Source organism: Mytilus galloprovincialis, chromosome 7, assembly GCF_965363235.1.
Source record: "Mytilus galloprovincialis chromosome 7, xbMytGall1.hap1.1, whole genome shotgun sequence".
NCBI classification, from domain to species: Eukaryota; Metazoa; Mollusca; class Bivalvia; order Mytilida; family Mytilidae; genus Mytilus; species Mytilus galloprovincialis.
Window position 1 is genome coordinate 61,129,406 of NC_134844.1, and position 72,089 is coordinate 61,201,494.

At 30.5% G+C, this 72,089-nt stretch overlaps 2 long non-coding RNA genes across 5 annotated transcripts; both read left to right on the forward strand.

Moving 5' to 3' along the window:
• The first annotated feature begins 15,128 nt into the window (after nucleotides 1–15,128).
• Nucleotides 15,129–18,115, forward strand: LOC143083414 (uncharacterized). The gene is made up of 3 exons (XR_012980692.1): nucleotides 15,129–15,267; nucleotides 16,894–17,222; nucleotides 17,753–18,115. It is a non-coding gene; the product is annotated as an uncharacterized LOC143083414 (long non-coding RNA).
• Nucleotides 18,116–20,218: 2,103 nt separating this feature from the next.
• Nucleotides 20,219–51,734, forward strand: LOC143083415 (uncharacterized). 4 transcript variants are annotated; one of them, XR_012980694.1, is made up of 5 exons: nucleotides 20,219–20,757; nucleotides 38,256–38,669; nucleotides 40,339–40,641; nucleotides 41,187–41,303; nucleotides 48,617–49,253. It is a non-coding gene; the product is annotated as an uncharacterized LOC143083415 (long non-coding RNA). The 4 variants fall into 4 exon arrangements; XR_012980696.1 differs by lacking the exon at nucleotides 20,219–20,757 and adding an exon at nucleotides 51,148–51,734 and having other exon boundaries at nucleotides 36,720–38,669; nucleotides 48,617–49,024; XR_012980693.1 differs by lacking the exon at nucleotides 20,219–20,757 and having other exon boundaries at nucleotides 36,722–38,669.
• Nucleotides 51,735–72,089: the final 20,355 nt, after the last annotated feature.

The window sequence follows — 72,089 nt, forward strand, 5'->3', positions numbered from 1 at the left end:
GACATTACACGACAAAACATGTGTACTTGTACCCACATAAAATCTTAGAACATAGAAAGAATATATGTAAGGCAACGTTTTATGCTAATAAAGTCAAAGTGGTAAATTGTAAATTTATAACAGCTAATATGGAGACGACATTACAATGCAAAACATGTGTATTTGTACCAACTTAAATCTTTGAATCTTGAAAGAATATTTGTAAGGCAACGTTTTATGCTTATAAAGTCAAAGCGGTAAATTGTAAATTAATAACAGCTAAAATGGCGACGACATTACACTGCAAAACATTTAGTTCAAAAATTGCAAGGTAAAATTGTGTTTTGCCGATGCAGTCCAGAAACTTTAAGAAGATTCGTTTCCCGCTTACCAAGGTAATTCAAGACATTTAAATGAGTCAAGCTTTTTTGGGACTGCATTAGGTCTTCTTCAGTTCAGACATGTAGACAAGTCTGTAATGAACCAGTCCCGTGTACATGTTTAATTGAGAAAAGACATTTGGATAGGGATGCTTCAGACCAGTTGATTAGACGAGGGTGTTCTTGACCAGGCCTACATACAGGTCTGCTTTTGACAGGTTGTCGCATTTTAGACTTTTCTTATCAGACCTGACCATTCATAATATTTTAACAATAATCAATCTATCATATTGTTCTCTTTCCCAATACAAAACAATGCTGTAATCGTTAGCGTTTATAAAGTACACTTTACTATATACTCTTTAAAAAAAACCATCAGACAATTCCGGTTTTCTTTCCATGTTTTTAAATGACGATAGTTATATGTATTTATTTACATTTTATCAATTAAAATTAGACAATTATCATTTTTTATACACTAAATATTTCAACTGGCCAATATTGACAGAATTTTCTATGAAGGTAAAAATCTATCCCAATCACATATTGGATCTCTTTTTGAAAGTGTTAGCGTTGTCTCTGAGATTGCGTTAAATATCCGTAGCATCAATTATAGCCACCACATATCATATGAACAAAATTAATACTGGGCTATATGCTACGAGGCTTAACTAGTAAAAATTGCGTACTCGGCAATGACATATATTATGCCATTTCAAATTGTCTTGATAACATGCTTTTTTCTTACTATCTCGATATACTTAACGGTTTGGCTGACTTAATGTACGTACATTTTTTGTAAATAAAACAGCTGTAATATTGAGCGAAGTAATGGTTTATATCTACTGTGATACTATGTTAATAAATCGTTGATTTGTAATATCAATTTCATTAAACTGATTTGTTTCATGATCATTTGAAATTAATTGAAATGATTCGAGAATAATCACATGCTAGTTATTTTGGAATTTAATCTATATTGTTCACTGTTTCAATGTGCGGTTCTCTTTAAAATTACATTGACCTATGACTGCAAATCATTCAAAAAATGTATAGTCAGGTCATTCATAAGTATGCAATATATCCAAAGAGTGTTTGAATGGTTAGTTTTCATCGATTGAATTACATTGGGTCTTTGACCTGTCCATACATTTTCTTAATACTACTGAAAAGATGTTACTGCATTCTACAAATACATAGGAATGAAAATTATTGAGGGAGAATATTTCTTTTTTGCACGTTACATTATATATTTTTAATTTTCATGCTTTTTATTCAAACACCAATTCCTTTCTTGAGTTTAAAACGAGAAGAATACAAGGTGTGACAAATGTAATTTTTTAACGACCTTGACTGGCTATATAGCCCTTGCTCAGTCGGTCCCTCAATTAACGATGTGTGTTTAATAATCCAAGATAATGCGCTCTATTTCAAATGCATGTCTATAATTCCATGGTTTTAAGTATCTTAAAGTTGTCAATCATATGCCATTGTTGATCATATCTTTCCTTAAATTGCGATATACTATTTTGAAGTTACTTCATATTTTATAGACATAATCAAGGGTTAAGTTTTGATATGTTCCAATTTAACTAATAAGCCTTTATTCTTTTCTATATCAATTATCTCAATCCAAAGAATCAATTTAAGAGTTAAGTATGTAGCCTTGACCTTGTCCATGAAATATTGATGGGTTTCTGGTCCCGATAAAAATGAAAATGTAAACATCAGCAGACTGTAAAATATAATAAAAAAGAACAGTTTTACCTGCTTTTTCATTCTTCACTGCGACTATCCTTGCGCATCATGTATAAGTCATGTTAGACATATGCTAAGTATTAATCATTTCACAATTTATTTTAGAGTAAAAAAAAATCAGTTTGTATCAGTTTGGATTATAAAAAAAAACACGGGTTTACTGAAAAAAGCTTAACCTTTATTAATAAGCAACATAAATATTACTCAAGTATAATTTTCTCCATCAATATCATACTAAAGGTACCGGCATGATATATTATGACATGAATTTGGTAACACAAATTTTAACATAGAAAAACTACAGACATTTATAAATGTAAGCTTTCAATTTTAATGGACGTGTTGAATTGAAAGATTTCAATTGTGTGTTCGCAACGATGGTTAAAGAATTCATCTTTGCTAGCCTCTGAGTCTGCACTCCCGTGTTGATATGAACTTAATTATCATATTTCGGATCATTGGTGCTTTTCAACTTAACTTAAATTTGCCTTTTTTGTGGTTATTTGGGCGTCACTAAATTGTTTTGTGGACTAAACCCAGGCCGTGCGAAAACGAATTTCATATCTAGTCTTTATGTTGAGTTCATTCATAAATAGTTATCAAAGGTGCCAGGATTATAATCTAATACTCCAGACGCGTAAATCATTGACGCATTAGAAAAAATGATCAGCGAAAGGATAGTATAAACATATTTATTGATAGTGGATTGGGAAAAAAGTTTTGAAACTTATATTACTCCATTTCCACTTTGTGGGTGCAACTGCTGCCTTGTAGCGGCATAAGCCTGCTATTTTACGAAATCTACAAGGGTGTCTTTAACGTGCAAGATATATGCTCTCTCATAACACGGGTCAGCCATTTATCATTCCTTTCGACGGACTCTCATCGTTTACTCAAGACCGTACTCGCAAAGGACAAGACCCACAGCAAATCAATTTGCTCGAGTTTAAAGTGCAATACCCGATTCTCATATTGAGAAGCTTAATTTTTCCATAACAATAGAACGAGATAAAACGTTCAGCTTTGTGTTTACAGATTTATCTCCAAGAAATTGAGAATCACCTTAACTTGGTGTTGCTGTTGTATTTTTAATATCTAACTCGAGTTGTGTTAAATAAGTAAAACCATGTGTTCCTACCAGATATTGTTCTGTAGGCTATATGTTATTAGATGACCAAACTGCTAGTCCTAATTGTTACTTTGACAGTACACAGTACGTCGGGACACTGAAATAGGTTAGAAAACAATATGCCGCTTGGTTGCAAATTTTTTCGACTTTTTAAACATTTCTTATAAAAAATCAACGTTCGGAGAGACCGCAATAGAGTGAGCAGGATGGCTCAACATTAAAAGGTAGATATTAAAGGATTATTCAATGTATATTTTGTCCCCTTAATTATTGTGCAATGTCGTCATGTTAAGTTTTATTATGGTTGCTCAATAAACGTTTTACATATGTTAAACGATGTCTTATATCTTATAAGACACAACATAATTTTAACAAATGATTTTGCTTTGTAATTTACAAAACCATCAACATCAGAAAGCTATTCAACTCAGTTTTATTGTAAATTGATGCTAGTGTTGAAAATCAATGAATATACATGAGTGACATGTACATACAGGTGCAGATGGTTCGTTCGAATTATCTTGATTATTCTAAGTATTTGCCGCAAAAATGTAGCTTGAAATCATTTCAAAGACGTTTTTTTTATTATCTTTCCATCTTATGTCTTTTATAACTATTTCAAATGTTTTGCTTGATCTTAATCGAAAATGTATGATATATAAAGAGGAGATAAATGAATTAATACTGCAACTAGCTGTGTTTATTTTCCAAATTTAGTAACATAGCTTTAGTTTGTATAATGTCAATTTCATCATGTAACACTTTCTTCACAATCCGGGGTCTATAAAGGGATGGAAATAAGTTTCACATTTGTGTTACGATTTAAAACGCTATCAATGTAATAATTGCAACTGCAGTATAAACAAATATAAGCCTTAATTTAGGTTAATATCATAAAGATATAATTTGTTTTGTACTCAGCGCAAAACCAGGGAAGGGCTCGGTAGAACCTTGGCCTTCCCCAGTTTCTCAGCCTCATGCACAAAAGTGTATATTGTCCTGACATTGACCTTATATTGTATATGTGGTAGTTATTTTCAAGTGTGGTACACAGGCAAATTTCATTCACATCGATTTCACGTGAATTTAAATTCATGTTAATCTCATGTGAAAATTCACATGAATTTCACCTCAAACTAGCTTATACGTGAAACTCATGTGAAATAAGTGTTTGTGAGTTTCACAAAATCACATAAATTTTGTTCATGTGAAATTCACATGAATTTTTAAAATAGAGCATTTCAAATAGCATTTAAATTTTCAAATTTTATTGAAAGCATAAAAAATATCAATTTTTTTGTTGTCAAAGAGGGACGAAAGATACCAAAGGGACGGTCAAACTCAGAAATCTAAAATAAATTTCACGTGAAATTCATGTGATAAATATCACATCCGATTCATGTGTAACTCAATTCACGTGAAATTCATTTGAAAAATTTCACGTGAGTTTCTTGTATAAGCTCGATTGAGGTGAATCTCACGTGAAATTTTTCATGTAAATTTTATGTGAGATTCATTTGAAATTCATGTGAAATTCATGTGAGCAAATTTTGCCTATGTATGGTGACTTTAGTGTGATAGTTGCATATTATTTTTCTAAAAGATAAATACCACTAATGTGTAGAAAACCAAGTTATTAGTACCAAACATTTTTTATAAAACTTTCGCTGTCCAAACTATACGGATATCCGATTAAAACGTATCAAAGCATTTTATCATGATAGTCACCGACCATTATCAACGAGCGTTCGTTTTATTACCCTTTCAAACCAAACAAATTGACAATAATCAATAACAGGATGTATTTTTCATTGAAGTAGGAAAGTTTACAGCAAGAGATTGGTTAATAAAACATAAGACTCTATAAGTTGAACATTTTTCGCGACCTTTGAAATCTGCGTCAAAGTTCGGAAAGAGAATAAAATAGGAAACAGAATGACTAAACATTACCAACTTTTCTGATTGTTTTGATTGTAGTATGCCGTTCTGGAAATGTATGCTATGCACAGTTAACACTAGGACAGGACAAACACGATTTGTTGTTATTGAAGGCCTTTGAAATGGAGGTAATTGAATTCTGAATTGGTACATGATTAAACACAATAGTTATCACACATTTGTGTGAATAATGACACTTATTGGTATCAACTTGAATTCTGTGAACAATATACAGAAGTGCGATCGAAGACAGCTTTACACAACTTGCTTTTATACATAAAACATGTAAATTATAGAACTACTAGGAAATTTAAGCACAATAATGTTATTTTTTTCTTCTTCCCTTGCTAGGATTCGAAATCGTGCTTTTGGGATCTCGATATCGTTATAAGAACCTGCATTATTCAGGCTAATTTGTCAAATATCAAATAGATGTGTTTGTTCGAATCAAATTAAAAACTACAAACTAAAAAAATACATTCAAAGGAAGTTAACTTTTTTAAAACAAAATGATAGAAAACGTTTCATGTTTGGATGACAAGGTCGGTGACATCATTTTTTTTTTCTTTTCGATAAGGTTAGTTCAAACTTATCTTCTCATACATGTATCTATTTTCAAAATACTTTAACATAGATTTCTTTGATTTCTGCGCACAATAAATATATTTTAAAAGACATCTTGGTTGAAAAATAGCTAGGTGACCAATAGTGTTTACCATATTAAATAAATCAACACTCATTGAAAAGAATAAGACAATTATATCCTCGAAAACACCTTAATTCTGAGGCAAAAAGGAAAGTAGAAGAAAAAATGCAAACAGGTTGTATCTACGGTAAATAAACCAACTCGTATTCAAACGGTTTAAATATATATACTAGTCAACAAAAGAAACGATACACGACTTTGAAATAAAATTCATCAAAAAGTATTAAATATAAAACAAAATAAGATATACTATTTTAAAAAGCTTTCATTTGCAATGTATGCACATGTGATAATGAAAATCAAAACTTGTCGGAAAGTATCTAAATTCCGTGTAAACGAGCATAGGGTGTAAATTAGTTTTGCGGAAAGTTGAATAAAAAATCGACAGATAATTTTCTAAGTACTAAATAAAATTTCAAGTTTGTTTAAAAATATTGAATATGCTAATCAAGTTATGTTTATGTTGTAATTAATGGGTTGAAATATTGTTGTTTTCAAATTTTTGGGAAAAAAGTGTTTTTTGAAATCTCAAAAAATGCAAAAAAATGTTGTTTTATTTTCGTCTCAAATCAATGCTTTAGATATGAAAACAACACACAGTAAATTTGGAACCTTTCGGATTAGTTTTAAGATTTTTACCGCTTTTTGAATATCACTTTACACATACTGTCTATGGTAAATCAGTTGATAATGTATACATTTTAACGATTTCTCGTGGGGCCGAACTTTGCTTAACAAATAAACAAAGAAACTGTATGATTTTTGAAAACAAATTGATGGCAAACATTGTCTTTACTTTTAAATGAGAGGTTGGCATCATTTATTGGAACTTCTGTTTTTAAAATTGTCGTTTTATGAAAATTTTGTAAACAAAAAAAAAATCGCGAAAAAACGTCACGAAAGCAAAAAAAAAAATGTTTTTTTTAAACGGATTTATATTTCCATAATGATTAAGTATTACTACCTTCAATATTGGTCCAATGAACGGAAAACTTTTATCTTTAATTTGAAAAAAAGTCATGTATCGTTTCTATTGTTGACTAGTATACATTCAGATATCAGTTAAAATTGTTTCAAATAAATAAATGAGGAAAAAAATGTCTGACTTATAAACATGTATATTGCATATAAAACTTAAAATTAGTGTGTTCACTTATACATTTTACGGACGTTCAATTATTGACAGCTATTTCTGATCTTTTTAATTATAGTATTTCCGTATATAAGTGCATCTTAAGCACAGATCATACATTGTACCAGAACCAGACACACCAACAGATTTGTGTTCTGTTATTGAAGACCAAGGTGATGAAGGGAATTGAATAATGATAATACACAAGGAATATTACACGTGTGTTTGAATAATTATACATGTTATTATCCACTCAATTGTAATAGCATGATGTTTATCCTCGTCGTTCATGCACACGTATCTTTTTATTAAATGTTAACACATTTTATTCTATAAACCCTGGTGTATAATAACCCAAAGCAGCTCAAGGACGCATGGCAGTACAACATTCCCCCTTGGCCAAAGAGAATATATATATATATATATATATATAGAGAGAGAGAGAGAGAGAGAGAGAGAGAGAGGACTATGTTATTTGTTGATTATTTCAAACAATTTCAAATTATTTAAAATAATTATAATTTTCTTAACACTTTCTTTCTTTTCAATGCGATAAAAAGTTGAAAATATTAAATATGTATAACAATACATTCTTTATGACCAGAAATATATAATATTTTCGTTTTATCCCTGTACCCGCAACAGAAAACAAGATCACAAAACAGGTGACGAGCCACTCTTATACTCTTGTTTCAGCCCAAAATTAAATTATAAAATTAATCTCGTATACCACTGATTATCAATGTATATGAAAACTAAACATGTTAATTCAATGTCTTATATGCATGATTACACGAGAGTTGCACCTTGGATGAAATTACTTCTAGAAACAAATTGACGTTTATCAATTAATAACAGGATGTATTTTGCACTACGTTTTAGAAATGTTAAGTGGAAGTCATAAGTTAATAATACATGCTGATTGATTGACAGTTTGTTTTACCTTTTAAAATCTGCATGTGAATATCAAATATCGAAAAAAGAGCAATTGAGTGAGCAGGATGGATCAACATTACCAGAATATATTTGAAACGATATTTTAAATTTTACATAAAAAAAAAATGGTTGTTTTATTACTTTTTTGTTTTGGAAGTTACTAAGCCATTAACAGTGGAAATCCATTCAACTGAGATTCATTTTAAATATTTGCAAGTGTTAAAATTGATGACTTTCTGTGTTTTACATGTACATGCAGGTTCTTTTGGACCATTTAAGTTATAAATTACATAAACATACTCAGATGCATTCGAATTGACGATATGAATACACGAACCATTTGAAAACGTTTTAAATAAAGATATAAGAATCTTCACTTTGCATATGACGTAAAACAATTGTACTAACTTATTATATATAAATGACTAACGTTTATTTTTTACAACTATTTCTGATAGTTTTGATCATATTTTTCTTTCCACAGTTTATGCTTAACTAAATGCATACAAGAACCAGACACGCCAGACTATATTTTTCGTTATTGAATGCCTTGAAAATAGAGATAATCGATACTGAATTGATACAGCATTACAAAACTCTTGTTGATATTTCTGTGAAACCTTTATTTGCATTTACAAGTATCACTTTTGACCAGACAAACAAATAAAGAATATGCTGGACTACATGGATGTTCCCCCTAAGATGAAATTATTTCTGGAACGACTTGACATTAATTAATCAATAACAGGATGTATTTTTATCTGAGTTGTAGAGAAATAAACAGCAAGTTATTGATTGATTTATAAAACATATGTCACTTGGATTAAAAGTTCATCAATCTTTTAAATACTGCATATGAACATCAAAGTTTGGAAAGAGAGGGGCGAAATTCCTTTAATCATATATATGCTGCCTTTCTACAAGAGGTAGAAATAAATAATGAATAGATACGAAATTCCTTAGCTTCAATTTCCTATCATGAATTCATCGAGAAAGGGTCGATACTTGATTGGAAGCTATTGAACCAAGAGTTTCGACTGGTAAATTTGAAATTATTCATTTGCAAATGTTACGGACGCCTTCACTAGTTGTGTGACCTTTTTACATTGAAAGGTGCATAGATGAAATCAAATTCAGTGTTGCTTTTTTTTCGAGAAGCGCATCATTAAATAATTTAAAAGTATTTGCAGAATAATGAACAATAAGCATTACACTTTAAGAGAAGGTGCTGGTAAAGAGATGAACTCCCCTTGATATTTTGTTCGCATTGTGTTGATTGTATTTAACATATCTATATATGTATTTAATTATTGAAATAAGAGATTCCTTGAATATTGTGAATCTGTTTTATAATTTGACCGATATCTTTTACCTGTTTAAACACATTCATACATTGACAAAATGATTTTCTTGTATTGTTTAAGGTAGATAAACTGTACATTGCCATTTTGAATTCGAAAATTATTAATAGGCATAGTTTTCGCTTGAATAGTACTTAATATTTTTGTTTTAAAAACAAGCAAACATCTGCATTCTGGTAAAGAATAAGAACATTCTATCTACGACAATATATACAAATGATCTATCCTTAAAAAAAAATTTAAATTGCAGAACGATCTATCTTAAGCTGTATCTACGGTTTATCAAGACCAACTTTCCTAATCACACTCAAATACATACGGTTTGAACATATAACTACGCGAACCATTTGAAAACAAAGCAAATAAATAGATCAGAATTTTTTTTTAACACACTTAACTATGCGTATGATTTAAAATGATTATAATTACATGTATATTTTACGTACATTTTAACAACTTGTTCTGATAGTTTTGATTGTAGTATTCCTATCAATGGCTATGATTTGCAAAGATAATAACAGGATAGGACACGCAATTAGATTGTTTTTGTTTTTGTTATTAAAGGCCTTGGAAATAGAGGTATTTGAATGTTTAATTGATACATTAAAGGGTAAAACTGTTTATTGAAATAAACAACAATTACAAATGAGTTACCATGGTTACTGTTTTATTAAGACTAGATATAGGAATATGTGGTATGAGTTCCAATGGGCAACTCTCCGTCCAAATAACAAGTTTGTCAACTATCAAATATTTGTGTTTGTTCGAATCATGTTATCAACTTATTTGTCTAAAGAGGGATAACTCAAAAGCATTTTTTTTATAACAAACTGATAGGTAAAGTTTCAATGTTAATTTGTAGCAAAAAAACAAGGTCAGTGACACCATTTTGTTTTTGTTTAGATTATTCTAAAACCTATTTTCAAAATTGTCTATCATAAATTTCTTTCAAATCACAAATAAACTGTTCTTTCATGAACAATCTATGCTAATTTAGTATTTTTTGGCTTCTTACTTGAAAGATAGCTAGGCGACCATTATAATATTATTTTTCAAATACAAGCAAAAATCTACATTATGGTTAGGATTAAGAAAATTCTACCTGTGAACAGATAAACTAATGATTCATCTGAATTCAAAGCCAAATGTAGAATTTACAGAAAAGTCTACAGTAAATAAAGAAAAAATTACATCAACACATTTATATTTCACCGGTTTAAAGATGAAAATTCACGAACAATTTAAAAGTGGTCTTAATAAATAAATAAGGAAAAATATTACTGATCTATCAACAAGAATATTGCATATGACTTAAAATTATTTTACGGACGTTTATTTTCTTACAGCTATTTCTGAAATTTTTTATAATATATTCCTTCATATAAGTGTGTATAAAGCACAGTTCATATCGGGATCAGAAATGTTTGTTATCGAAGGCCTTGGGAATGGAGGTTAAGGAAAGAATCAATAAATAAGAGGATGCATTTTTCCTTTAGTTGTAGAAAAATTTACAGGAAGTGATTGCTCAATAACGTATATGCTGTTTGGTTGAAGATTCGTTCGACCTTTTTAATACTACACGTGAATATTAATGTTCGGAAAGATAGCAATAGAGTGAGCAGGATGGCTCAACATTACCAAGAAAGATTTTAAAGGACTGTATTAATAAATATTTTTTCAACTTTTTTTCCTTAATCGTTGTGCATGTTGGCCATGTTTTCTTTTTATCATGGTTGCTCAATAAATCGTTAAATATATTCATAACGATATTTTAAATCTTGTAAGACTCAACACAATGTCTAATAATATTTTGTTTTGTAATTAACAAATCCACCAACAACAGTATTTGTCGCCAAAAGGTAACATGAAATTATTTCAAACAAGGATTTGATTATCTTTCCATCTTATGTCTTTTATAACTATTTCAAATGATTTGCTTGATCTTAATCTTAAATGTATGAGATACCAATAGCAGATCAATACATGTGGTATTTGTTTCCAATTGTGGTAAGGTGACGTTAGTATGACAAACACAATTTCTCTTTCTAAAAAATAAATACCACTAATGTGTAGGAAACCCAGTGATTAGTACCAAACATTTTTCATAAAACTTTTGCTGTACAAATTATATGGATATCCGATTTAAACGCATTTCATTATGATAGTCACCGACAATTGTCAACAAGCGTTCATTTTTTTACACATTTCAAACAAACATAATTGTCAAAAAACATAACAAAAAAAGTTTTTTTGTTACAATTTACGTTGCAAATAAATAGAAAAAAAATATAAGTCTGGCTTACATACATTGCATATCATTTAGAATTATTGTATTCACATAATTATATATTTTACGTTCGATTGATTTATAGCTATATATCTGATAGTTTTGATCGTGCTATTCCTATATATAAGTGCATCTAAACCACATATCATAGCGGGACAAGACACAGCAGAATTTTGTTTTCTTATTAAAGGCCTTGGACAAATAGGTTAGTGAATGCATTAATCAATAACAGGTTGTATTTGTCATTGACGTGTGGAAAAGTTAACAGCAAGTGATAAGTTATGGCTTTAAGTTGAACATTTTTCACTACCTTTTAAATTCTGCGTCAAAGTTTGGAAAGAGAGCACTATAGTCAACAGAATGGCTAAACATTACCAACTTTTTCTGATCGCTTTGATTCATCTGGAAGTGTATGCTATGCACAGTACACACTAGGACAGGACAAGCAAGATTTGTTGTTATTGAAAGCCTTTGAAATGAAGGTAATTGAATTATGTATTGGTACATGATTAAACACAATAAATATCACACATTTGTGTGAATAATTGCACTTATTAGTATCAACTTAAATTCTTTGAACAATATGTACGATCGTAGAATGCTTTACACAACTTGCTGTGAGAAATAAAGTAACTTTATTTCATTTTATATATAACACATGTAAAATGTATAACTACTCGAACTTTCAGCACAATTAATATTTGTATTAGTTTTCTTCTTTCCTTGCCGGGATTCGAAATCGTGCTATTGAGATATTGAGACAACTATCCACTAGATAATACATAACGTATCTACAGAAACAAACGAGTAGCATTATGCTTTTAAATACAGTTCTTGTATAGAGATGATCTCCTTTTCTGAGGAGTTTATTTAACATATCTATATACTTATAGATTTTTTGAAATAAGAGATAACTTGAATATTGAGAATCTGCCTAAATACTTGACTGCTATCTTTAACATGTTTAGATACATTCATTAATTGACTAAACAGTTTGATTAACTTACTTCAGGTAGATAAACTATACATCGCCATCTCGGATTGGAAAATATCAGTTCATAATAGGTCTATTTTTCACCTAAATATGCAAATTGACAACAAAAGAGAAGAAATATTTGAAATAAAAAACAATAAAAAATGTAATAAGTAACTGCATTATTCAGGGTGATTTGTCAAATATCAAATAGTTGTGTTTGTTCAAATCAAATAACTTATACATTCAAAGGAAATTAACTCCAAGTACTTTTTTTTATAACAAAATGATATCAAAAGTTTCAATGTTTGGATAACAAGGTCGGTTACACCATTTATTTCTTTTCGTAAAGGTTATTTAAAACCTGTCTTCTCATACATGTATCTATTTTCAAAATCATATATCATAGATGTCTTTGATTTCTGCAAAAAACTAAGTATATTTTAAAAGATATCTTGGTTGAGAAAGAGCTAGGTGACCAATAGTTTTTACCATATTCCAAAATCAACATTCTTAAGAAAATTACATCCGCAAAAGCACCTTATTTATAAGGCAAAAAGAGAAATGGAAGACAAAATGTAAACGAGGCTGTATCTACATTAAATAAAGAACAACTTACATCAACCAACTCATATGCAAACGGTTTAGATATATACATACAGGAATCAGTTAAAATTGTTTCAAATAAATAAACGAAAAAAAAAAGTCTGACTTATAAACATGTATATTGCATGTAAGACTTAAAATTGTTATATTCACTTATAAATTTTGCGGACGTTTAATTAATTACAGCTATTTTTGATCTTTTTCATTATAGTATTTCTTTATATAAGTGCATATAAAGCACAGTTCATACCGGAACCAGACACACCGACAGATTTTTTTTTCTGTTATTGAAGGCCGAGATGAAGGAAGGAATGGAATAATGATAATACACATGGAATATTACACGTGTGTGGGAATAATTACACATGTTGTGATCCACTACATTGTAATAGAATGATGTTTATTCAAGTCGTTCATGTATATTACAGAAGTACGACCAATAAATGCCTTACACAATTTGCTGTGAGAAATTGGGCAACTTCTACGTTTGTGCATAATTTACATACATATCTTTTTTTTAAATGTCAACACATTTCATTTTATAAACCCTTGTGTATAATAACCCGAAGCAGCTCAAGGACGCATGCCAGTACAACAATTCTCCTTGGCCAAGGAAAATATATATATAGAAGACTATGTTATTTTTTTTATTATTTCAAACACTTTCAAATTATTTATAAATAAATGAAGAAAAGAAATGTCTGATTCATAGACATGTATATTGCATATTAGACTTAAAATAATTTTCTTCACACTTTTTTCTCTTCAATGCGATAAAAAGTTAAAATATTAAATACATATAATAATACATTCTTTAAGACTAGACTATTTTTGAGTTATCCCTGTACACACAACAGAAAACAAGAGCCCTACACAGATGACAAGCCGATCTTGTACTCTTGTTTCGGCCCAAAGTTAAACTATAACACCACTTTGGTTTATCACTGATTATCCAATGCATATGAAAACCACTCATGCCAATTCAATTTCTTATTTGCCTTACTACATGAATGTTTCAAATGAAATGAAATAATTTTTTGAAACAAATTGACATTTATCAATCAATAACAGGATGTATTTTGCACTGAGTTGTATAAACATTAACAGGAAGTCATCAGTTAATAAAAATGTTGTTTGATTAAAAATTTGTTTTACCTTTCAAAAACTGTATGTGCATATCGAATTTCAAAAACAGAGCAAAAGTGTGAACAGGATTGATTAACATTACCAGAATATATTTGTAACGATATTCTAAATTTTACATAAAAAAGACGGAACATAATTTCAACAAATGTTTTTTGTTTAATTTTTGTTTTGGAACTAATACTAAACCATCAACAGCAGAAAGCCATTAAACTGATATTCATTTTAAATTTAATATTTGCTAGTGTAAAAAATTGACAACTTTCCGTGTGTTACATGTACATGCAGGTTCTTTTGGACCATTTAAGTTATAACTTACATAAACACACTCATATGCATTTGGTTTGACAATATAAATACACGAACATTCGAAAACGTTTCAAAAAAAGATATAAAAAACTTAACTTTGCATATGACTTAAAACAATTATACTTACTTATAATATCTAAATTGCTAACGTTTATTTTTTACAGCTATTTCTGATAGTTATGATCATAATTTTCATTCCACAGTTTGTGCTTAGCTAAGTGCATACCAGAACCAGGCACGCCAGACTATATCTTTTCGTTATTTAATGCCTTGGAAATAGAGGTAATCGATACTGAATTGATACAGGATTACAAAACTCGTTAATATAGTTGTGAAAACTTTATTTTCATTTACAAGTATCACTTTTAACCAGACAAACAAATAAAGCATTTTGCTAGACTACATGAATGTTGCCCCTAAGATAAAATTATTTTTGGAACGACTTGACGTTTATCAATCAATAATAGGATGTATTTTTCACTGAGTTGTAGAAAAATTTTCAGGAAGTAATTGGTTAATAAAACATATGTCACTTAGTTGAAAAGTTTGTCGACTTTAAAAATGCTGCATATCAACATCAAAGTTTGGAAAGAGAGCAAGAGAGTGAGAAGAATATCTCATCGTTACCAAGTAAAATATGAAAAGATTATTTAATATATATTTTTTATTTTTTCTATTTAATTTTTGTGCATGTCAATTATTTTTTATTTATCACGGTTGCTTAATAAATCGTTAAAATACTACATGTATTTATAACGATATTTTAAATCTTAAACAACTCAAGACAATTTTAACATGTTTTTATTTTTATTTTTTATTTTTATTTACAAATCCATCAAAAGTCAACAACTATTCAACTGAGTTATATTGTACATATATGTTAGGGTTAGAACTTAATGACTTTACATGTGTGACGTGTATATACAGGGGCTGATGGTTTTTAGGGACCATTTACATTATAACATTGATAAGTAATTGTCTCTAAAATTGTAACATGAATTTGATTAAAACTTGTTTCTTTTATAATTTTACGAAATGTTTTGGCTTAATCTTACCTCACTTTAATCCGAATGGAATTAGATATGAATATTAGATAATTGAATGTTGCGCTTGTTTCAATGTTATATGGTTAAGTGCCTTTTGACAGTGATAAACACACATTCTCTTTCTAAAAATAAATACCACTGTTGTGTTGGAAATCCAATTATCATAATAGATAACGACCATTATCGACAAGCGTCTGTTTCCATTTATTTGTTATTCACAATATTTTGACAAACACGTTAGAATTTCGTTTTGTTCCGATCTACGTTAAAAAAATATTTTATTAAGTTGAATAATAATGTTATAAATATCTAGGTGCGAAATTCTTGTAATCATATATATGCTGCCTTCGTACAAGAGCTAGAAAAAATAATGAATAGATACAAAATTCATTAGCTTGAATTTCCTATTAAGAAAGAATCGATACTTGCTTGGTAGCTATTGAACCAAGAGTTCCAACTGATAAATTTGAAATAATTCATTTGCAAAAATGAACGCCTTGGAAATAGAGGTAATTGAATGTTTAATTGATACATTAAAAGGTAAAACTGTTTATTGAAATGAACAACAACTACAAATGAGTTACCATGATTAGAGTTTTATTCGAGCTTATTCGTCAAATATCAAATATTTGTGTTTGTTTAACTGAGACATTTAAAGGGAGATCACTCAATTATTATTTTTTTTTATTTGATAACAAAATGATAGAGAAAGTTTTAATTTTAACTTGTAGCAAGAAAACAAGGTCAGTGACACCATTTTGTTTTTGTTTAGATTCTTCTAAAACCTATCTTCTCATATTTTATTTCAAAATTATATATCATAGATTTCTTTGAAATCACAAAGACCGTGTTCGTTAATGAACAATCTATGCAAAATAAGCCATAGCTAGGCGACCACAATATCTTTTTCAAATACAAGCAAACATCTACATTTTGATTAAGATCAAACAAATTCTACATGTAAACAGAAAAACTAATAATCCACCATAATTCAAAGGCACATAGAGAATTTGCAGAAAAGTCTACTGTGAATAAAGAAAAAATTACATCATCACATTCATATTTTTACGGTTTGAAGATAAAAAAATTCACTAACCATTTAAAAGTGGACTTAAAAAAATATATATATTACTGACCTATTAACATGTATATGGCATATGGCAAATTGTTTTATTTACTTATATATTTTACGAACTTTTATTTTTTACAGCTATTTCTGATAGTTTTGATCATATATGCCTATATATAAGTGCATATACAACACAGATCATACAGGGACAAGAAATGGCAAAAGGTTTTTTTCGTTATTGAAGACCTTTGAAATGGAGGTTAAAAAATGTATCAATCAATAACAGGATGCAACAATAAATAACAGGATTCATTTTTTATTTAGTTTTAAAAACATTACAAGGAAGTGATTGGTTAATAAAACATTTGCCGTTAAGTTGTGAAATTCGTTCGACTTTTTAAATACTACATGTGAATATCAAAATTTGGAAAGAGAGCAACAGAGTTAGCAGGATGGCTAAACATTACCAGGTAAGATTTCAAAGGATTAGTCAACATATTTGTTAGCTTTTTTCTTGATTATTGATGATTTTTGTCGTGTTTTTTTGGGGGGAAAGCTCATTAAATCGTGTAATTTCATATTCAAGAAATGTTGCTCTATAGATGATTTTCTTTTCGAGACAAAAATATATATATATTCCGCTAGGTGGAAAATTCATTCGTTCGACTTTTAATTAATGAGAACATAAAAGTTCGGAACCCAAGCAATATAGATAGAAGGTGAGATTTCCTAAAAAAGATATATGTATACCAATGGTCAACCTTAATTTTGAGACCATAAAAATGAAATTACAGAAAAATTCAGATGAAGATGAAGCTATGTTTTCAGCTACTACATACCAACCTATATAATCACGGTTTAACAGTATAAATACACGAATCAATTGCAAACTTTTCAAATAAATGAAAAAGAAAAATAATGTATTTTACTTAACTATGCGTATGACATTTAAAGGATGTATTTACAAATATATTTATTATGTACGTTTATTTTTTAAAAGCTATTTCTGATTGTTTTGATCATGGTATTCATATCTCGAAGTACATGCTCAGTACAGTGCACAAAGGAACTAGACACACCATCTTTTTTACTGTTATTGAAGGCCTTAAAAATAGAGGTAATTGAAACTGAATTTAAATATGATGATCAACTTTGAGTATTACACATTTGTGTCATAAATAATGAAAAATAAATGAATTTGGTGTATTTACTGTATTGTAATTGGCTTAACGTATTACTTTTATTTTCAATGTTGTCAATTTTTATGGCGACATCCCCACTCTGACGTTGTATATTCATACGCCAACATGTGTGTACGTTGTTATTGTTAATACATGTCTAAATAAAATAATAAGTTCTTCGAGCCTTATTCTTGCTAGAAATTTGTTTATAATTAATGAATGGCAATAAATTATTTTGAATTTAATGAACCATAAAATTGTTTTTGACTCTTCACATTTTTACATAAGCCGCTTCGCGGATTATTCAACGTGAAGAGTCAAAAGTTAATTTAATAGTTCAATAAATTCAAAATAAATAATAGCCATTCATTTAATATTGTTATCCTCCATATTGCAATGCTAGTAGTATAACATGTATAACATGTTGAATGTTTATTTCCGTCATTAAATAAGGTAACAGTCGTACGATTGAAGACAGCTGTACATAATTTACAGTGATAAAAAGAACAACTAATATTTCTTTCTATGCATCAAATATAAATAAATTTCTTTTAAATAATTATAAATATTTACATATTTGTTTCATAATACATTGGCTAGTTTCACTAACTGTTCTAACACCTGTTATAAGATATATCTTAGGACATGACTTATGATCCTTGTATGACTTTTCTATATGATGCATCAGACCTCGCTTCGAAGCTGTCTTAAGATTATATTAACAAAGATATCCTTAACCTGTCGCTATTACTTTTAAATATTAACATCGATTTATGTAAGTGTAGTATGACTTTCCCATAAATTGAATGTATTAACTGTTATAATTAGATAATTAGCAAAATTAGTATAAACGTACGTGTAATTAATATAAAAAATATACTAACAATGCACCACTAAACATTTTGAATACAAAATACAAAATTGAGGGAAAAAACTGATAGCGAGTTTATCAGTATATTGAAATTAAATACTTCAAGTTGATATCAAGTGATATTCCATCATCACTCGTTGAAAAACCTATAACTTCATATACAACTATCCGTTTTTTTCCAGAAAAAAAATTCGAGCATTTTGCCTCACACGAATGTTGACCCTGAGATAAAATTATTTCTAGAAACCCATTGACATTCATCAATCAATATCAGGCTGTATTTTTCACTGAGTTGTAGAAAAAAGTCACAACAAAAGCTTGGTTACTAAACATATGTCAAATGAATAGAGATTTAAAACAAGAAACATTCAATTAAAATGACAGCACTAACGTTTATATAAAGCACTTTTTGAATAAAATGTTTTGTAAAAGAACATAACTTCACTTTTCTCCCTATTCATAAAATATTTCGTGAAATGACAAAATAACGACAACTTAAACAGTTGTGGTTATTTGGTATACTATAGTCAGTGATCTTTGTTCAAAACAACAACCTTCACATGTGTAAAACACTAGGTTCTAATGATACAACAAGGATACACAGACTATAGTTCGATTAATTGGATTCTTTCGCAATGTCAGTGGCAAATGTATAAGACATATTCGGAGCAAAGTTCATATTTTTTAGGAATAGTGAAGAATTTTTAATACATAGATTCTTATGTGAAATTAAAAAAAAAAAAATACGCGTTTTCGACTTTATAACATAACTTGGAAATCTTTTCTATTAGTAAAACACGTATAAGAATAAACCAGAATACTATCAATAATTCTAATACAGATTTTGAATGCATAATGTTTAAACCTACACTGAGAACACCCGAATAAAATCTTTCCCGGTGTTAATATTCTGACCATCTCTTGTGAAGAAGCGGTAAATGTTATGCTTTTTAATTTAGCAGCCACACTCCACTTTAAATTTACAACTTTTCTTTATATAGTTTCCGACCATTGAAAAGCTATTTCTTCTATTTAAGTTAACGTTGAAATATCTCGATTATTCATTCAGAAAAAGATGAAAGTTCTTACTTTATGTATTCCTTTGCGTTGTTTGAGCTCGAACTCCAAGTTTATTCTAGGTCTAATAATACCAAACTTGCAATGTATTAAAAAAATCATTGATTACGTAAAATAATTAGAAAATTTATTCCAAGGTCCAAATGTTCCATTGTTCGAAAGTTCACAAATTGTCACACGGACACGTTATGGTTTAATGGTCTTTCATGTCTTGACAAGTATGGATTATTATGATAAATATATTCCTTCTCCTACTAACAAAGAGAGGAATACATGTCTTCTTTCTATATCTTTCTTACTTCTCTGTTCTTTTTTATCTTCCTGGTGATGATGATGATTGGGTTTTTAGGGTCAGTCTATCCTTTTATATATAGCAGACTATCGTACATAACGGAGCAGAGCTGGACCTGTTAAATTGTCCCTTTTCATTTTGCAGCGATTGTGTTTTTATTGATGGTGCCGGGTGTTTAGCCTTGGTGATAGTTTTGCAGCATCTTAAATCTCTCTCGAATTTGGTTCGAGGTCAACATATGCAGTGGTTTGTTTAGTAGGTCAAAGTCGTCGATGTAAAACCCAAAAAGTCAATCCTAGTAATTAGGCGCTGATATGCCTTTTTGGGATTTTACTAACGGATGAAAATCTCCTTGTCGGTGACAACTTCGACTAGTTCCTGACTGTACCTAGTTGGTGTGAGTTGTGTTCCTGGTTTCTGTATGACTACTATAGTTTACTTTAGCCTTTACTTTTTGTTGTTGGTTGGAAGTTTGTGTCACCTAAAAGATGGTTGCTTGTTTACTTTTGCAGGGACGACTCAGTTCTCCTGGAGGACGTATCCGATTATTTAGCCTTGTTCCTAGTGAGCTGTACTGCAACTGGGTAAGAACTGGCCCAAAAATCCATTTGTGCCCTTTTCCATCACATTTCATGGTAATCAGTAAAGCTTTTTATTCATTTGGTAGATCCATAATGATTGTCCACAAAAATGATCAATTTTCCATCTTCCTTGTCTGTACAAGTTAGTTTATATGCTTCGGGATACATGTTTTAGCGAAACTGTGGTCACATGTGTACTAATGTCAAATATGAGCATATATCAAAAAATAACATTTAATTGACAAGTTAGATTTGCATGTCTGCAAGTAATAATAAAATAATTGTACAAATCCCCATCGTGTTACGTATACATTTTCTTCCTGCCAACTAGTACCTTTTGAAAATGTTAACATCCGGTCAGCGTGCGGGTCTAGTACAATACAGGGTTAATATTCATTAAATATTTACATGTTCTTGTCTTGAATATAAATACAATTTACAGCTTGACGTAGATCAGCAATTTATAACCTTCATTCATTTTATCGTAACTATATGAAGAGTATTTTTTTTTCGTTTTTCTACTTTTTTTTAATACACCTTATTTTACTTCCATCGATCGGATTTTACAAAGGGAAGGGGATATGCATAAATAGCACACAATTTGATTGTGCCTTCACCATGTTCTTGGTTTCTGATATTAAAATAAATGTGCCTGTTGAGATATACTCATTTACAGATTTAACTCTGTGAATCGAGGCATAGTTATCTTGATATATGTAAAACTTTTGTTTGGCTGAAAGGAAGAAATGGCGGAAGTCGGAAGCTGATATTTGAAATTTAAGACGAAATAAAATGTCTTTTCAAGTCTTTTTTTTTCACTGTGTTAATTATTTCAAATCTGTGTTCATTTCTCAGATATGTGACATAATTCATATTTCTACAAATCTAGGTCCTTACTATCATCAAATTTCAGACTTTACACTGACCTATGTGTGGACGTTGCAATTCTCTAAACGTCTTTATTTTTTTAATTTGTTGTCAAATACATCACTAAAACTATACTGTTTCAATTAATTCGACATCAGTTAAGACAATTGATAAGTTAATCTGTATTGAGGTATGAAGGTATAGGGGTTAAACAGGGATCAAGGGTAAGAATTTTGATACCAGTATTATATTTGACTCTCACAAGTATTTAACTACATCGTTCCATAATGAAGCATACGTAAAGCTTTTCTCCGACAAAAATTTTCATCAACATTGTGTAACAGTACCGCTAATATATTATGGTTTATTTATATGATTGTCTGAAATTATTTTTCAGCATTCAATATAAGTATAGCGTATGAATAAAAATGTAGAAGCTAGAAATTATATTTTTTATATAAGGCCTTCCAATACCACCCTATTTGTATTCCTTTTGAAATGATGGAAAATTTGTTGTTGCAGACATCCATATTCAATGCCAGGAATCATTACACATTAAACCATTGCAATTTTATCTTAAATATGTAAATTTTTACAAGGAATGATTTTTAAACAAAGATGAAGGTTGAACATATTTACAAAACGTTGACAATCTAATATCACTAAAACATGATCAAAACATCGTCACAACAGGACAACGATCCTGAGGTTCCTTGAGGTTGATAGCGTCATGTGTTCCGGAAACTTGCACAAAGGGAAACACGCTGTTACAAAACCAAGGAAGTAGTACTAATTGTTAATTCAATAATGGTCCTGGTCTTGCTTATAATAGAATAAAGAATCAGGCTCAATTTAGTATGTGAATAAATCACAATTTATAAAAACGAGTCTGTAACCTAACAGGAATCACAAACTGTAATATACAGTAAATTAATCTGTAAGTAAAAATATATGATAACAAAATTATTCGGGCTATAGAACAATGAGCTGATCTTCATACCTCGGGAAATATATTTTGATCTATTGCATAGTTACATATAACTAACTGTAAACTGTTTAAAGCCACCTGCAGACAAATGAGCACATGTAAGACAGGTTAACAATGCTCTTCAATACTGTACTTGTTTGGCTTTATAAATATTTTGATATGAGACGAAACGCGCGTCTGGCGTACTAAATCATAATCATGGTACCTTTGATAACTAATTAATCACGACTCCTGATTTTATAATTTAAAGGTATGCACACATGTGTACTTATTGGTTTTTGAGGTAAATTCATAATAAAGGAATACAATAAGTTATTTGAATATAGATTTATGATGGGAGTACAAATTACAGATACAAGTAACATTTTTATTTTCTTCTCAGGTTTATTTTAAGAAACCACTCGGACGCGTCATAGTTGATTATCTATAACTATTTGTTGACTTATTAAGCCCGAGTGAACTATTCAAAAGGTAGAAACTGAGCAACCGATGGACATCTGAAATTACCAAAAAGAAATGACATCCGTAAAATATTCTATATGCCTTCGGAATATGCAAATATTAATATTGTAAACAACTACAGGATAGTTATAAACTGTTCTTGTTAATGTAATGTATTGACCTTGATTACAATCTAACAGTTTGTTCGGAAAACGCCTGTTGATCCTTCCTCTTCCTTAATTCAACCACGACATGTCAACAGTATGTATAAGATCACTATTCTTACTTTCTTAAGGGATGTTTAAAGTTCAATCTTCTATGATGAGCCTCCTCATGGGATGTTTGATTATTCGATTACTTTCATTATTTGTATAGTTATTATTTTATTAACAGCCCAAATATTTTATGATTATTTGATAATCTAAGAGTGTATTTTTGACTATTTGATTATCTTGTAAAGAAATGATTAATGATAATGTAATTATATTGGCAAATCATTTGTGATTATGTGACATCCCTATGAGGGACCTCTATAATTGATTAATCAAACATCACGCAATCGTGACAGTGAACATTTACTTCTGGCAGTTTTACAATCTTCTGTCAGACAGAACGCCCGAACGTTATACATCAGCTAACAAGCTAGCTAACCAAGGATTCTACCTTTCTCTACACACTCAATGCAATCAGCTGCAAGTCTAATTTATTCATATCTTGACGTCTGAAATCGTCAATGTAGTCCGACAATGTTAACTTTATTTTGACTTCAACATGTTATGTTAATCAAATGTTTTTCTTATCTTATAGTTATTATTATAAGTCCGTTCCTTTACCATGTTTACTTCAGCACTACTTAATATTTACAAACAAATTGAACATTTTATGGATCACACATTTTAACATATCCATGGGGGTTGATGGTAAGAGTTTTCAAATGGTTGTCAGACTTTCTGAAATGTCCGTGATAATTGTTAAGCATTGGTCTCGTAGTTGATGTACTTACTAGATTAAAAGGAAGTTGAGATGCATGTTATATATGAGTGTTCAGCAACCCCCCCCCCCCCCCCCAAAGCATCTGACTACATGTGTACATTCAATATCTTGCCAAACATAAGTTCATAGATCAAGCAGAAAAAGTTCTATGTCATAATTGTCAAACAATTACATGTAGTCAGAAATTATAAATTAGCTTTAATCAGAAAATACCATTTAAGATACTGGCTTTTTGAACAACATCTTGTTAAAATTATCCGTTTAGTATGAAAAAAAAACGCCGACCAAGACGTAAAGTTGTGTTTTAACCGACGCAGTCCTGAAACTTTGAGAAGATTCGTTGCCCGCTTACCAAGTTAACTTAAGATATTTAAATGAGTCAAGCTTTTTAGGACTGCAGTAGGTCTTCTCCAGTTCAGACATTTGGACATTAGTTATCAAAGGTACCAGGATTATAATTTAGTACGCCAGACACGCTTTTCGTTTACATAAGACTCATCAGTGACGATCATATCAAAATATTTATAAAGCCAAACAAGTACAAAGTTGAAGAGCATTGATGATCCAAAATTCCCAAAAAATTGTGCCAAATACGGCTAAGGTAATCTATGCCTTGGACATGACAAGTCTGTTATGAACCAGTTCAGTGTACATGTCTATTTGAGAAACGACATATGGACAGGGCTGCTCCAGACCGGTTGATTAGACAAGGCCTAAATACAGGTCTGCTTATGACAGGTTGTCGTATTTTAGATTTTTTTTATTAGACCTGACCATTCATAATATTTTTACAATAATCATATTGTTCTCTTTCCCAATACAGAAAAATGCTGTACTCGTTAGCGTTTATAAAGAACACTATACTGTATACTTTAAAAAAAAAAATCAGACAATTCCGGTTTTCTTCCATGTTTTTAAATGATGATGGTTATATGTATTTATTTACATTTTATCAATTAGAATTAGACGATTATCATTTTTCATACACTAAATATTTCAACTGGCCAATATTGACAGAATTTTCTATGAAGGAGAAAATCTAGCAAAATAAAATATTGGATCTCTTTTTGAAAGTGTTAGCTTTGTCGTCTCTGAGATTGCGTAAAATATCCGTAGCTTCATGTATAGCCACCACATACCATATGAACAAAATTAATGCTGGGTTACGAGGCTTAACCGATATAATTGCGTACTCGGCAATGATATATCTGATGCCATTTCAGATTGTCTTGATAACAAGCTTTTTTCTTACTATCTCGATATACTAAACGCTTTGACTGACTTAATGTACGTAAATCTAACAGCTGTAATATTGAGCGTAGCAATGGTTTATATCTACTGTGATACTATGTCGATAACGTTGATTTGTAATATCAATTTCAATAAACTGATTTGTTTCATGATCATTTGAAATTAATTGAAATGATTAGAGAATTATTACTTAAGTTTATGTTGACAAATGTAAGAAATAAGGAAAATGTAGTCTGCATTAAAGATGAGAGCAATTTCATTGATTGACAAACTGTATTGAAGCTCTTCTAAGACAGCGGATCATATATTGCAAGCTTACTATACTATTTATTTGAATAGTTGTATTTATATTGTTTATTGCCTTAATGTGCGGTTCGCTTTAACATTACATTGATCTATGACTGCAAATCATTCAAAAAATGTATAGTTAGGTCATTCATAAGTATGCAATATATCCAAAGGGTGTTTGAACGATTAGTTTGCATCGATTGAATTATATTGGGTCTTTGACCTGTCCATACATTTTCTTAATACAACTGAAAAGTTATTACTACATTCTAAAAATGCATATGAATAAAAGACATTGAGGAAGAACATTTTGTTTGGAACATAACATTATATATTTTTTAATTTTCATGCTTTTTATTCAAACACGAATTCCTTTCTTGAGCTTAAAAGGAGAACAATGCAAGGTTTGACAAATGGAAGTTTTTAACGCCCTTTAATGGCTATACAGCCCTTGCACAGTCGGTCGCTCAATAAACAAGGTGTGTTTGATAATCCACGATATGTCGCTTTATTTCAAATGCATGTCTATAATTACATGGTTTTAGGTATCCTAAAGTTGTCAATCATATGCCATTGATGATCAAATCTTTCCTTAAATTGCGATAAAATATTCATATTTTATATACCTAATCAAGGGTTAAGTTTTGATATGTTCCAATTTAACAAATAAGCCTTTATTCTTTTCTATATCAATTTACTCAATCCATAGAATCAATTTAAGAGTTAAGTATGTAGCCTTGGACTTGTCCATGAAATGCTGATGGGTTTATGGTCCCGATGAAAATGAAAATATAGACATCAACAGACTGTAAAATATAACAAAAAATCATGCGTATCATGTATAAGTCATGTTAGGCATTTGCTACGTACTACTCATTGCGCAATTTATTTTAGAGTAAAAATAAAACAAATCAGTTGGTTTTATTTATGGATTATAAAAAACACGGGTTTACTGAAAAAAAAACTCAACCTTGATTTATAATTATAAGTAACATTAATGTTACGCAAGTATAATTTTGTCCATCTATATCATACTAAAGGTACCGGCATGAGATGTTATGACATGAATTTGGTAACACAAATTTTAACATAAAAAAGACTACAGACATTTATAAGTGTAAGCTTTCAATTTTAATGTACGTTTTTATTTGAAAGATTTCAATTGTCTGTTTGCAACGATGGTCAAAGAATTCATATATTACTAGCCTCTAAGTCTGCACTCCTGTGTTGATATGAACCTAATTATTATTTTTTCGGATTAACGGTGCTCTTCAACTTCACTTTAATTTGCATATTTAGTATTGATTTGGGCGTCACTCATTTTTTTTTGTCGACAAAATACGGGCCTTGCGAAAACAAATGGCATATCTAGTTTTTATGTTGAGTTGATTCATAAACAGTTATCAAAGGTGCCAGGATTATAATCTAATACGCCAGACGCGTAAATCATGGACGCATTTGAAAAATAAGATCAGTGACAAGAGCCACAGCAAATCAATTTGAAATGCAATACCTGATTCTAATATTGAGAAACTTAATATTTCCATAACAATAGAACGAGATAAAAGTTCAGTTGTTTTTATAGAGTTGTCTCCCAGAAATGGTATGAATAACCTTAACTCGGTGTTGCTGCTGTATTTTTGACAAAAATGTTTGATATCTAACCACTACAAACCATTAAAGTCTGAAATGGCCTATATCTGTACTCGACTGTTCTGATTTTTACTCGACTGAATCGTACTTGACCCTTATCTTTGCCGTTGAAAATAGTCTGAACTATTACTATTACTCGACCAGTCTGAAACAGTCTTAACCCATTCTCGACATGAACTCGATCTATTTTTCCAGTCTAAACCATACTTAACCAATGGTCTGAACAATACTCGACCAGTCTGAACCATACTAGACCAAAAAACCTCTACTTTTTTAACTGTTAAAATACATTTCTTTTTAACTGACATATATAACAACAGCCAACAAAATCAAAGAAATATATCTCTGATTATATTAAGGATAAAAACAATATATTATATAATAACTTATATCAAAAAGGGATAAAATAAAATAAATAAATAAAAATGTTTTTCTGATAAGTGGTGAAACATAAAGTATAACATCTGCTTGGGGGCAAACTCATAAATAAGATCACACCTGGTCAGAGGTATTAAATTCTAAATAACATTGATTCAAAATTGCAACATCTTTTTTAAATCAAATAGCAAGGCCTTTCGAAGATACATGTATGTACTAGATAAGTAATACACGAATTTAAGAAAATGGAGCTTTCTTTTTACCTGTAAAACACACATGTACTGAGGTAATTAGAACATATTAAAGTGCTTTATGTATGCCATGTTAATTTGACAAAAAAATACTTAAATTAATTGAAACATTTTTTACTGTTACTTTGGAATACATTTCCTTGATTAAAAAGGTTATCAAGGATTGCTATGGAAATTCTATTATCATGATTATATTATATTCTTGGTTTAATAAAACAAAACAATTAAGCTCTCATTTTTTTTAAATTTATCAAGTTGTTTTATATACTATTTTATATATATCTTAATAAAAAAAAAAAAACATTCACTGCATTATTACCTGAACTCAACTGACACCATAAATCTATACTAGGCTTAATTTAATTGTGAAAATAGTCCAATTACCATAAAAATACTTCCGAAATATTCATAACATTTTGAATAATATTGAAAATATTAGTCACGATTCATTTTTTTTAGATTATTTGATAAGCTTGTTTTATTTGTATTTTAAAAATTTATATATATTATTATGTAAGTGTTGATTATTGATTATTGTGAAATTTTAATTTCAAAATTGTATTGAATACATTTTTATTTTCTAGTTGTTGTTCAAATTTCATTTTTATTAAAAAAAATTCCTAAATTGATAAAATTCAGTTGATAGATACAAAAAATAGGTCTAGGTTGGTTAAGACTTGGTCGAGTATGGTTCAGACTAGGTCGAGTATGGTTCAGACTAGGTCGAGTACGGTTCAGACTAGGTCGAGTATGGTTCAGACTCGTATAAAATGGTTAAGTACTGGTCAAGTACACATTCAGACTGTTAAGTATGGTTCAGACTACAGTCGAGTATTATCAAGTAAATCTCAGACGAATTCAGACTGGTCGAGTAAAAATCAGTACAGTCAAGTACAGATATATTGTTCTGTAGAATATATGTCATTGGATGACTAAACTGCTAGTTCTTATTGTTACTTTGACAGTAAATAGTACGTCGGAACACTGAAAGTGATAGGCTAGAAAATCATATGCCGCTTGGTTGAAAATTTGTTCGACCTTTTAAACATTTCTTGTAAAAATCAACGTTCGGAGAGACCGCAATAAAAATGAGCAGGATGGCTCAACATTACAAGGTAGGTATTAAAGGATTATTCAATATATATTTTTCAACTTTTCCCCTTATTATTGTGCAATGTCGTCATGTTAAGTTTTATTATGGTTGTTCAATAAAAGTTTAACATATGTTTAACGATATCTTATATCTTATAAGACACAACACAATTTTAACAAATGATTTTGCTTTGTAATTTACAAAACCATCAACACCCGAAAGCCATTCAATTCAGTTTCATTTTAAACTTTTGCTAGTGTTGAAAATCAATGAATTTACATGAGTACATGTACATACAGGTGCAGATGGTCCGCTCGAATCATCTTGATTATCGAACTGATAAATTTTTGTCGCAAAAATGTAGCTTGAAATCATTTCAAATATGTTTTCTATTATCTTTCCATCTTATGTCTTTTAGGACTATTTAAAATGTTTTGCTTGATCTTAATCTTAAATGTATGAGATATCGATAGCAGATCAAAGAATGTGGTAGTTGTTAACAGGTGTGGTAAGGTGACGTTAGTATGACAAACACATTTTCTCTTTCTAAAAAAATAAATATTACTAATGTGTAGGAAACCCAGTTATTAGTACCAAACATTTTTGTCGAGCCTTCGACTTTAGTCGAAAAAGCGAGATTAAGCGATCCTACATTCCGTCGTCGTCGGCGGCGGCGTCCACAAATATTCATTCTGTGGTTAAAGTTTTTGAAATTTTAATAACTTTCTTAAACTATACTGAATTTCTACCAAACTTGGACAGAAGCTTGTTTATGATCATAAGAAAGTATCCAGAAGTAAATTATGCAAAAATAAAATTCCATTTTTTCCGTATTTTACTTATAAATGGACTTAGTTTTTCTGCGAGGAAACATTACATTCACTCTGTGGTTAAAGTTTTTTAAAATTTTAATAACTTTCATAAACTATCCTTGATTTGTACCAAACTTGGACAAAAGCTTGTTTATGATCATAAGATAGTATCAAGAAGAAAATTTGGTAAAAATAAATTTCCACTTTTCCGTATTTTACTTATAAATGGACTTTTTTGCCAGAAACAAAACATTCACTCTGTGGTTTAAATTTTTAAAATTTTTATAATGTTTTTAAACTATCCTGGATTTCTACCAAACTTAGACAAAAGCTTGTTTCTGATCATAAGATATTATTCAGAAGTAAATTTTGTGAAAAAAATTTACTTTTTCCGTATTTTACTTATAAAAGGACTTAGTTTTTCTTCAAGTTGACATTACATACAGTCTGCAGTTAAAGTTTATAAAACATTTATTAGATTCATAAACTATCCTGGATTTGTTTACCAAACTTGGAAGCTTCTTTCAATCAAAAGACAGTATCGAGAGGGAAATTTTTATTGATGTTTTTCCTCATTTTTGTTGAGTCTGCAATTAACAGCAAAAGTAGGCGAGACACTGGGTTCCGTGGAACCCTTACGAATTTTTTCATAAAACTTTCGCTGTCCAAACTATATGGATATTCGTTTTAAACGTATCAAAAGCATTTCATTAAGGCAGTCACCGACCATTGTCAAAAAACGTTTGTTTTATTACACTTTTTAATTGAAACACTTTGTTAAAAAACAGAACAAAAACATTTTTCTTAAGTTACAATTTATGTTCTAAATAAATGAATAAGAAAAACATATGTCTGACTTGTATACATTGCATATCATTTGAAATTATTATATTCACACATATATTTAACGTACGTTTATTTTTTCATAGTTATATCTGATAGTTTTGATCGTGCTATGCTATTACTAAGTGCATCTAAAGCACATATCAAATGGGGACAAGACACACCAGAATTTTGTTTTTTTTTATTGAAGGCCTTGGAAATAGAAGTTATTGAATGCATCAATCAATAACAGGATGTATTTGTCATTGAAGTGTTGAAAATCTAACAGCAAGTGATTGGTTAATAAAACATATGGCTCTTGATTGAATATTTTTCACGACCTTTTAAATTCTGCGTCAAAGTTTGGAAAGAAGCAATCCAGTCAACAGAATGGCTAAACATTACCAACTTTTTCTGATCGCTTTGATTCATCTGGAAGTGTATGCTTTGCACAGTTCACACTAGGACAGGATAAACACGATTTGTTGTTATTAAAGGCCCTTGAAATAGAGGTAATCGAATTATGTATTAGATAGAATACAAAGGTAACAAAGAAACAGGCCGGTAACAACCGTTGCCGGATAGATTTTATGCACGAGTAGTCAGGTCAAGGTCCGAGGCGATAGCCGAGTACCTTGACCTGACTACAAGTGCAGAAAAACTATTCGGCTGGTTGTATCCGGCCTGTTTCTTTTGTTTCTTTTGTTTTTTATCTGACTTGTACGACGTTTCAAGTAATAATACTTTAAGCAAGACTAAACATTTGAGAAACTTGGATAGCCATAAAGTAGAAAAAAAATCAGGAATCTAATAATTTGATAAAAAAAAAGAACCATTTCAAGTAAAAGATAAATGTTGTACACATTTAAGACTTTTTAAAATGCAACTTCGTAAAAAAGTAATATATTTAGGAATATTTTAGTTGTAAGATACCGTTTAATTTTTATGAACAAAACGAGAAGCGGGGAGGAGGAGGGGCTAATTCATTTTAAAATACACAGGCTGTGATCTTTATTTTTGATGAAAAAATGCAGGATGAGCCATTCAATCCTCCCATTCCCCCTTAAAAAAAAATCGAAAAAATCGCGCGTTTGTTGCCAAATACATGAATTTAATATGCAGTGGTGGGGGTCCCGGGGGTTGAAACAACCCTTCTTTGAAGATCAATGCATTTAAATGGGGACATAAAGTTTACCCCCCCCCCCCTCCTGTTTTGTTCTGGATTTAGACATGGATCCGCCACTGATATAAATTGATAACAATTTAAAGTTATCAAAAGAATGAATAACCTACTTCATTAGGGAATGAAATATTTATGAAAAAAATGGATTTTGTCTTAATATTATATATATTCAGGAATATACTTTGATTTTTTTTAAAATTCATGCTCGTCTCTAGATCTGCAAGTGTTGATCGGGATTAAACACGTGTTACTATGTGATCCAATCGTAGCTTACCGCCCAAAATTGAATCAATGTAAGAGTTAAGTATGTAGCCTTGGACTTGTTCGAGAAATGCTGATGGCTTTATGGTCCCGATGAAAATAAAATTATCAACATCAACACACTGTAAAATTTAATTTAAAAAAAACAGTTTTGCCTGCTTTTTCATTCTTCACTGTGTTGATCCTTGCGCATCATGTAAAAGTCATGTTAGACATATGCTGTGTACTACTTATTACGCACTTCATTTTAGAGTAAAAAAGCAAGTCAGTTGGTTTGATTTATAGATTATAAAAACACGGTTTTACTGAAAAAAGCTTAACCTTAATATAAATGTTACCCAAGTACCCAAGTACGCAAGTATAATTTTGTCCATCTATATCATACTAAAGGTACCGGCATGAGATATTATGACATGGATTTGGTAACACAAATTTTAACATAGAAAAATTACGGACATTTATAAGTGTAAGCTTTAGATTTTAATGTACGTTTTGATTTGAAAGATTTCAATCGTCTTTTCGCAACGATGGTTAAATAATTCTTATTTGCTGGCCTCTGAGTCTGCACTCCGGTGTTCATATGAACTTAATTATTATATTTCGAATCACTGATGCTCTTCAACTTAACTTTAATTTGCCTTTTTTGTGTTGATTTGGGAGTCACTAATTTGTTTTGTGGACAAATCACAGACGCGTAAATCATTGACGCATTAGAAAAATTAGATTAGCGACAGGAGCCACAGCAAATCAATTTGTTCGAATTTGATGTGCAATACCTGATTATCAGATTGAGAAGCTCAATATTTCCATAATACTAGAACGAGATAAAACGTTCAGCTTTGTTTTAACAGAGTTATTTCCAAGAAGTGGTATGAATCACCTTAACTCGGTGGTGCTGTTGTATTTTTAATATCTAACACTAATTGTGTTAAAAAAATAACACCATGTGTTCACACCAGATATTGTTCTGCAGAATATATGTCATTGGATGACCAAACAGCTAGTCTTAATTGTTACCTTGCTAGTACACAGTACGTCGGAACACTGAAAGTGATAGGATAGAAAACAATATGCTGCCTGGATGAAAATTCGTTCGACCTTTTAAACATGTCTTGTAAAAATTAACGTTCAGAGAGACCGCAACAGAGAGAGCAGGATGGCTCAACATTACAAGGTGGATATTAAAGGATTATTCAATATATATTTTCAACTTTTTTCCTTATTATTCTACAATGTCGTCATGTTAAAATTAATTATGGTTGCTCGATACATATGTTTAACGATATCTTATATCTTATAAGACACAACACAATTTTAACAAATGATTTTGCTTTGTAATTTACAAAACCATCAACACCCGAAAGCCATTCAACTCAGTTTCATAGTAAATTTATGCTAGTGTTGAAAATCAATGAATTAACATGAGTGACATGTACATGCAGATGGTTCGTTCGAATCATCTTGATTATCGAACTTCTAAGTATTTGCCGTAAAAATGTAGCTTGAAATCATTTCAAACATGTTTTTTATTATCTTTCCATTTTATGTCTTTTTTTAACTATTTCAAATGTTTTGCTTGATCTTAATCGAAAATGTATGATATATCAAGAGGAGATAAATTAATTAATACTGCAACTAGCTGTGTTTATTTCCCAAATATAGTAACATAGCTTTAGTTTGTATTATGCCAATTTCATCATGTAACACTTTCTTCAAAATCAGGTGTCTATTAAGGAGGTAGACCTAGGTTAAGGGAAATAACTCTGAAAATCATCAGTACGTTTGTGTCACCCATTTTCATAAATATGTTCTAAGCTTCTTGGATACATAGCTTATTTCCAATCTGTTTCAGGTAAATGCTTAAAATTCATTGACGAAACTTGACTTTTACAAACGCATAACTGATTTAAAGAGTCATCTCCCTGAACCAAGGTCTACCCCCTTAAGGGATGAAAATAAGTTTCACATTTGTGTTACGAGTTAAAACGCTATCAATGTATTAATTTTAACTGCAATATAAACAAATATTAGCCTTAATTTAGGTTAGATATAATTTGTTTTGTACTCGGCGAAAAACTGGGGAAGGGCTCGGTAGAACCTTGGCCTTCCCCAGTTTCTCAGCCTCGTGCAAAAAAGTGTATACTTTCCTGACATTGACCTTATATTGTATATGTGGTAGTTATTTTCCAGTGTGGTACACAGGCAAATTTCATTCACATCAATTTCATATGAATTTAAATTCATGTGAATCTCATGTGAAATTCACATGAATTTCACCTCAAACGAGCTTATACGTGGAAACTCACGTGCAATAAGTGTTTGTGAGTTTCATGTGAATCTCATGTGAAACTCATGTGAATTTCACATGAAAATCACGTACATTTTGTTCATGTGAAATTCACATGAATTTTTTTTAATAGAGCATTTCAAATAACATTTAAATGTTCAAATTTAATTAAAATCATGAAAAATATCAAATTTTTTTGTTGTAAATTTCACGTGAGTTTCATGTATAAGCTCGATTGAGGTGAATCTCACCTGAAATTTTTCATTTGAATTTCATGTGAAATTCATGTGTAATTCATGTGAGCAAATTTTTCCTGTGTATGGTGACTTTAGTTTGACAATTACATATTATTTTTCTAAAAAATAAATATCACTAATGTGTAGAAAACGAAGTTATTAGTACCAAACATTTTTCATAAAACTTTCGCTGTCCAAACTATACGGATATCTGATTAAAACGTATCAAAGCATTTTATCATGATAGTCATCGACCATTGTCAACAAACGTTCGTTTTATTACACTTTTCAAACAAAAACCATTATCAAAAAAACATAACAAAAAAGTTTCTCTTAGTTATAATTTAAGTTTCAAATAAATAGATACAAAAGAATATGTCTGACTTATATATATTGCATATCATTTAAAATTATAATATTCACATACATATTTTACGTACGTTTATTTTTTTTTATAGTTATATCTGATAGTTTTGATCGTGCAATGCCAATATATAAGTGAATCTAAAGCACATATCAAATGAAGACAAGACACACCAGAATTTCGTTTTGTTATTGAAGGCCTTGGACATAGAGGTTAGTGAATACAATAATCAATAACGGGATGTATTTTTCATTGAAGTAGGAAAATATACAGCAAGAGATTGGTTATTAAAACATAAAGCTCTATAAGTTGATCATTTTTTGCGACCTTTTAAGGAGGTAGACCTAGGTTAAGGGAAATAACTCTTAAAATCATCAGTACGTTTGTGTCAGCCATTTTCATAAATATGTTCTAAGCTTCTTGGATACATAGATTATTTTCAATCTGTTTCAGGTAAATGCTTAAAATTCATTGAGGAAACTTGACTTTTACAAACACATAACTGATTTAAAGTGTTATCTCCCTGTACCAAGGTCTACCCCCTTAAATCTGCGTCAAAGTTCGGAAAGAGAGTAACACAGTCAACAGAATGACTAAACATTACCAACTTTTTCTGATAGTTTTGATTGTAGTATGCCGTTCTGGAAATGTATGCTATGCACAGTTCACACTAAGACAGGACAAACAAGATTTGTTGTTATTGAAGGCCTGTGAAATGGAGGTAATTGAATTCTGAATTGGTACATGATTAAACACAATAAATATCGCACATTTGTGTGAATAATGACACTTATTGGTATCAACTTGAATTCTTTGAACAATATTACAGAAGTACGATCGCAGACAGCTTTACACAACTTGCTGTTAGAAATAAAGCAACTTTATTTCCTTTTATACATAAAACATATAAATTATAGAACAATTCGAAATTTCAGCACAATAATGTTAATTTTTTTTTCTTCTTGCCAGGATTCGAAATCGTGCTTTTGGGATATCGAGACAACTATCCACAAGATAATAGATAAAGTATCTACAGAAAAAAAGAACGAGTAGCATTATACTTTTACAGTTCTTGTATAGAGATGATCTCCCTTAATGAGGATTTTATTCAATATATCTATATACTAGTAGAATTTTTGAAATAAGAGATAACTTGAATATTGTGAATCTGCATAATAACTTGACTGTTATCTTTTACATGTTTAGACATATTCATAAATTGACTAAACGGTTTGGTTGACTTACTTGAGGTAGATAAACTGTACGTCGTTATCTTTGATTGGAAACTATCAGTTTATACATGTTATAATAGATCTAGTTTTCGCTTAAATTGGCAAATTGCAATAAGAGAGTAGAACTATTTAAATAAAAAACAATTACAAAATTAATGTGATAAGAACCTGCATTATTTAGGCTAAATTGTCAAATATCAAATAGATGCGTTTGTTCGAATCAAATTATCAACTTATACATTCAAAGGAAGTTAACTTTTTTTTTTTTTATAACAAAATGATAGAAAACGTTTCAATGTTTGGATACCAAGGTCGGTGACATATTTTTTTTCTTTTGGATAAGGTTATTTAAAACCTATCCTCTCATACATGTATCTATTTTCAAAATACTTTAACATAGATTTCTTTGATTTCTGCGCACACTTAGTATATTTTAAAAGACATCTTGGTTGAAAAATAGCTAGATGACCAATAGTTTATACCATATTAAAAAAATCAACACTCATTGAAAAGAATAAGAAAATTAGATCCTCGAAAACACCTTAACTCTCAGGCAAAAAGGAAAATAAAAGAAAAAATACAAACGAGGTTGTATCTACGGTAAATAAACCAACTCGTATGCAAACGGTTTAAATATATACATTCAGGAATCAGTTAAAATTGTTTCAAATAAATAAACGAAGAAACAAATGTCTGACTTATAAACATGTATATTGCATATAAGACTTAAAATTATTGTGTTCAATTATAAACTTTACGGACGTTTAATTATTGACAACTATTTCTGATCTTTTTAATTATAGTATTTCCGTAACTATATAAGTGCATCTTAAGCAGATTATACATTGTACCGGAACCAGACACACCAACAGATTTGTGTTCTGTTATTGAAGACCGAGGTGATGGAGGGAATTGAATAATGATAACACACAAGGAATATTACACGTGTGTTGGAATAATTATACGTGTTATTATCCACTACATTGTAATAGCATGATGTTTATCCTCGTCGTTCATGCATACGTATCGTTTTTTAAATGTTAACACATTTTATTATATAAACCCTGGTGTATAATAACCCGAAGCAGCTCAAGGACGCATGCCAGTACAACATTTCCCCTATAGGCCAAAGAATATATATACATAGAGGACAATGTTATTTGTTGATTATTTCAAACACTCTCAAATTATTTAAAATAATTATAATTTTCTTAACACTTTCTTTCTCTTCAATGCGATAAAAGTTGAAAATATTAAATATGTATAACAATACATTCTTTATGACCAGAAATATATAATATTTTCGTTTTATCCCTGTACCCGCAACAGAAAAGAAGACCACAAAACAGGTGACGAGCCACTCTTATACTCTTGTTTCGGCCCCAAATTAAATTATAAAATTAATCTGGCATACCACTGATTATCAATGTATATGGAAACTAAACATGTTAATTCAATGTCTTATATGCATGACTACACGAGTGTTGCATCTGGATGAAATTACATCTAGAAACAAATTGACATTTATCAATCAATAACAGGATGTATTTTGCAGTACGTTTTAGAAATATTAACAGGAAGTCATAAGTTAATAAAACATGCTGATTGATTGACAGTTTGTTTTACCTTTTAAAATCTGCATGTGAATATCGAATATCGAAAAAGGAGCAATTGAGTGAGCAGGATGGATCAACATTACCAGAATATATTTGAAACGATATTTTAAATTTTACATAAAAAAAATGGTTGTTTTATTACTTTTTAGTTTTGGAACTTAATAAGCCATTAACAGTGGAAATCCATTAAACTGAGATTCATTTTAAATATTTGCAAGTGTTAAAATTGATGACTTTCCGTGTTTTACATGTACATGCAGGTTCTTTTGGACCATTTAAGTTATAACTTACATAAACATACTCAGATGCATTCGAATTGACGATATGAATACACGAACCATTTGAAACCGTTTCAAAAAAAGATATAAGAATCTTCACTGTGCATATGACGTAAAACAATTGTACTAACTTATTATGTATAAATGACTAGCGTTTATTTTTTACAACTATTTCTGATAGTTTTGATCATATTTTTCTTTCCACAGTTTATGCTTAACTAAATGCATACCAGAACCAGACACGCCAGACTATATTTTTCGTTATTGAATGCCTTGGAAATAGAGATAATCGATACTGAATTGATACAAAACTTTAGGTGATATTTCTGTGAAACCTTTATTTTCATTTACAAGTATCATTTTTGACTGGACGAATAAATAAAGCATTATGCTGGACTACATGCATGTTGCCCTAAGATAAATTATTTCTGGAACAATTTGATGATCAATCAATTAAAAACAGGATGTAATTTTCACTGAGTTGTAGAAAAATTATGAGGAAGTGATTGGTTAATAAAACATATGTCACTTAAAAGTTTGTCGACCTTTTAAATACTGCATATCAACATCAAAGTTTGGAAAGAGAGCAATAGAGTGAGAAGAATATATCAACATTACCAAGTAAGATATGAAAAGATTATTTAATATATATTTATTATTTTTTTCTTTAATTTTTGTGCATGTCTATCATATTATTTGTTTATAACGCTTACTCAATAAATTGTGAAAGTATCACATATATTTATAACGATATTTTAAATCTTATAAGATCCAAGACAATTTTAACATTTTTTTTTGTAGTTACTAAAACCATCAACAGCCAACAACCATTCAACTGAGTTACATTGTAAATATATGTTAGGGTTAAACATTAAGGATTTTATATGTGTGACATGTACATATAGGTGCTGATGGTTCTTCGGGATCATCTAGATTATAACCTTTATAAGTAATTGTCTCTAAAATTGTAACATGCGTTTGATTAAAACTCGGTTTTCGTTATATTTCCATCTTTTTTTTCTCAGAACTATATATTACATACGATTTTTTGGCTTGATCTTATTTAACTTTAATCCGAATGCAATGAGATATAAATATTAGATGAATGAATGCTGTGCTTGTTTCAATGTTGTACGGTTAAGTGCCTTTGGACAGTGATAAACACAAATTCTCTTTCTAAAAATAAATACCACTGTTGTGTTGGAAATCCAATTATCATAATAGTTAACGACCATTATCGATAAGCGTCTGTTTCCATTCATTTGTTATTCACAGCATTTTGACAAACACGTTACAATTTCATTTTTTTTTGTTCCGATCTACGTTAAAAAAAAAACAATATTTTATTATGTTGAATAATAATGTTATAAATATCTAGGTGCGAAATTCTTTTAATCATATATATGCTGCATTCGTACAAGAGCTAGAAATAAATAATGAATAGATACAAAATTCATTAGCTTGAATTTCCTATTAAGAAAAGGTCGATACTTGCTTGAAAGCTATTGAACCAAGAGTTCCAATTGATAAATTAAAAATAATATATTTGCAAATGTTATGAACGCCTTGGAAATAGAGGTAATTAAATGCTTAATTGATACATTAAAGGGTAAAACTTTTTATTGAAATAAACAACAATTACAAATGAGTTACCATGGTTACGGTTTCATTCAGGCTTATTCGTCAAATATCAAACATTTGTGTTTGTTCAACTGAGACATTTAAAGGGAGATCACTCAATTTTTTTTATTAATTGATAACAAAATGATAGAGAAAGTTTCAATTTTAACTTGTAGCAAGAAAACAAGGTCAGTGACACCATTTTGTTTTACGTTTAGATTCTTCTTAAACCTATCTTCTCATATTTCATTTCAAAATTATATATCATAGATTTTTTTGAAATCACAAAGATCGTGTTCTTTAATGAACAATCTATGCAAAATAAGCCATTTTTCACTTCTTTCTAGCTTGGCGACCACAATATATTTTTCAAATACAAGTAAACATCTACATTCTGATTAAGATTAGGCAAATTCTACATGTAAACAGAAAAACTAATAATCCACCAAAATTCAAAGGCAAATAGAGAATTTTCAGAAAAGTCAACGGTGAATAAAGAAAAATTTACATCATCACACTCATATGTTTACGGTTTGAAGATAAAAATTTACGAACCATTTAAAAGTGGTCTTAATAAAAAAAAAATATTACTGACCTATTCACATGTATATAGCATATGACGTAAAATTGTTTTATTTACATATATATTTTACAGACTTTTTTTTTACAGCTATATCTGATAGTTTTGATTATATATTCCTATATATAAGTGCATATAAAGCACAGATCATACAGAGACAAGAAATGGCAGAAGCTTTTTTTGTTATTGAAGGCCTTTGAAATAGAGAATAAAAAAATGTATCAACCAATAACAGGATGCATCAATCAATAACAGGATTCATTTTTCATGTATTTAAAAAAAAAATACAAGGAAGTGATTGGTTAATAAATTATTTGCCGCTAAATATTACATGTGAATATCAAAATTTGGAAAGAGAGCAACAGAGTAAGAAGGATGGCTAAACATTACCAGGTAAGATTTTAAAGGATTAGTCAACATGTTTGGTAGCTTTTTTCTTGATTATTAATGATTTTTGTCGTGTATTTTTTTTTTTGGGGGGGGGGGGGTATGCTCAATAAATCGTGTAATTTCATATTCAAGTATCCAGGAAATGTTGCTCCATAGATGATTTTTTTCGAGACAAATATATATATATATATATATCCCACTAGGTGGAAAGTTTATCGTTCGACTTTTAATTATTGAGAACATGAAAGTTCGGAACGAGAGCAATATAGTTAGAAGTAGAGATTTCCAAAAAAAGATACATGTATACCAATGGTCCACCTTAATTCTGAGACCAAATAAATGAAATTACAGAAAAAATCAGATGAAGATGAAGCTCTGTTTTCGGCTACTACATACCAACCTTTATAATCTCGGTTTAAGAGTATAAATACACGAATCAATTGCAAACTTTTCAAATAAATGAAAAAGAAAAATAATGTATCTTACTTAACTATGCGTATGACATTTAAAGTTTTTATTTACAAATATGTACGTTTATTTTTTTAAAGCTATTTCTGATTGCTTTGATCATGGTATTCATGTCTCGAAGTACATGCTCAGTACAGTGCACAAAGGAACTAGACACTCCAGATTTTTTGCTGTTATTGAAGGCCTTATAAATAGAGGTAATTCAAGCTGAATTTAAATATGATGATCAACTTTGAGTTCTACACATTTGTATCATAAATAATGATAAATAAATGAATTTGGTGTATTTACTGTCTTCTGATTGGTTAAAAGTATTACTTTTATTTTCAATGTTGTCAATTTTTATGGCGACATGCCCACTCTGACGTTGTATATTCATACGCCAACATGTGTGTACGTTGTTATTGTTAATACATGTATAAATAAAATAATAAGTTCTTTGAGCCTTAGTTTTGCTAGACATTTGTTTATAATGAATGGCAATAATTTATTTTGAATTTAATGAACCATAAAATTATTTTTTGACTCTTCACATTTTTATATAAGCCGCTTCGCGGATTATTCAACGTGAAGAGTCAAAAGTTAATTTAATAGTTCAATAAATTCAAAATAAATAATAGCCATTCATTTAATATTGTTATCCTTCATATAGCAATGCTAGTAGTATAACATGTATACCATGTTGAATGTTTATCTCCGTCATTAAATAAGGTTACAGTCGTACGATCGAAGACAGCTGTACATAATTTACTGTGATAAAAAAAAAACTAATATTTCTTGTAATGCATAAAATATAAATAAATTTCTTTTAAATAATTATAAATATTTACATATTTGTTTCATAATACATTGGCTAGTTTCACTTAGCTGTCCTAACACCTAGCCTGTTATATCTTAGGACATGACTTATGATCCTTGTATGACTTTTTTATATGATGCATCAGACCTCGCTTCGAAGCTGTCTTTAGATTATATTAACAAAGATATACTTAACCTGTCTCAAGTTCTTCAAACTTTTAAATATTAACATCGATTTATGTAAGTGTAGTATGTCTTTCCCATAAATTGAATGTATTAACTGTTATAATTAGATAATTAGCAAAATTAGTATAATCACTCGTTAAAAAAGCTACAACTTTATATTCAACTATCCCTTTTTTTCCAAAAAAAAATCACGCATTTTGCCTCACATGAATGTTGCCCCTGAGATAAAAATATTTCTAGAAACCCATTGACATTCATCAATAAATATCAGGCTGTATTTTTCACTGAGTTGTAGAAAAAATTCACAACAAAATCTTGATTACTTAACATATGTCAAATGAATAGAGATTTAAAACAAGAAACCTTCAATTAAAATGACAGCATTAAAAGTTTATATAACATGTATAAAGCACTTTTTGAATAAAATGTTTTGTAAAAGATCATAACTTCACTTTTCTCCCTATTCATAAAATATTTCGTGAAATGACAAAAAAAACGACAACTTAAACAGTTGTGGTTATTTGGTATACTATAGTCAGTGATCTTTGTTCAAAACAACAACCTTCACATGTGTAAAACACTAGGTTCTAATGATACAACAAGGATACACAGACTTTAGTTCGATTAATTGGATTCTTCCGCAATATCAGTGGCAAATGTAAAAGACATATTCGGAGCAAAGTTCATATTTTTTAGGAATAGTGAGGAATTTTTAATACATAGATTCTTATGTGAATTAAAAAAAAAAAAGAAAATACGCGTTTCCCGGTGTTAATATTCTGACCATCTCTTGTGAAGAAGCGGTAAATGTTATGCTTTTTAATTTAACAGCCACACTCCCCTTTATATTTACAACTGTTCTTAAAATAGTTTCCGAAAAGCTATTTCTTTTATTTAAGTTAACGTTAAAATATCTCGATTATTCATTCAGAAAAAGATGAAAGTTCTTACGTTATGTATTCCTTTGCGTTGTTTGAGCCCGAACTCCAAGTTTATTCTAGGTCTAATAAGTACCAAACTTGCAATGCATTAAAAAAATCATTGATAACGTAAAATAATTTGAAAAATGATTCCAAGGTCCAAATGTTCCATTGTTCGAAAGTTCACAAATTTTTACACGGACACGGTATGGTATGATGGTCTTTCCGGTCTTGAAAAGTATGGATTATTGTGATCAATGTATTCCTTTTCCTACTAACAAAGAGAGGAAGACATGTCTTCTTTCTATATCTTTCTTACTTCTCACGTTCTTTTTCATCTTCCTGGTGATGATGATGATTGGGTTTTTAGGGTCAATCTATCCTTTTATATATAGCTGACTATCGTACATATCGGAGCAGAGCTGGACCTGCCTAAATTGTTCCTTTTCATTTTGCACCGATTGTGTTTTTATTGCTGGTACGGAGTGGTTAGCCTTGGTGATAGTTTTGCAGCATCTTAAGTCTCTCTCTTTCGAATTTGGTTTGAGGTCAACATATGCGGTGGTTTGTTTAGTAGGTCAAAGTCGTCGATGTAAAACCCAAAAGTCAATCCTAGTAATTGAGGGCTGATATGCCTTTTTTGAATTTTACTAACGGATGAAAATCTCCTTGTCGTTGACAATTTCGACTGGTTCCTGACTGTACCTAGTTGGTGTGAGTTGTGTTCCTGGTTTCTGACTGACTACTATAGTTTACTCTAGCCTTTAATTTGTGTTTTTGGGTGGAAGTTTGTGTCACCTGGAAGATGGTTGCTTGTTTTCTTTTGCTGGGACGACTCAGGTATCATGGAGGACGTATCAGATTATTTAGCCTTGTTCCCAGTGAGCTGTACTGCAATTGTGTAAGAACTTGCCCAAATGTCCATTTGTGCTCTTTTCCATCACATTTCATGGTAACAAGTAAAGCTTTTTATTCATTTGGTAGATCCATAATGAGTGTCCACAAAATTGATCGATTCAAGATAAAATCACGAATTTTCCATCTTCCTTGTCTGTACAAGATAGTTTATATGCTTCGGGATACATGTTTTAGCGAAACTGTGGTCATAGGTGTACTAATGTCAAATATGATTTTATATCAAAATATAACATTTAATTGACAAGTTAGATTTGCATGTCTACAAGTAATAATAAAATAATCGTATAAATCGCATGTTACGTATACATTTTCTTCCTGCCAACTAGTACCTTGTGAAAATGTTAACATCCAGTCAGCGTGCGGGTCTAGTGCAATACAGGGTTAATATTCATTAAATATTTACATGTTCTCGTCTTAAATATAAATATAATTCACAGCTTGACGTAGATCAGCACTCCATAACCTTCATTTACTTTATCGTAACTATAAGAATAGTATTTTTCTTCGTTTTTCTACTATTTTTTAATACACCTTATTTGACTTCCATCGATCGGATTTTACAAAGGGAAGATAATATGTATAAATAGCACAAAATGTGCTTTTGTCTTCACCATGTTCTTGGTATCTGATATTAAAATAAATGTGCCTGTTGAAATGTACTCATTTACAGATTTAACTTTGTGAATCGAGGCATTGTTATCTTGATATATTGAAAACTATTGATTGGCTGAAAGTAAAAACGTCAAAAGTCGAAAGCTGATATTTGAAATTTAAGACAAAATAAAATGTCTTTTCAAGTCTTGTTTTACAGTGTTAACTATTTAAAATCTGTGTTCATTTCTTAGATATGTGACATAATTCATATTTCTGCAAATCTAGGTCCTTACTATCATCAAATTTCAGACTTTACACTGACCTATGTGTGGACGTTGTAATTCTCTAAAGGTTTTTATTTTGAAATACATCACTAAAAATATACTGTTTCAATTAATTCGACATCAGTTAAGACAACTGATAAGTTAATCTGTATTGAGCTATGAAGGTATAGGGGTTAAACAGGGATCAAGGGTAAGAATTTGAGACCAGTATTATATTTGACTCTTACAAGTATTTAACTACATCGTTCCATAATGAAGCATGCGCAAAGCTTTTCTCCGACAAAAAAATTCATCAACATTGTGTTACAGTACCGCTAATATATGATGGTTTATTTATATAATTATCTGATATTATTTTTCAGCATTCTGTATAAGTATAGCGTATGAATAAAAATGTAGAAGCTAGAAATTATATTTTTAATATAAGGCCTTCCAATACCACCCTATTTGTATTCCTTTCGAAATGATGGAAAATGTGTTGTTGCAGACAACCATATTCAATGCCAGGCAGCATTACACATTAAACCATTGCAATTTTATCTCAAATATGTAAATTTTTACAAGGGATGATTTTTAAACAAAGATGAAGGTTGAGCATATATACATATTTTTTTTTTAATATCTTCAAAACGTTGACAAACATATATCACTAAAACATGATCAAAACATTGTCACATCAAGACAACGATACTGAGGTTCCTTGAGGTTAATAGCGTCATGTGTTCCGGAAACTTGCACAAAGGGATACATGCTATTACAAAACCAAGCAAGTAGTACTAATTGTTAATTCGATAATGGTCATGGTCTTGCTTATAATAGAATAAAGAATCAGGCTCAATTTAGTATGTGAATAGATCACAATTTATAAGAACGAGTCTGTAACCTAACAGGAATAACAAACTGTAATATGCAGTAAATTAATATGTAAGCAAAATGTAAGATTACATAAATACATGTCTGTTTATCGAGTGACCTAAAAATACTTACTATCATCAAATTTCAGACTTTACACTGACCTATGTGTGGACGTTGTAATTCTCTAAATGTCTTTATTTTGAAATACATCACTAAAACTATACTGTTTCAATTAATTCGACATCATTTAAGAAAATTGATAAGTTAATCTGTATTGAGCTATGAAGGTATAGGGGTTAAACAGGGATCAAGGGTAAGGATTTAAGACCAGTATTATATTTGACTCTTACAAGTATTTAACTACATCGTTCCGTAATGAAGCATGCGCAAAGCTTTTCTCCGACAAAATAAATCATCAACATTGTGTTACAGTACCGCTAATATATGATGGTTTATTTATATAATTATCTGATATTATTTTTCAGCATTCTATATAAGTATATCGTATGAATAAAAATGTAGAAGCTAGAAATTATATTTTTAATATAAGGCCTTCCAATACCACCCGGTTTGTATTCCTTTTGAAATGATGGAAAATTTGTTGTTGCAGACAACCATATTCAATGCCAGGACGCATTACACATTAAACCATTGCAATTTTATCTTAAATATGTAATTTTTTACAAGGAATGATTTTCAAACAAAGATGAAGGTTGAACATATATATAAAACGTTGACAATCTAATATCACTAAAACATGATCAAAACATTGTCACAACAGGATAACGATCCTGAGGTTTCTTGAGGTTGACAGCGTCATGTGTTCAGGAAACTTGCACAACGGGATACACGCTATTACAAAACCAATCAAGTAGTACTGATTGTTAATTCGATAATGGTCCTGGTCTTGCTTATAATAGAATAAAGAATCAGGCTCAATTAAGTATGTGAATAAATCACAATTTAAAAGAACGCGTCTGTAACCTAACAGGAATCACAAACTGTAATATACAGTAAATTAATCTGTAAGCAAAATATATGATAACAAAAATATATGTTTGTTTATCGAGTGACATTACATGATTCTTAATCTTTGATTAAAGTAACGTTATACATTAAATTTACATTTGAAGTATTAATAAAGTATGATTTCATCCTATTGTGTATACTGTATACACAATAGGATGAAATCATACTTCATTATACTTCAAATGTATGATTGTATGTGCTAAATCCTATCTTATTTCACTGTGTATGTGCAGTGTTTATGATAATATTGCTGGAGTTAATTAAAAAATAATTTATGGAAGCCATATATTTGTTGAAAATTTACGCATGGAGTGGGCAATAATATTCGAATTTTATCCTGAGAGTAAGGTAATTGGTAGTAGTAGGCATGTTTTGTTATGAAAAGCATTACTAGAAATATTAAACAAATCTAAATTATATGCAACTTCTGATCTTCCTAGCAACTTAAAAGGAACAACTATTTATTGTAAATGGGTTAAGCCTCTGGATTGTTCAACGGACAATGCATTTTTTGGAATTGAATGTAATTTGTGTTGGTGAAGCTCGACACACTTGGCGTAAAAAGGTGAATCAACACAGGTCGTTAGTCATGTGCCCACAACGGAAAAAAAGCACAAGACAGGTAAAGAGTCCATCTTGACCTCTTGTTTCGGCCTAAAAATTAGATTATAAAATTATTTTGTTTATATCACTGAATATTGATGCATATCATATGATAACATCTTCTTACATGTAAAGAATGTTGCGTGAAATGATAAAATAACGACAACTAAAACAATTGTGGTTGTTTGGTATACTATTGTCAGTGATATTTGTTCAGGGTTACAACCTTCACTTATGTAAAACACTACGTTCTATAACAGAACAAAGATACACAGACTATAGTTCTATTTTTTTTTTTCTTAATGTATCGAGAAATAAATTGTTCATCTAAGGATTTTTGAAAATAGAGGTATAAGTTACTTTTGTAGTTTTAAAAACAAGATTTTTTCTCTTTAATACCGCTTTACCTCGGAATGTTGTTGTATGGTGTTACATTACACCTTAATTTCCATGTAGTTAAAATGTTATATCATTATATATTTGACTTTTAACAATATGTACTCTTAATCAAAACACTAGCGTATTTAAACTATTAACTATTAATGTTATTTCTAAAATATAAGAATTAATCTATAATTATAGTCATATTTTGTATGCTTAACTCTTAAACTGATACTGTTAAAATCCCAGTTTAAATATGTCTAACTGTTATTGTTCAAACCATTCCTTGTGAACAGACGGCAGATATCAAACATTTTAATTCAGCTGACACATTTTCTTTAAAATTTACATTTTTCTTAAATAAGTGCCATCTCTTCAAAAGGTTTTTTTTTACTTTGACGTGGAAATATCTTGATTGTTCATTTAGAAAAGAATAAAAGTTCTTACGTTTTATATTCCTTTACGTTGTTTAGCTTCCAAGTTTATCCTAGGTCTAACATACACCAAACTTGCAACATATAACGACGTCGATTTTGGAATTAAATCATTAATTACGTTAAATTATTATAAGAATGTTTCAAAGGTTTAAATGTTCCATTGATCAGAAGTTCACTTATTGTCAAACGGAAACGTTATCTGGTGTTGATTGTATTCCTTAGCCTAGCCACGGGAGAAGAAGGTCTGACGGTATTTCTTCTTCCTATTCTTTTCATATTTCTTATATACTGTTCCATCTTATATTTTCCTGATGATGATAATGATGATAATGTTGAATGGGATTCTAGGATCCTTAAAGATAGTGTGGACTATCGTACTTATTGGAACAGAGCTGAATCTCCTTGTATTTTCGCTATTTTTTGTTCCAACTGCGGGGTTAGTGCTGGTACGGTTGTTAAGTAGTTATGATAGTTTTGCAGCTACTAAAGACTCTTTCTTTTTTAGGTTCAAGGGCGACGTATGCAGTGTGATAAGTAGATCAGAGTCGTCATCAAGGTCAATCCTACTAATCTTGCAACGTCATTTTTTCGAAGTCTAGTAAATGAGGCGATGTAAAGGGTTAGACGGACGGGTGTCAATGTTGATGACAATTTCGACTTGTTTACCTCTGTACTTAGTTGGTGTAGTTTATTTACAAACAATTGTGTCCCTGGATTCCGTCTGATTGTTGTAGTCTATGCTGGCCTTTGTGGTTTGCTGTTTGGAGCATTTGGAATCACAATTGTTTGTGTATCTATCCAGTCACCGAAACGCTGAGCGTTGCGTTACCATGAAGAAGGCTGCTTGTTTACCTTATGCAGGCCCGGCTTAGGTTTCCTGGCGGACGCGGCGGATTCTTTAGACTTGACTCAAGTAAGCTGTAATAAAACTTGGTCAGAATTGGTATGAATTTGTATTCTGGCTCTTGTCCGTCCAATTTTATAGTTACAAGTAAGGCTTTTAATGCATTAGGTAGATCCAAAAGTTTGTTTACGGATCGATTCAAGGTTTAAATCACGAAGTCTTCATCTTCCTCGTTTGTACATGTTAGTTTATATGCTTCAGGATACATGTTTCAGCGAAAACTGTGGTTAAGTGTACTGGTGTCAAATATGATTATATGAACACGAAAACATCCGGTAAGCGTGTGGGTATAGTTCAAGACAGGGTTAATAATTAGTATATTTACATGGTCTTGTCCTGTTTTTACATTTATTTTGCCGCTTGATGTTGAACAGCATTATATTATCATCATGTATATGACCGAAACTATTTAATAGTACATTTTCTATTTTTGACTGTTTTATTTTACATCTTTCTTATTTTCCATGGATGGGATTTTACAAAGTTAAGGGCATGTGTAAAAATCTCACAAAATGCTATTGTGACTTCTTCACGTTCTGGTATATATTTGATTCCATATGATATTAAAGTTAATGTGCCTGTTGAGATATACTCATTTACAAATTTAGCTCTCTGAACCGAGGCGTGTCATCTTGGTATATGTCAAAGCTGGAAGTTGATAAGTGAAATTTAAGAAACATGTAAAGTCTTTTCTTGTATTTTTTAATTTTACTGGACAGGTCTTAACATGATTTGTCCAACGTCAAAGTTGTGTACTTTCTCAAATCTGATCCTATTTTCTTCGTAGATGGTCTAGATATTTATCAAAATTTGCAAATGTTGAGAGTAGGAGGTAAATCATGTGTAAGAATTTTCATTTCAAAATAGAAAGTGACATGTTTTATTATATTTATATTTGACAAAAAGAGAATACTTTTGTTTAAATCATTTTTTTTTCAACTTTGCCACATAAGGAGAGGCAACTCAAACGTCAGGGAAGATAATGCAATAAAATGTGTTAGGAATTTACCTTTTTTTTATGTAGCAAGAAAGCGAGTCCCGTGACTCCATTTCTTTTTTTCTTATCTGAAAGCACAACTTTAGAGCTATCTTCACATATTTTACCTCAAAATTATATGCAGTAGTTTTGGGTTAATGGCAAGAAATTGTGGTTTCCATGAATACTAAATACAAAATCTGTCAATTTTGCACATTCTGTAGCGTGAAAATAAGCACCGTGACCCATCATTTTAATTAATATTTTGTTCAAAGACATGCTATGAACTACATTTTGACAAAATATTAAAACATTCTATGGATTTTAGTTTAAACAATGTATAATCCACCTTTCTTTTTTTTTCTTTCTGTTTTTTCTTTTTCTTTTTACAGTAAAGTTTCTTATGTTTTTTGTGTTTTTCTTTTCATTTACATTTAATATGATACAAGTACTGTTAAGTTAGATGGAAATATTAATGCCTTAAACGAACATCAATTTGGTAGTAGGTCCGAGACCACAATTGTCGTCCCTTGATTTTCGTTGTCCACGAATATAGTCCCTAGTGTTGATACTGATTTACTTGCCAATATTTTTTATACTCCCTTTCAAATTTATTTGTTCATGATTTATGCCTCAAATTTCAAGTACATGTAAGGGAGTGAAATTACACTGTAAAAAAATTTGGGTCCAGAATTTCAAAGGAAAGTAGTGATTTGGTCCAGCTGAAAAATGTTACAAATAAGCACTTCGGAAGCTGTCAAAAGATTTCAAGACGCCCTGAACATACAGTTGTCCATATATTGAGTTAGAGTCAATGAAGGTTTCTATAATTTTGATATAATTTGTCCCAAAAGTAGTACAACACACTGTTAAAATTTCATTGAGAAAGCGCAAGTGGGTTTTTTTTAATTTTCATGTATGTTCTAAAAGAAATGTACTACGAAATAATTGTGGTCTCGGACCTCTGATGGAGAGTCGACTCATTATATTGACAATCATGCCACATTTTTTTTTTATTACCTATACCTTTGGTGCGTCCAAAACAAAGCATGTATCTTATGTATTTCTAATATAAATTTGCTTTTAATTCGGATACATCTGTTATTTTATAATGACGTCTTGCAACATTTGAACACAATCATTCTTTTTTTTTCAGAAACTAAAACCAAGGCATATGTTTTGTTTCTTTAAATAAATAGCGTCATGTATTCTGCAAACTTGCTCAACGAGGTATATGCAATGTTACCAGACCAAGCAAGGAGTATTAATTGTTATTACGACAGTTGTTCAGGTCTTGTTAACAATATGTTGTGCAATCAGGTTGAGTTAAGTATGTATATTGATCACATTTTGCCAGAACGAGTCTATAACTTTGAAAACTAACTGGAAACACAAGCTGTGTAAACTACAGTAAATCTGTCAGCAGAATATATATATACACTGTAAAACTACAGATATGTCTGATGTATTTATTAAGTGGCATTACAGACTTCTTATTCTTTGATTGAGGTAAAGTTTTACCTTTACTTACATTTGAAGCGTCCTAAAAGACAGTATTACCCAATTATGTATACACAAAGAGCGACAACTTTAAAATTCTATTGAACAAATCGTATCATAATTTACTATGTATTTGCATTGCATATTTATCATAAAAGTGTTGAAGTTCTTTTAATATATAAATAATAGTGTATTAACTTGACATTTCAACGATGTAAGGATGGGGCTTAGAAAAAAGAGACATGCGAGGGTTTTCCCCGTGTAGGGCCAAATCCTTATGTCATTGATTGATCAACATGATCAAGTCAATACACTATTATTGCAATTTAGAAAAAAAATTGTATTTGTTGTTTATTCTGTTATTGATATATTTTTATTTATTTATTTGAAAAACACCTTTTAAAGGCATCAATACAGGCTAGGCATACACGTCATATAGTATTTTCATTTACGGGTAACTGTTTTTAGAATAACAAATACATCTTAACATTGGTCAATATGTTATCTTTTGCAGCTTTTGAATGTGCCTTTTGATTATTGACTGTCCGTTTTGAATATTCCTATGAGTTATTTTTCTATGAAATTACTACAACTAATTCGATGTCAAGTTTCTTCCGAGAAGAAACTGTACTGCTGGTGTTTTATTCTCTAATACATTGTTTAATTGATAGCATAATGTATGATGAATACAAATAATACAAAGAACAAACTCTCTACCATGTATCACGGAGTTACCAAAGTCCTCTTTTGCCTCACGAAACACTGTAGCATTTAATTTTATGTGATGCACGAATTACTTTCGGGATACGTGGGAGCTACATATGTTTAGCCAGAAGGTAATTACTACTTTGTACATTCAGATGCCATTTTTTTATTCCATGGTCTATTGCACTGTAAGTTATCGTTCTATTGCACCTGTGAGCAGTTTTTTTCACTGACCTGTAATGACCTCTTATTCTGAAATCTGATTATTTGAACGGTATTCATTGTCCTAATCAAATTAGGTCTTTTAAACGTTATTGGTATAGCCGTTAAATATTTTGAAGAATATTTAAAATGTTGACTTTAATGATTTCTTGTCATTTAAATTACTCTGAGTTCATGTCCGTTTTATTGAAAAATATTGGTTGTACATGTTTGCACCTTACACATTATAATTTTTACAGTTGTTACTTTCATGTGTTTTATTTCTAAGAATTTGTTAGAACTGACTCAGTATGTATTAGGTAATCGGCTTCGGGCAATAGAACAATGAGCCGATCTTCATACCTCGGAAAATATATTTTGATCTATTGCATAGTTACATATAAATAACTGTAAACTGATTAAAGACACCTGCAGACAAATGAGCACATGTAAGACAGGTTAACAATGCTCTTCAACACTGTACTTGTTTGGCTTTATAAATATTTTGATATGAGCGTCAATGATGAGTCTTATGTAGACGAAACGCGCGTCTGGCGTACTAAATTATAATCCTGGTACCGATGATTATATTACGTGGGTTTGAGATTGTTACATGAGTTTCTGCGGATCTTCATTATTTTTTTCTGCGGTATATGAGAAGATACAAAATATTTATAACAGTGAAAGTTCATTGTTTTATTATGCACAGAATGCGTGACCCGTATTTGGAGATTTCCCAAACCAGGTTATTTCTAGAAATGTAAACAAGTTACATAGTTGTAGTATGAAGCAGTGTTTTAGTCTGTCGTATACCCACTGAAAATATGAAGTGGATATGGAGTAAATGTACATGAGACAATATTAATATCAATACATGGTAAAACCCAAATATGGAACGTTTTTATTGTTGTCCTGCATCTTCAAGTCACCATGCGGCATTCAACAACGATAAATATTTCTCATAACTGATAGTATGTTTAAGTTTACCAATTGCGTTGGTTTGAGCAGAATTCGTTGTTAAATATCATTCAAGCTAACTTCATATTTTTCTGACTGTTTGTTAATACTTTTAAATTTCACCAAACGTGAATAGAAATGAAAACATTATGTCTAAGATTGCTCAACCTTTACTTCGAGGAATAATTTGATATTTGTTTGCTGTATTTTTCTATATCTTTTGTCAAACGAAGTTGGGGATGCACTTACCACTACACCATGACTCCTCATCTATCTGTGTTAACGTTATACTTCATGAGATTTTGGTCATTGATGAGTTCTGAATAACCAATGGGTCCTGATAATAAGGTTATCTTGACCTATATTTCACATGTGAGTGACTAATAAAAGTTTGCGTTAGAGTCCTTATGTGAGATACAACTCGTGATGAAATTATATTTTGTCAGTAGATGCGGCTGTAATAGTCAGAATTGGGGGTCCTACAAAATATGTCATCTTGACATAAAATTCATTGATGAGAAAATGAGATGAAAGGCTTCGTTTAAGTCTGTATCTGAGATAAGGAATACAAATTATTTGTCAGTAGATGCAACTTTGATAGTCACGAGTTCCAACCTCAAGTCTTGATAATGAATTAGATGATATTCCATTTCATCAACTTCATAATTAAGTTATATCTTATAGCATTATCATAACTCAATATAAACATTAATGATATAATATTTTGCATTTTTTACTCCAAAAACTTCCATATTTCCGGCCCAAAAATGTAGTGCGTCCATCAATTAATTCTCTTGTTCTAAATGTTTTGAGACTCACGACTGTTCCAAGGACAATGTAGTTACAGAATTGAATATAATTTGTGTGGATTATTTTAGGTTGATGAGGAGGAATCAACACAAGCCCGAAAATAAATTTCACGGTTCTTAATAATGCATTTTAATAATAGTTTTCAAAGGTACCAAGATTATACTTTTTTTACGCTAGACGCGGTTTCCTCTATATAAGACTCATCAGTGACGCTCAGAGTAAAAGAGTTATACAGCCGAATAGGTATAAAGTTGAAGAGCTTTGAGGACCCCAACATTCCGAAAAGTTCTTCGAATAAGACAAAGGTAATATCATGTGCCTGAGGTTAGAAAATCCTTTGTTTTTCGAAAAATGTAATGTTTTGTAAACAATAAATTTATAAAAATTACCATATAATTGATATTCATGTCAACATCGAGGTGCTGACTATTAGGTTTTTGAAACCCTCTGGGACGAAACGTCCACCAGCAACGGCATCGATCCAGAGGTGTTAAAGGTTCCAGGATTATAATTTTATAATTAAACGGACCATGATCCTTCTTTATATATGAAAGTACGCATCATCATGACAAATTATCAACACCAATGACCCTATATCAAGTATTCCTTTCCGAAAAGATAAAAAAAAACTTCTGGATAAGGGTTCTAGGTACAAAAATGTCAAACGGGTGCATTGAAATATCAGAGGAGTAGGCAGTCATGTTAATGTAATGCACGTAATAATTACTACTTTAAGACACTAACGTAATATTTGGTAGACACCTTACTATCGGCCTGATATAGACCGCCCTCTGGGAACTTTTTTTACTTTCTTTCACTTTTTTAGCATCTGAAAGATTTACATAATATTATAACTATTCTTTTTTTACTTGATAGTAATTTTCAAGAACTTTGGAGATATTATGAACTAGACAAAGGATGCGTAAATACATTATTTCTAATATTCAGACTATCGGTCGAAAGTTAAGCACCACCTGTGTTTTTGCATCCAATTTCTTTTTTCATTTATAATAATCAGTTATTCCACGAAAGAGACAAAACATTCATGTAGCAATTTTTCTATCATATTCAATAAACTAACCATACACTTAGGTATGGTCACTTATGCATGTTCTACGCATTTTAATCTTGTGTTCACAGAAATAGTTCAAATTACACAAATCAGAAATGGAAATTTTGTTTCACTGTGATTTTATTTGTTTACAACAATCAATAACCCAATATCATTATTATTCTCTACACATATTCTTTGGTTTATAGAATACATGTTTTCAATTCGCAATGTGACAATGTTTATTCAATGGCATACATTGTACACATTACAGGTATTCTAAAGACACGTGTTGATGAAAACAAACACAAGTGTTTTACCAAAACAAATACATGTGCTTCCGTACTTATATCAAATATATTGGTTGTCAATATAGTCAGATGACTCTCCACCAGAGACCAAATTGATGTACATTTAAGCCATGGATATTTTCATCTTACATAACTGTACTAGTATCTTATTGTATGTAAAAACAGAAAAAAAAAACACAGAAAAAACTGTACATTAAAAAGTAACAGAAACAAATGAAAAAATAAACCGAAAACAGAAAGAAAAGAAAGAAGAAGGATGAATTGTACACTGTTTAAATTAGAATCTATAGAATTTAAAAAAAAAATGTCAAAATATTGTTCATATCATGCTTTTTGAAATAATAAAAAGGACGGGTCACGGGGCTTATTTTTTACGATATAGGTTGTGCAAAATTGACAGATAATATATAAATTATGCATTGTAAACCTAATTTTCTGCCATCAAATAAAAACTACACTATAGGTTGCACTTTGTAAATACAACTGTTTCTCAAACCACGCCTCTTTTGGAGAGATCTTGAATATGCATAGAAAATTAATTTTGTTTACATACAGGTTCCCAGTTGTGCTCTCTGTGTTCCATCTCATAGAGACATAATTTGAGAATGTTACCAGTAAATACACATGTGCATGTTGTTTACATTGAAATCTGTGCTAACCCTTCATTCGAGGTAGGGGTAGTTAAGAAAATTAGTGTTAGTTTAAACTCTGAAAGTTCAGGTCATATAAACATTGAAAATATGCCGCACAGCCCTATATTTTGACCTTTGAAAACAATTGTAGTGCATATGAACTTTCAATTCTAGGATAAGATTTTTTTTCAAAACTTCATAGTAAAAGTGGTACAGTTTTAGCCGTAAAAGGAGTTCGTATGGGAAATTGCATTGTCAATATTTACAGAAATGCAACCTATAGAATTATGAGAAAAAATATGAGAAGATAGCTGTAAAATTATGCGTTTATATAAGAAAAATAAGAAATGGGGTCACGGGACTCGTTTTGTCCTTCGAACAAAAGTTAAATCGGGCTTAACAAATCAAAGGAATAAATTCGAGAAAAAAAATATATGTTTAGGTTATCTATAAACAGACTTTGGCAGAAACTAGGTCTATACCTAGGTTTACACTTTAGACTTACGATTTCAGTTGACAAAAACAAGGAGTCGTCTCAAAATACAAAAACAAACCAACAATGCAGATAATAAATAGCAAATGGTGTCTTCTACAATAAAAGATGTAAACAACACGTTAAAATTTCTGAATTTACCATCAGGACCACACAAAGCCGAATATTTGAAGACAAGGATTTATAAGGATCGAAGGGTGTAGATAGATGTATAATAGATATTATCAGCAGGTGCAATAGACTGTCCCCGCAAACAGGATCGCAATTAATGGTTAGTATACGAAAACCAGCAAAAATATGGTTCAGAGGATACTCTATAGCTACACACTGTTTAATTTTAAATAGTAATGTTGGTGTCGTTTTTGTTATGCACGATTACATCTTTGTATCCGCAACTGTTGCCTTGCCTTTTTACACAGATTGTGATTTTTTTCACAATTTCTTCTCGCCTTCTACACTTTTGCATTTTTCATTCCTAACAATTATTTGTGTATTAACTTTGTGTTGAAATAAAAAAAAAACGTGTCAGTGAGAGATCACGGGCTGTTCCGGGGGTTGAAACACCCGTTTTCTTGCCAATCAATGCTTTTAAATGGGGACATATGGTCGGACTCCCCCTTTTTTTATTTTGGGTCGGAATCCGCCTTTGAAAATGGCTGAATCGACCCCTGCGTCGTCAGTGCACTCTGTATTAAAATTCCATGAAAATAGGACCAGTCTCGGAACAGGGGTTAAAGCTCATGTTTTGAGCATACCAGTCATGTTCATGGGGGATTATTATCGACACCGCGAAAAAAAAGTACATTCCCATATATACTATTTGTATAAAAGAAAAACAACTTGGAAGTCGTTTGTCTTTTTTTGTTTGTTGTTGTTGAAAACATAGATAGCTTTAAACTATATAAGTACAGCTATTCTTACATTTAAACTGAGTCCGGCGAAAGGTCTAAAATATATTTCCGACATAGAGAAATTCGTTGATAAATGAAACCAAAAACGTAAACAAAGTGTACTATTCAGGAAAAATAAAAGATTTCAAAATTATTCCGAACGGCAAGTGAAATTTCATGAAGATTGAATAGCTCAAAAACACCCGTCCGCTATATCTTCTGATTCTCTTTTAAAACAAAATAAAAGAGAGAAAATATGTTTTAGCATTTAGTAATTTTGTTGATGCATGTATAGAAGGGTTTGTGTTTTCTAGATTTGCTTAATTATCGGGCGTCTCACTGTCTATATCATTCTGCTCATATTTTAATAACTTCGTATATCAAATGCGTTGATTTGGCCTTAATACCTTTGACCAGGACATATCAGTGACGTCATATTGTTTGAACCGACGTTGATAAGTTTGACCCAACGTTATCAAGTCATCTTCCGGTTGCTGGTGAAACTATGACAACACTTCCAAAAGACGCAAATAAAGCCCAATAAATCGATTAACAGGTTATCTGCATATTGATATGGTAAAATATCAGCCGCTCGACACAGTATGAAGTATTTTTTTTATCTCGTTCGCTGCGCTCAATCGACAAAAAGCTTTACATTGTGACTCGTAGTTGATTTTTACAATAGAAACATGCAGACAACCTGATAATCGGTACCTTTAAAGACATAGTAACTTCCGTTATGCATGCATCACTAGAAATAATAGCAAACATTGTCTACCTCTTAGTCAAAATCATATTTTATTTCGAGCGTCTTCTGTAGACAAACGTAAAATTGACGTACATAAGTATAAGCCTTTTAATTTTTGTTTCATCTTGAACGTGAAATTCATAAAACACATAGGTTTAAGTAAAACTATTGTTGTACTCTCTTTTTAGTGTAATTTAATAGTGATAGATTTAATAAATTATAATAGATGATGCATATTTTAAGGTTTTTCTAGTCGTAAAGCACACTGAGGGGTGTCAGGATTGATCAAACGAAAGACTGACCGTAGGGAGATTGAACTTTAAGAAGTAAATACAAAAATAAAAACAAAAAACAAAAAACTATCAGACGAATTTAATTTTGTTTTTTTCAAAGTTAATAATAGTTTGCATTTTTATCAAGACTAATTAGGACCTCACACAGGTCATTATTTTATGCCATGGAGCATATCTCATTGAAAAATGGTATCGTCCGGGTTGATTCTTCGAATGAATGACATAGCGTTCTGAAAGAAATAACTCCTTATAGGTATATTATGTGTGACATTTAAATAATGGAATACTACTACTGCCTTTATCTATTTGTCCATATTACAGGTGATGACGGATATATTTTAATCGTCATTCCCATAATTCTGTCCTCCGTTTCCAATATTGTGATCTACCGAATTATCTTATTTTTATGAGCCACACGACGTGTGCTACATGTGGAACATCATTTGATTATCTTTCCGTAGTTGGGGTTTTGTTTCAATCTACCAACCGAATTAGACTATTTACCGGATTTGTTATATCATAAGCAACACGACGGTTGCCACATGGGGAGCAGGATCTGCCTACCCTTCCGGCGCACCTGAGATCAACCCTAGTTTTGGTAGGGTTGATGTTGCTTATTCTCTAGTTTTCTATGTTGTATCATGTGTTCTAATGTTCGTCTGTTTCATTTTTAGCCAGGCGTTGTCAGTTTATTTTCCATTGATGAGTTTGACTGACCCTTTGGTATCTTTCGTCCCTTTTTGATTTGAATTTTCTCAAGACGAAGATTTGACATACTAGGAATCAATTTGGATAGCTTATGAAAGATAATTATCCCAAAGCTTGACATATACCTTTCTTTTCAAGATATACATATTTTGTTTCAAAAACATTGTACATATAGACAAAAACAGGATGCAATCCTTACTTATCAAGCGTTATAAAGTGTTGACATTGGAACACACAGGCATTGATTTTTATATGGCACCAACAACTAACCAGTAAGTATATTTACTCAAAGATTATGTTTGTAATTTACATTTACTATATTGTAGCTTCGCACATAACTACATTGTATTTAGGAGATATGTTAAAATGTGGATTCATTATTATTCGCGGTTTTCTTTGGTACAGGTGAACCATGAATTCAAATATTCAACTAATCACAGATTTTCTATTTGATTGTAGACAGACTAAACCACGAAATCTAATATCCACCATAAAGGCAAGATTTCTTCAATCCACAAAAATTATTACCCAAGAAAATAAAGGAATGCACAGAATGATATCAACAAAATTAGCTGTACGTGTATATGGTAGATGGTAGCTGTTCAAATTTGTAATATGAATTTTAATAACTATTATTCAATGGTTTCAACAGATAATGTTTACTGTTACATATCTTGTTATATCTTTTTATTAATATAACATGATCAGTGTTATGTATAATTAACTGTAAATATCGAACGATTATTTTTAAGGTTCTAATATGTCTTTCTTTGTCTGTTTACTCTCCGGCATCTATAAAAGAAATTAAACAATTTGGAACAATTTCCCTTTATTTCCTTTAGAAATTTCAATGATATTTGACGTACATTATATAGATATATAAGAATATGTAGTATGAGATCCAATGAAACAACTCTCCATTCAAGTCACAATTTGTAAAAGTAAACCATTATAGATCAAAGAAATGCCTTCAACGCGGAGACTTGGCACACACAGAACAGCAAGCTATAACGTATGCATACATGAGATGTCTTATTTTCCACAGTGTTTATCTAGTATGAGAAACAGGAAAATGTATGATGTTAAGGATGTTTGCTACTGTGTTTCAATCAAAACAGGTTTTCAAAAGACTGTTTATAAATTGGCCGTTTCAGAATTTAAAGCATCATGAGTAATTTAATTGTTCGTACCCCAAAATGAAAATTATGTCAAGCATTGGTTAAAATTCCATTGTTTATGACATTTTCAACCAATCACGACGTTTTGGTGTAAACTTTTAAAAATATTGCGAATTGACAATTTTATAGATAAAGTAACCAAAAAGGCAGAAGAAAGTGAAGGATCCGTGTGCTGTTCGAGAAATAAGCCATACATAAGCCATTGACATATTGGTGTGAAATTAGTCTCTCTAGATTTTTCATACATTTAACACTTGGCAGTTTTGTTCTTTTTGAAAATGCCTGTACCAAGTCAGGAATATGACAGTTCTTGTCCATTCGTTTTTGATGCGTTTTGTTATTTGATTTTGCCATGTGATTATGTACTTTCCGAATTGATTTTCCTCTGAGTTCAGTATTTTTGTGATTTTACTTTTTAAATAGAAAAAAATAACAATGATTTTCAAACTATATGTAGTAGAATTGGGAAAAGAAAAGTAAGGATTAGCGGGTATTTTTTTTAATGAAACTACATGAATAAAAACAGAGGTTTCCGAATTTCTGAAAGAAATTAAATGCAAAAGCTGCAAGCAGCAAGCATCATTATATTAAGATATGCTTCATGACGGTCGTAGATATTTTTATTTTATAATCGCGGTTTTCAATTTTTATATGAAAGCGAGAGGTAAAATTTAAATATATACGTCTATTTTATGGTTACATCATAAACAAACCGACAACCACCAGGCATTAATAACTCCAATTTGACAGGCCAGCGAAGTCTTTATTTGCTTACATACGTCTACACATATTGATATTGTGAACAAACACGTCTTGTCTAGGTATCAATTTCTTTCTTTAATGACACTTCCGAATAATCGGATAATTTGATTGATTAATGTTTGCTAAATGTCGAAACACTTTCAAACTTGTGAACAATGAATGTTATAAAGAATAAGTCATCGATCAAATTGAAATGATAAATCTGGAATATAAAAAAAATCCCACCCAACATCTTATCTTCATATATTTGTACAAAAAAAAACCTCGTAACTTATAAACTCATAATTGAATTGTGGTCGCTTTTCTACATTAAATAGTAAAGATATAATTGCTTGCATGTTGTAAGCGTAATAATCATTTGGGAATATCTTGTACATATTCATTATGACGGCAATAATAAAGTAACACTTACTACATGCACCAGCCTTTAGTAAAATATCATCAATGGCGATATCACCAAAAGTAGAACCATCTATGGTCCCTACTATGTCGACCTGAAAAAGAAAACATTTTGTTTTTAATAGTATTGCTATGCAAAGACCTGACCTCATTTGTTGTCATCTTTTTTTTAAAATTATATCATTTATACTTGAAAGTGTTGTGCATGCTGTATTTTCAAGTGTAATTTAGTATGCTTCTCTATTAAGTTGTAAACCTTAACGCAATTAAAGATACAATGTAAATTGATATGTATATAACAAACTGGAACGCCTGTGCTTCTTTGTACACTGTTTTAGAACCATACAAATGAAATACAAAGGGTTTCTAGACTAAAAAAAATTAGTACAAGTTGCTTTTAAATACACAAAGAAGGTATATGAAGATGTGGTATGAGAATCAATGAGGAAACTCTCCTCCAAAGTCACAATTTTGAACAAAGTAACCCAGAGTAGGTCAAATTATGGCCTTCAATATAGAGGAACACCGAACAGCACGCTTAAAAGGGCCAAAAAAATGACTAGACAACTTTAAACATTAAAGCTAGTGTGATAAACCTGCAAGCACACAATGTTGAATCAAAGTTGAATCTATGTTGATTTTATGTTATACATTGATCGACAAATATTCAACATTGATTCAACATTCACAGTGCAACGATGAAATTAGTACATTGTTTTAAGGTTGAAGTAACATTGTGTTGAAATACCAACACTGAATCAACGTTGGCTAAACAATATGTAAAACCCAGTAGTTATGGATATTATAATTGTCATAAAAAGTATTGGCCACATCACAATTCTTTTTAAATTGACAATGATATTCAAATACAAAAGAATATTTAGTAGATTTATCACTAATTGTCGTGGTGATTATAGAATAAATATATACATAAAACAATCGCAGTGTATATAAGCATTAAAAAATCATGAACTTTGTACCCCAATTAATAGAAATTTCAAAATTTCACCCAAACCCAAAACATAATAATAGAACCAGCTTGTAAACAGGATATTATACACTAAATATAAATGTTTGTAAATAACCCCTTTCCCTTAAAATATGCCCCCCCCCCCCCCATTTTCCGTGACTGATTATGTCAAATATCATGTTGTCATTCCTTTTTTGCGAAGTCAATCTTGAGATTTAAAATTATGTGTTCCCAGGATATTAATTGCGATCAATTTATGAATATTTGTTCCCCCAAATCGGATGCAACTAGCAGACTCAAAAAGGTGACGATAGGGTCTTCGTGTCCATTATCATGAATGTGTAATCTCAAAGAACGACTGATTGTACTTTTTTCCTCTTTTTAGAAGAAAGAAGTTGAAGTTTTCACTACACATGAATACATCATTTTTTTGATTTTATCGTATTGAATATTTCTCTATAATCAGTGGTAAGACATTAGAATACAAGGGGTAGAAACATCAAACGTGGTTTTGTATTTTGATAACTTAGACATATTAAAAAGACATTTGGCAGAACAAATGTGTTTCAAAGATTTTGTGCTTTGGAAAATTAGGATAGTTCAATATTGGAAATATTTGTTTTGCTTATTTTTTCAATATTTCTCTTGGATGATAATTTGTTTTGTTATACACCATGTTATATGCATATCGTTGAATGTTAAACAAAATCTTGGTGGTCAGATTAAATTATGGTTCGTAGGAAAGTTCAGTTGATTGGTTGTTGACTTCATCATGGTCACTCAGTTTTCTTGTTGAAAATAGACATCTTTTACGAGTAATTGACAGTCAGTAACATATATTCAAAGTTTTGTGCACCCAACCACTTTTAATTGTTCTCCCTATTGTTAGCAAGACAATCATTAACCAAAGACCATTATTTATATATCTTTGGGTCACCATACAGTCGTCAACATTGAGCAAAAGCCTACACTATTTCAAATATTACCAGACAATGACTTTATTTAAAGTTGAACATTTTATTTTAGGTTATTTCTTTTACTTGGGTTTGATGGAGCAGTTATTGGATCATGTTTCCTGAGGAAGAATGTTGCTATGGCATTTATCATGATGAGTGCCCTGAGAAGACACCAGCTTTAATATTGCTACAATATAAAACTATGGACTGCAAGACACAGAAAATACAGCATGAACGAAACTTGAGTTGTAAGTTGAAACACAGTTGAACACAACCACTAACCAATTATAATTCCGGGTTGAACAATGTATTCAATATGAATTCAAATTAACTATTGGTTGAAACAATGTTGAAGCAACCATCATTCTATCTTGATTCAAAGTTGAACATCAACGTTACATTGATTCAACATAGACCTTCAACGTTGATACAAAGTTGCTTAATCTAATAATAATTCAACATTGATTCAATGTTAAATCAATGTAAAGTGCCTGCTGGGAAGCTTTATTAGAAAAACGAGAAACTAGAAATCGTATGAACAACATCAATAAACGACAACCACTGACCAATAGGTTATAGGCTTCATAATTTGGGAAATCTAGAGAGTAATACTTTTCAATTATTTCTATAAAAGTCCAATCTATAATACAAGTGTTCACAAATAAGTGGATTGTCCCTAACCTAATCAATCTTTAATTACTTACTGTATCATGTACTGTACTTTCAAAGGACAATCAGTAAAGTCGCCAAAAGAAGCTTAAGGTCACCGCTATTAAATAGTTATAAAGCGATTAAACTAAATCAAATCTGGGTAACAAACAAAACTGAGGGAAATACATCAACTATAAGAGGAAACAAAACGGAACAACATAATCATTGAAATGCTACAAAAAATTGACATCAACACCTGTCCAATGCAAGACTTGGTACAAGACAAATGTGTGTGCATTTTAATTCACATAATCTTTATAAAAGGTCGTCAATTCGGTATCCTAATTGTACATACTTGGACAGCATGCTAATAGGAGTATTTTTGTTTGTTGCATTGGGTGATTGTATACTATTGTTTTGCCATAACGCATTATTCGTTCTGAATAAGAAGCATGATTTAGCCAGTGAGAGAATGTTCTCTTTTTTTCTGAAAAAAAACCCACCATGTTTACCTAAATGAAAAATAAATGTGTTAAACTGTTTCACAGATTTTGATCTGCAACAAAAACATTCAACTTGGATTATATATTGTTTTCGGTCTATCTCAAGGTATAAATTGACACACCGAACATGGTGTACATTGATACTTCAAAATTTAAGGATTAAGAAAATCATCAGAACAAATTATCAATGAAACTACAGGGACTTCCTTAACAAGATGCCTCACGCCAACTTAAAATTTGAATCGTAAGTGTATACTGATTTTTTTTTTTCACTTTCAATATCTTTTTTTACTTACAAAAAATGACTAAGATGTGGTATAACCATAGTAACAGTTGCAGCTTAAATTGGAGATAAGATTTATATACTTAAGATATTTAATCATTCGTTGTTTACGAATTTTCGTGGATTTCGTGGGTCACGGGAACTATAAATTTAAACGTAAATTTATTTACAACTTCTAAATGGGTAGTATTCAGACTTAAAGTAAACTATAAATTAAAATATCCACGAAAGTCGGCTCGAAAGAAAAAAAAATGAATCCATAGTAATACTTACAGCAAGATTGCTATATTGTGGTATGTCTATAAGTCCAGTGTCCCATTTAGCTTTATCTGTGCGCGAGATTTGTGGTCCTATTTTTTTTTATTGTAAAAGAAGATGTTTTGTACCCAGCAAATACTTCTAATGATCCTATGTGATCCCCCAACATGTGGTACTTGAAGGACAGACAATAAGGACATGCTGCAATAATAAAGCTTATGATCAAAATACTTTAAAGAGATCTAATCGAATAAATATGGAGAAGCCTGCTGTCAAGAATGCAAGAACAGTTTGGTTTTTTTATTTGTATCTATCTTTTCCCCGAAAAAGAGGCCATTTGTTAATGAATGATACCGCAAAAGCAATGATATATTCTAGTTTAGTATTTGTAATTCCGATTTTAAATTTCTTCCAAATAGTATATGTAATATTAACTTTTGTATATACTAATATTGATATTATTTTCAAATTTATTCATATAATTTTTGATACATAAATGACAAAGCATCTTTAGATTTAAACTGGTTCTAACCATTAAACCATTTGTCTTAACAGCATATTTATGATTGAGTATCCATTATTACATGGCATTTTATATATTGGCTCTTTTATCAGACTATAGTCCTATATTGAAGTTACTGCTAGAAACTAAATCTATACCAAGAGATTTGTTTTATTTATTATACCAAAGATTTTAGTCAAGAAATGTTTAATTCTGACGAGCATGACGAGGGAGAATTTAACAGCCTATACTCTCATATCAAGCCAGAGGGCTGATATTAGGGACAATATGGCAATTAACATGTAGTAATATCACATTTTTTCAATCTGGAGAAAAAAAGAAATACAATTGAGAATGAAAAGGGAAATATATCAAAATGACAACAACCCAACCAAAGAAAGAATGTATTAAGTATGTTCTAACAAAAAATCAAAAGTATTTCAAGAAGAAAAAAATGTATAAATATATAAAAGACTGAAGCACATTTTCCAAAATTATAACCATGATAACAGTTTACTGACCTGAAATAGATATTTACAAATTATGTTCATGTTACCTGGCTTAAAAACAATGTCTCGAAATGCACAAGGCACATGTATAGAGTAAGTTCAATTTTAAATAATTCAAAATGTGTTAATAGTTAATTTACAAATCTAGATCCTCTGGAACCAACTATTTTTTAGAAATCACGAAAGTTGAAAGTTGACAGCTACAAAATATATAACTTCCACTAGAGCCGACATTGAAAATCATGAGCTTAATTTTCATATTGTCTCAGTTACGTGTATGACATTGCTAATGACATGTATGTACCTTTCAGCCTGATAATAATCTTCCCCCAGTAAGTCCTTTGTTCTGTAAATATAAATTGAAAATGAACGACATTACTAGAGAGTTGTGAGTACAGCTTTAGCTCCAAATTCCTTGGAACTTGACTCTGTGTATATGTAATAGTTCCCCTCCGCCGCTGATGGGGGTCCAGTTCTCTCAGTACGTGTCCTTCCCTTAAACATTAGAAAAGGGTAATCTTAGCAACCCAGTTACACAACAAATGAATGAACATCTGAACGGCACCATATAGTCAGTTTAGGGAGCAAACAATCAACTTCAAAAGGGGGAAGGGTATGGCTTTTTTATCAATCAAAATTTGTTTTCAAAATGTAACACTATACCATGCATAAGGTATGGGAAAATGATGCATTCATAATAATTTGTTTTGTCATCATAACAGAAAACTTGTTGTCATTAAATTAGGGATCAGAATTTGTGTTCAGGTAAAAACGTAACCTCACCCCCTGTGAAGTTAAATGATCGTTCTCTTATAATCTTTATATGTCATTGTCTTTTTTTGAAACATGTAGATAAAATACAGTTTGTTCTTTTAAAATATTGCCCTTTTGATTAAAAATATATCTCACAACATCCTTTTCATATTGACAATAAGCAGTTTTGATTTCGTGGTTTCAAACTGTTCGTCGCCTATATGTCATACTTACAACTGCATATGTAAATGCAGACGAAATTTTGTTGGTCCAATTTTTGAAGATATGAATAACTTGATGAAAAAAAAACATTACAAAAATACCTTACTCGGAAGAAAATTCAAAACGCAACGTCTGTAATAAAATGGCAAAATCAAAAGCTCAAACTCATCAAACAAATAAATAACAACTGTCATATTCCCGACTTGGAACAGGCATTTTCTGATGTTGAAAACGGTGGATAAAACCTAGTTTTATTACTTGCGAAACCTCTCCTGTATGACAGTCGCATAAAATTCCATTATATTGACCACGATGTATGAACAAACCAAACAGACACAATAAATAAAAATGGCAAAAAAACAGGGGTACAGCAGTCTTAATCACTATAAAAACAAACAATATGTAACCAAAAAAAAAATAACTAAAAAAAGGCATATAGATAAAGTACAAAAGCAAAAATGAAAGACAAGAATACAATAATTGCCTTGCACAAAACACAATAACAGAATGTAAAAATACATATCAATGTTATATGTAACAAAAATAATGTTTACAATAGAACAATACCATAATGAAGGGGTGGTTAAGTACAGCGCTAGGTAATTCTATGTATTCATAAAAAATATAAAAGAATAATATAACACTTTTTTAAGATAACATACAACTTCAATACGCCTGTGTAAACCGATTCTGACCCAGGACTATTTCACTAGAATTTAAAGTCATAAGAAACCTCAAATAAAAAAAAATAATGCATATGTTTTTTTATAACTCAATGGATAGTTTTTATTATAAAACTTATGTACATATACTTTTTTCTGATCACAATACGCATGGATGTCCTTGAAATAAACTATTATCTGAATTTACATGTTAAATGCGTGCTCAATTTCCATGCTTTTTTGTTGATTTTTTGTCGATTGTTGACAAACAGGTGACAATCGGTAAACTTCGGCTTCAAAACACGAACTTTAATTACCTGCCATATTTTTACAACAACACTGACCGATTGAAAAAAAATTGACGATTATACAAAATTTACACGAAAAAAATGATAAATTCGTGCACAGAAGACTAAGTTTATGATGTTTGTATGCATTGGTTCAAGAATTAGAAGAATATTATTTTTCACCGGTCACTCGTTTCTTATTACTTTAACCATTTATCTGTCAATATTTTTTTTCATAGAATATGTTATACACATTTGCTTTATGTCTATGTTTTACAGTATTAAGGGAAACAAAAAAAATGTTGACATAGACAAATGTCTCTAAATGTAGTTTTGAAAATAAAATGCAACTACTGGAATTCAAATGGTGCACAATGAAAATAAAATATATGAAGAAACAAGATATTAAAGTATAAGACAATTTGATTACCAAATATCATTGACTTATAAGTGATTTGTCCTTAAACACACCTTATCGCAGATGTAGACATGAATACGCACTGTGTGGGCGGGGAAATTTGAATGCATTTTTTGTTCGACGAATGAGTTTAAATATCCATTTTGATACCGTCCGCCTCTCTTAACAAACTATACGTAGTATGCATCATTGATCGTAGATCAAACGGATTTTGTTTGCGAATTTCAGACCTAGTATATACAAAACTTACAGAATTTCGTGACCATTCAAAATCAACAAGGGATGAATCATTAAAAACACATGATACAACAGTCTCAAATCCACAGCTGTAGCTTGTAAAATCTGTGAAAAGAAAGTTTTTTTTTTATTATGAATTAAAATACACAAATTTTATTAACTTTAAAACTTAATCGTGTTAGTCTTCTTGGTTATGTTACCTTTTCTCTTCACTGTTATCTTATTGTGTTTTTTTTTTTTAATTTATAAATTGGAAACTTAAATAATTCATTAATAGAAAACAAATGATATGAGGTACCAGTCTAAGACACAAATGCACAGCAACACCAAAAAACACACAAAAAGCAAAGAAACAGCGCTTTTAGTTCTGTTATTTATCTCAAAATCAAAGCGAGGCCTAAACACGGAGCTAAAATAAATTCGTACCTCACTGCAAGTTTAAGAGTTCTTTGAAAAATTAATTTAAAAAAAAACATATTTTTTCAAAGTGTAATTTCATTGATTGATTGATTGATTAATATTTTGATTGATTGTTGTCTGTTTTATGCCACTCTCGGCACTATTGTGGTTTTTTTTTTCTTGGCGGTCAATTTTGATTGCTAGAAAAAGCCTCTGGGATTCTAATTCTATTGGATAACTATCAAATGAAATATAAAAAAATATGGCATCATATGCACGTGCACGTGTCTGTTTAAAACATGTATGTTCTGCTTTGAAACTAAATTCAAAAGATGATTAATAATAGCAAAGGCTATAGCTTGGTACGTTTTCATTAAAATTATGTATTTGAGTAGGATGATAAGTTTTACTGAAGGAGTTTTAATTCTTGCTGATTCACGGCCAAATATATCGTTAATCGGTGTTTGATCAATTCCCAATAATCTTTTTTCATAAATAATCAACTCAAATCAATTTCAAAGTATATCAACCATGTATGTACGGGAAAGTTGGAAGACCAAGATAAAAGGACGGGAGTTCAAATGCAACTTGAAGAAATGTCATATATAGACATTAGGCAGTATACCTAATCTTAAAACCCTAAATGACTACGTAAGAGTGAAATATAATGACATACAAAAATTAGCCAAATCAGTCTAAGGTTAACTACGTATTATAGAGTTTACTCTTTATTACTTTAGTGAGCATACACTGAATATCTTAGAAAGATTTGCAATAAACTCTGTCAGAACTGAATACATGCAACAATGTCATATACATTGTCACATCATAAACATCTTGTTTTAAATTTGAAATTTTACGGGAAATTTTCAAACAGGGTACTAAAAAGTATTTTATTATTATTGTTATACTTGAGATACGACTGTCGTCATGATAAGAAGAAATAACTATACACTTTCATCGGTGTTCTTTGCAATTGAGGAAACATTTTCTAAAGGAATGGAAACCAACAAGATATTCTATAATTTGCTAATAGTATAACATTGTTTAATTTCATTTACAATATTATATTTTATTTCGACACATGCCTATGTTTCATTCTATTTTAATATCTGGGACAAATACCATCGCATGATTTATATGTTTACTTACATTTACAACATGGTTTTCCATAACAACATTTTCCTTTATCTATCCATCCTTCACCAAGCATATGATCACAAGTTAATCCTTTTTTTCCACATTTTCCATTTGAAGCCTAACAATTTCTAGTCAGTCCTAAAGAGTACAGTTCTTAAATACTATTAATGTGACATTATGAGCTCCAAACTCTGCATTATACAATACGAAATTAGCCTTTTTAGGAAAATAATATAATCTTAGAGTTAAATTCTTCATTGCAGTAATGAGTTTATGGAAAGTACACTAGGTTTATATCGATTGAACCAAACCCTCATAATTACCGACTTTTTTAATAAAAGGTAAATTCTTCATATAAACAACATTTTTTCTGATAGATTTAATTCAAAGAATGTTTTACTCAAATTTATTTGGAGGAAAAGTTCATTACCTCAGTATCACTACGCAAAAACTAATCCAGGTAACAAACTTTAACCGAGGTTAACGCATCAACTATGAGAGAAAAAAATCAAAAAACAACATAAACACTGAACTAAAACAAAAGAACGCCAACATACCTAGACAGTACAATATGATACAACTGTCATATTCATGACTTGGGAGAGGACATTTTTAGATAAAATGTTGGCTGAACCTGGTTTTATGGATATTCAAACCTCCCGCTCATCTGGCAATGTTGGCAAAATTCCGCTAAAATGACAACATAACGAGACATGACAAACAAAGACAAGAACAATCAGCACATAGACATATATAGATAAATGATATAATAGTACATTACAATATTTAAACAGCAGAATAACAACTCCAATGAATTGATGACAGTAACCAAGATACCACAAACGAAATAAAAACTGCCAGTTTAAACTAAAGTTACGCTTATGGCATTTTCCTTCTGTGTCTTTTATACATCAACATTTGGTTTTTATTCAACTTTAAATGTCCCTTTACCTCTTTTGTATACAATAGTTGTTTACTTTGACATTTAATAAGTTTCATTTATTGATTTAAAGTTGTCTCGCACGTAAATACAATTATGTATTGTTGTAAAATCAGATTCCAACTTAACGCTTATGCAGAACTGGTTTTGACTTTCGCCTTATTTTCAATAGTGAACCTGTAACATACTAACCTTTTTAGCAGTCAAAAAGGTAGTTTAAACAATGTTGTTTAGTGTTTAGAGGACATTGTGTATAAGTAATGACAGAACCTACATGTATACGATCAAACATAAAGAATACTTACTTCCGCCAGTAGAAACATGAATTGTGCAGAGAATGATTACAATCCAACAATAAAATTTCATCATGATACTGTGATACTAAAATGAAAATTTGAAAACATCGGTTATTTAGTGAAGTTTATGCAGAAGGGAATCGTCACTCAGTATGCGCTATTGTACTTGTATGCATTAAATGAAAAACTTTGACTGTTAGCTTCAAGCTCCTTAAATATACTAATACAAAAGTTTGAAATCATCATCACCAGCCGAAAAAACAGGTTTGGTTTTTCAATAAGACAACTAATGCCATAGAGTGGATTTTATACGTAACATGCACTGTTTTCCAGGATGCTAACTACATTGTTATATGCTGTAGAAATTTGCATTTGACTTTCTGTACACCTAAATATTACTCAATGATAAAACAAATGCCATTGCAATATCAGTTTTCTGTCCAATATTCGAATGTCTGCATGTGGTTTTATTAA